This window comes from Procambarus clarkii, chromosome 12, assembly GCF_040958095.1.
Source record: "Procambarus clarkii isolate CNS0578487 chromosome 12, FALCON_Pclarkii_2.0, whole genome shotgun sequence".
Lineage (NCBI taxonomy): Eukaryota > Metazoa > Arthropoda > Malacostraca > Decapoda > Cambaridae > Procambarus > Procambarus clarkii.
Window position 1 is genome coordinate 18,177,831 of NC_091161.1, and position 72,089 is coordinate 18,249,919.

General features: G+C 46.8%; 1 long non-coding RNA gene across 1 annotated transcript; it reads right to left on the minus strand.

Annotated features, from left to right (window-relative positions):
* Positions 1–42,296: 42,296 nt before the first annotated feature.
* Positions 42,297–58,104, minus strand: LOC138364106 (uncharacterized). The gene is made up of 3 exons (XR_011228296.1): positions 58,031–58,104; positions 55,341–55,535; positions 42,297–43,196 (listed from the first exon to the last, which is right to left on the minus strand). It is a non-coding gene; the product is annotated as an uncharacterized lncRNA (long non-coding RNA).
* Positions 58,105–72,089: the final 13,985 nt, after the last annotated feature.

Sequence of the window (72,089 nt, forward strand, 5' to 3'; positions counted from 1 at the left end):
GGAGTCGGTAGAGAGGGCTCTTGGGCGATGCGCAACATTGCCCAGTTTGATGAGGGCTCTGAGAGGGGCCCAAGGTTGAGCATGTGACGGACCTCGGCGCTATCTACGATCCAGATGCCGAACTATAGCAGTTGACCCTCCCATTAATCGTAGTTTCCCATCTTCTAGTCGGCTAGGCTGGAAGGTGACGACCAATCAGGGCCCGACAACGGAAATCAGTGAAGCAGAGACTTTTGAAGACCTGAGGGTGGGCTAGTTGAGCGTTGTGGACTTTACTCCTGGAGGGATTAGCCAGTGAAGCTAGGTGAGCGCTGTGGACTTCACTATTGGAAGGTGCTAGCCTGTGGGGCTAGGTGAGCGCTCTGAACATTGCCGGATGAGCAATGCTAGTGCGCAAAGGAAAAGGGGGGGGGGGGCATTTGAAGGACTGCTCCATAACGGCAGCTAGAGTAAGGACTAGTGGTGCCCTGAAGACCTGTCAGAGGCATAGTATCAGTCATCCGTGAAGCAGGCTAGCGTGAGGGTTAGTAACGCCGCTCAGGATGACCTCACATATAGACTTGTACATATCATGGTGATGGGTAAAATAACGGGTTATTTTAAGTGCTTTTATTTTTATTTACCCTAAACATTACACTATATTTCCACCAAGGTTAGTCCTCTGAATTTGAGTAGGATCATAGTTTAAAAAGAACCCGGTTACGAAGGGTTCGTAACAGGGCATCTCTCAGGACTTTTTCCTGTGGTGTGTAGTAGCCTATCGTGTTCGTGGGTCCCTTAAGGAAGGTTAGCCTCGGGTTCGTGGATGAAGTGGAGGGTCTCTCTTGGTGAGGCGGTGTATTGGTTGTCTGTGGTTGTGTGTTTTCCAACAAATCCGTCGGTGGTGGTAGGGAAGGGGGTGAGAAGGACCTCATTTGTGTCTGTGTGCCTACTGGATGGGTAGATCTTGGCGTGTCCGGTGACATTGGCATAACTTAGTGAGAGACGGACTTCGATGATGTCACCTGAGAGGCAAAGCTCAAGGCATCCAATACTGTGGGGTTGCCGCTCCCTCTGTGTTGTTGGACTGTCACTGCTGCCAATGCACGTGCCTCGGCTCTATAACCTCCCTAGAGGCTATTCTGTAGACTCCTGCTTCACTGCTAGACTGTTGCTGCTGTCAATACTAGTCGCGCGCCTTGGGACCAGACACAAATTTGTTATGCATACCAAGAGGTAACTGAAGCATTCAGCAGGCCACTTGGCGTAATGATTAATTCCTTTATAAAAATGGGAGAACTTCCTGACTGAAGGAAAATGGCTAATGTGGTATCAATATACAAGAAATGGGGAAGACAGACTATTACACAGAATCACATTAGTAACAAGTACTGCCTGCAAGTTGCTAGACTGATAGGAAGAGAGGCTGGCGTAACAGGAAAAGTTCTAGGGTTGGTCAGAGAGAATCTCTCAAGAAGGAAGCAAAGGGGCAGAGACATCAGAGTGGAGAGAGGTTATAAGTGGAGCACCACAAGGTTCCGTTCTAGGTCCCATATTGTCTCTAATTTGTCAATCGCCTAACAGGAAATTGGATCCTTCATACCAGTATTTCAGATGACGCAAAGCTGAAGAGAAGAAAGGACAGTGATAGTTTGAGGTATTTAATTAATCAGATTTTGACATACCTCAGAAATGTCCTGGAAAAAATGGCTGCCTAATTTTAACCCAGCCAAATGCAGAGTTACGAAAAATGTAACAAGCGTATTAACACCAGCATTATAGGAAAAATGAAAAAAACAATTTCTTAAAACAGGAGAGCCCTGGGAGTTAACATAACCCCATTTGTAATGCCAGAAGTCCACATTAGCAGAATAACAGCTGCATAATGTCATACTGAACACCTTGCGTGCATCCTTCCGAAAATTTGAAAAGGGGGCTATTTTAGGCCTTATATACAGCGAAGGTGAGACCTGCACTTCGATAGGCATTCACAACATGGAACTCTTGCCTAAAAAAAAGACCATAATAAACTAGAAAAGATTCAAAAATATGTAAAGACTCGTTCTTGAGTTGAAGGGCATAAAATACGAGGAAAGATTGTGGGAACTCGTCCTTACCACACTTGAGGAAAGGAGAGATAAGGGAATATAACAATATACAAGATTCTAAGGGAATTTGACAAGGTAGACGAAGCAGTATTTTTCAAAGCTATGAACAGGAAAACAAGGGATTGTAGAAAAAAAACTAGAGGCCAATGAGTCACAAGGACGTCAGAGATCGTTTTCAATGTTAGAGCTGTCAATATACTGGTGAGATGTTAAGGTCGTTGAAGCTTGTTCAGTTAAATGCTTTATATATAAATATGATAGTTGTGTGAAAGAAGACGGTACAATAGTCTAAGAATGTTTATATCGCGAGGGTCTAGGAGCCTTGCTAACAGCCTTCTGTAGGTAGGTGTATATGTAGTTGATATGACAGAGAAAAAATAGGTCTTTAATCGGTAAATTAGACACCCGAAAATTAGAAAGGTGGAGTCCACGAGGTAAGAGTTCGACCTACAGCCTACACAGTAAATGCATATATATACATACAGAACGCTGAACACCGTAACAGGTTGCTGTACCTGGCCCCTGGCCGAAATAGTTACAGAAGGCGTTATGGAGCTTCCAAGCTACTAGGTGGGTGTGGTAGTGGGTTTAATGTCCAGTAGTGAAGTATGTGCTTTTAATACATACTGACACTTGCTCATACTTCACATTAATAGAAATAAACTATATTAATATTGTGGAAGTGACTTGTGAATTATTTGTATGTGAGGCGGCCTCATGTCAGGTGAGGTGAATGACGTCACAGGTAGTTGACCCATCAGGCCAAGCTAGTCAAGAGGCGCGGCGGGCAGTGTGGCGCGGGCCGGCGTGGGGAGAGGAGCTGCTCAGCGCCCGCCTCATTGGTTTTACTAAATTAGTTGCCTGGACAGTCCTGTGCATGAGGTTACCTGCGCCAGGCTTACAGGCAAGTTACTCTAGATGATCAGTTGTTTTATCACTGTGTTCTGTTGGTAGAATAGTCTATATTTGCTGATTGTCTAAATAAGAATAGTTAAAATATGTTAAGGCTTTATTTAAAGTAATTCAATTAGCTCTGGTTTACTCATTTGTAAATATAATGATATTGAGAAATATACTTGTTTATTAGTAGACTTTTATCTGTATTAGGACTTTCGATGATTATTAAAACAAAATTCTACTTTAAAACGATTGCTATGTAATAAACTGTTCCACAACAGCTGCTAGTGTCAACTTGTAGTGAAATTTACTGTTTGATAAAAAAGTAGGTGAAAAAAGTTTAAAAAATTATTGTTAAATTCAAGCAGTTATGTTTCTTGTGAACTATCGGATTTCAATCCTTGAAATATGGGCCAAAGACTTTTAATCTAGCAAGCGTCACATACCCCCCCCCCCCCCGGACCATCCTATGTGAATGAAACTAACCATCCTGAGTCAGTGTCGTCCACGCTGCCGCCAACCCCAGAAACGCCATAATTAACATTAACGTCCTGTATAACAAAGTACTATATTGTCCAATATAAGTAAATATTAATGTATATTTAAATTGTGTATAGGTCTGATAGTTGTTGAAGGAAACAATAGTACGTGAGTGTATTACAAACTGTCTCCCTCCCCTAATAAATAATATATAAATAGGTCACAAATCAAAAACTCTTAAGTACAGTGCTAAAATGTAAACTGTTGTGGGTCGGTGCAGGAACGAGCATAGACTGAGGACAAGTTAAATGTTCTCGCCTAGTTGTACTAGCCTAGTTGTGTTTGCAGGGGTTGAGCTCTGGCTCTTTGGTCCCGCCTCACAACCGTCAATCAACTGATGTACAGATTCCTGAGCCTACCGGGCTCGTGTCATATCTACATTTGAAACTGTGTATGGAGTCAGCCTCCACCACATCACTTCCTAGTGCATTCCATTTACTAACTACTCTGATGCTAAAAAAGTTCTTTCTAATGTGTGTCCCCCTCCCCTTCCGGCCCGTTGGCGTCGTGAGGGGGCTTGGTGGACGGCTGCCGGAGTGTGATGCTCCGTTGGGCAGTCCTCTGTCCTTTTCTGACCTTGCACTCCTGCTGCTGTCTTCTCCAATTGTGCCGGATCGCTTTTCCTTTTCCTTATGTTTCGTTTTTCTCCCCCCTCTTCTCCTATCTGCTTGTCGTTTCCTGCCGACCTTTTGCTTGTTTTGGATTATTTCTTTGGACTTCTTCTATTTTGACGCCCGGGTGCTTGAGGAGGCATACTCTTGCACCCGTAGAACTGTAGTACCCGACGTCTCGAGCGAGGGGAACCTTTTATTGTCAATCCCCTTTCGTCGCTGAACCCGATCTCGACGGACTGACGGTTCTTAAGGTAACGTTTGTGGGGCGTATACTCACGATGCACCCCTAGGGGGCCCCGGCATGATCGGCGATAGCTTCCTGTTGGGTGTCCTGCCTCTAATTGTGGCTCCATGGTGGGTGTGGGGGCACATTCGTGGATGAATTGTTCACTTTTCGTCTCTATGTCGTTGAATGTTTCCGTTGTACCCTCTCAGGCTCGTGGGGTGGGCGACCAAGCCCCCGAGTCGGCCTGTATTGGAAGACCAGGCTCTGTAGCTCCCGCTGCGTTGGGCCCCGACCTTGCTCCTCCTTTGACCGTCCTGACTTCTTCCCCCAGCTCCCCTCCCTCCTCTGAGGTTGGGTCGAGCCTCCAGCCCCCGGTGGTGACCACTTCGTCCCCTGGTGTGGCTAAGTCTTTCGTTGTGACTACTGCGCCTTTTGACCCCTCTCTCTCTAGGGGTTCTCAACGCCGTTCGCGCCCCAACCGCACTCGCTCGATTCCTTCCCGTGCTGATGCGTATCAGGCCTTGTTTGGTCCTGCTTCATGGGCCAAATACTTTGATCTCCTCCCTCTTGATTCTGCGCCTCCTGACGATTTCTCCCTCCATCGGCATCTTGTAGATTCCGTGGATGCGTGTGTTACTTTCAACCCCACTCGTCTCGGTACACGTGTCGTTGCTGCTCCTTCTCAGGATGCGGCTTCCCGCTTGGCTGCCTTATCTTGCCTTGGCGAGATCCCTGTTCGGGTCTCCAAGAACGTTCAGATGAATTCCAGTGTTGGCACTATTCTCCTCCCACCCCATGTTGCAACCGGTGTTCGGGATCTGCAGGATTGCCACGATGATATTCGGCATATCCTTGATGCCCAAGGCCATTCTGTCCTCCAGGTCGACTCGTTTACTCGTCCCCCTCGTGGTCGTCGCCGTCAACCCCTTCGCGTTGTGAAGATCACCTTTGATGGTAGGACCCTTCCATCCTCTGTCATTCTTGCTGGTGCTAGGTGCTCTGTCCAGGAGTATATTCCTTCTCCTCGACTTTGTAATAAGTGCTGGAGGTTTGGGCATGGTGCCCTCCGCTGCTCTGGGACTGTCTCTCTCTGTCCTTTGTGTGGGAGTGAATGGTCACTCTAAGTCGGAGTGCACTTCTCCCCAAGCTCGCTGCCTCAACTGCGGTGAGGCCCATCCTACGTTCTCCCGTGCCTGTGTACATTACAAGCTTGAGGCGGCCGTCCTTAACCTGAAGCACCGGGAGCGTTTGTCTTTTCCTGAGGCGAGGCGCCAGGTTCGCCGGCTCCCGCCTTATACTAACATCTCTTATGCTCGCGTGTTGCACTCTTCCTCTCCTCGTCCTTCCCCCCTTCCTCAGACTCTCAACCGTTTCCGGGCCTTGGACCCTGATACTCCCACTGCCCCCTCCTCTGTTCCTTTGAGTTCTTTCCCGAGGGGTCCCCCTCCTGGTCCTCTGTCTGGGGTTCCCCTTCTTTCAACCCGGTCTGTCATGTCTCCTGTGTCTTCTTCCTCGTCCCCCTCCGATCCTCCTTCCCATCCTCTTCCTCCATCTATCGGCTCTCCCCGCCGCCTGTCGGTGCAGGCGGATGTCCATCGCTCTCCTAACGGCCGTCGTGTGTGCTCTCGTTCGGCTTCTCCGGTTGAGACACTGGAATCCGTTGCCCGGTACGTAGTTGCTGGGACACCGGTCTCTTTAAGTCAGAAGCGTAAGCCTGGCTCCTCTCCTTCCTCTTCCCCGGCGGGTAAGAAGGCTTCGCTTTCTTCCTCAGCTCCTCCTTCTGGCTCTGTTGCTCCTTCCCCTCCCGTTTCGGTGCTTGCGCCCTCTGTTCCTGCTATGGAGGTTTCTTTGGCCCCTGCTTCCCTTTCGGTTGCTGCTCTTGCTGGGGTGCGCTCCCCTCTTTCTACTCCCCCTCTTCCTGCTGCTGTCCTTGACTGCTCCTCTCCGTTGTCTCCTCCTCTTCCTCCTCCTCCTCCGGACCCTGCCCGCCCACCTCTGATCTGTTCTCCCGTTTCCTTCCCTCCGTCTTTGCTCAGTTTACCCATGCCCCCTAACCCTGACTTTGCTGACCCTGATCCCGACCCTGATATTCTTTAACGTGCTCTGTTGGTCTTTCGCCTTTGTTTCTTCCTTGTTCTTTGTTTTTGTCCTTTCTCTTCTCGTCGTTGTCCATTCTTCAATGGAACGTTCGAGGTTATTACGCCAATTTCCTCGAACTCCAACTTCTGGTTTCGCGGTTTTCGCCCCTTTGTGTCTGTCTCCAGGAGCCAATGCTTGGTGCTCGTCCTGGTCGTTTTCGTGGCTATTCCTTTCTTTCCCCCCCCCCCCAGCCATTGCTGGGGCTTCTAATTCTTCTGCTCTCTTGATTCGGGCTGATGTTCCCTTTGTTCCTTTACTTTTTCCTTCGCCTCTCCATTGTTCTGCTGCTCGTATCTTTGTGGGGAAATGGTACACAGTTTGTTCCATTTATCTCCCCCCGAGTGTCCCGCTCTCTCTTCCTGATTTGAAACACCTCCTAGACTCCTTGCCGGAGCCTGTGCTCCTGCTGGGTGACTTCAATTGTCGTCATTCTCTTTGGGGTGACGTTCTGACGAATACCCGGGGTCGCCTCCTTGAGCCGTTTCTCCTCTCTTCTTCCCTGTCTCTTCTGAATTCTGGTGAGCCCACTCATTTGGACTCTCGAACTCGCACCCTTTCTTGTCTTGATCTTTCTCTCTGCTCTTCTTCTCTTTACTTAGATTTCACGTGGCAGGTTCTTGATGACCTCCATGGAAGTGATCATTTCCCCATCCTTGTTTCCTTTTTCTCTTTTCGCCCTTCCCTCTCTTTCCCTAGGTGGCAGTTTGCTAAGGCGGACTGGACCCTATTTTCCCTCAGTGCTACTCTCTCTGACCTCTCCCTTCTGCCCCTCTCTCGCGCTCTCCTCCTTTTTCATGACACTGTCTTCGACGCTGCCCTCCGCTCTATTCCTCGCTCTTCCTCTCGGGGTCCACGGAAGTGCGTTCCCTGGTGGAATGCGGACTGTGCTCGGGCTGTCCGCTGTTAGCGTGCAGCCTGGAAGAAGCACCGCCGTAGGCAGACGACCGATTCTTTTCTTTTCTTTCGGAAAGCGAGTGCGGTGGCCCGTAGGGCCATCCGTACGGCTAAACGTGAATGTTGGGCATCTTATGTCTCGACAATTACGTCCGAAACCCCTCTGGCCCAGATCTGGAAGCGTATCCGCAAGATAGCGGGTAAGTTCGTTCCCGATGTTTCACCGGTCCTTCACCTCCATGATACTCTTGTGGCGGACCCGTTGCAGGTCGCTTCCGAACTGGGTTCCCACTTTTCTTCTGTTAGCTCTGGTCTTCATCTTCCCCAATCTTTCCTTCTTCGTAAACCTGTCCTTGAGTCTCGTCCTTTAGATTTCTGCACTCATCTTCAGCTTCCTATAATGATCCCTTCTCTCTCTCTGAACTTCGTTCTGCCCTGGCCCTCTGCGGTTCTACGGCGGCGGGCTCCGATGGTATTCATTATGAGATGCTTCGCCATCTCCCTCCGAGCACGTCTCAGTATTTACTGAGTCTGTATAATCGGATCTGGGAGTCGTCGTCAGTCCCTGAGGACTGGCTCGATGCCGTTGTCCTCCCTGTTCGCAAACCGGGGTCTCTGGGTACTTCCCCTAAGGACTTTCGCCCTATTGCTCTCACAAGTTGTGTCTGCAAACTCTTTGAACGTATGGTTAACGTTCGTCTGATGTGGTTCCTGGAACACCATCACCTCCTCTCCCCTTCTCAATTTGGTTTCCGCAAGTGCCGCAGCACGACAGATGTCCTGGTGAACTTGGAGGTCTATATTCGTACTGCTTTTGCTGCGAAGACCTCCGTTGTTGCCGTCCTTTTTGACCTAGAAAAGGCTTACGACACCACTTGGCGTTATCATATCCTATCTCAACTTCATTCTTTTGGCCTTCGTGGTCATCTCCCTCTCTTTCTCCGCAGCTTCCTCTCTCATCGTTCCTTTCGGGTGCGCCTTGGTACCGCTCTCTCTCCCTCTTTTCAGCATTACGAAGGTGTGCCCCAGGGTAGTGTTCTGAGCACTACTATTTTTCTGGTTGCCCTCAATGGTCTTCTTTCCTCTCTTCCTTCTGGTGTCTTCTCCGCTCTCTATGTCGATGATCTTACCCTTTGTTGTCAGTGTGATGATTCGCCTCTCCTTCAACGCCGGCTTCAACTTGCAATTGATGCCGTGTCGTCTTGGGCCACAGGTCATGGCTTCAAGTTCTCTACTTCTAAGACTTGTGCCATGACTTTTACGCGGAAACGGGTTGTTCTTCGTCCCTCTTTGTCACTTTATGGTCATCCCCTTGAATACAAAGATTCCGCGAAGCTTTTGGGGTTATTCCTTGACACTCGTTTGTCTTGGTCTCCCCATATCTCTTACATCCGTGTTGAGTGCTCTAAGGCCCTTACCCTCCTTCGGGTCTTGTCCCATACTTCTTGGGGGGCAGATAGATGCACTCTCCTTGCTTTACATTCCTCTCTCGTCCTGTCTAAGCTCGATTATGGTTGCCCTGCTTACTCGTCTGCTTCTCCTTCTACTCTTCGCCGTCTTGATGCTTTGCACCATACTGGGTTGCGCCTCAGTTCTGGTGCCTTTCGTTCGACTCCCGTCCTTAGCTTGTATGTTGACACTGGCTTCCTGTCTCTCCAGGACCGCCGTGATCGCTACTGTCTTCGCTATCTTGCGCGGTCCTTGCAACATCCTTCCTCTCGCCTCTGTCGTGCTTTAACTTTTACCCCTCCTGCGGTTCCTGTTCCTCTTCGCCACCTCCCTCTTTCTGTCCGGTTATCTCGCCTACAGGATTCTCTTTCCGTTCGTATTTCTGATGTTTCTCCTCGTGTTGTTCCTTCTTTGCCCCCGTGGAGGGTCCCTCTTCCGCGGTTTTGTACATCCTTGACTCGTATCACTAAAGCTTTTACCCCTCCTACGGTTCTAAAACGCCTTTTCCTCGAGCACTTTTCTTCTCACTCCCGCTCCGTTTCTGTCTTCACCGATGGGTCTAAGTCAGCGGACGGTGTTGGCTACTCTGTTGTTTTTCCTGATCGCACTTATATGTGTCGCTTGCCTCCGGAGACTAGCATCTTTACAGCGGAACTTTATGCTCTTCTCTATGCTCTTCGTCTCCTGCTTTCTCGTTGTCAGTCTTCCTTTGTGGTTGTTGTTGAGTCTCGTAGTGCCCTCATGGCTCTCGGGTGCTTTAATCCAGTTCATCCAGTAGTTGTCGAGATCCAGCATTGGCTGTTTCTCGTTCACAGTAAATTTAAGTCGGTTGAGTTTTGTTGGGTTCCCAGCCATATTGGCGTGTCTTTAAATGAGCGTGCGGATGCTGCCGCTAAGGAAGCTGTCCGCTCTTGTCCCATCTCTCGTAAAGGCATTCCGTATTCCGACTTTTACCCGGTTATCCATTCCTCCGTCCTTACCCGTTGGCAGGCTTCTTGGTTGTCTGTTACTGGTAACAAGCTACGTACTCTTAAATGTTGTGTTTCCTCGTGGCCGTCCTCCTTCCACCGTAACCGGCGGTGGGAAACAGCTCTGGCGAGGTTGCGTATTGGCCATACTCGCTTAACCCATGGTCACTTGATGGAGCGCCGCCCTGCTCCTTATTGTCCTAGTTGCATTGTCCCTCTTACGGTCGTGCATGTCCTTCTTGAATGTCCTGACTTCCAGGACGAGAGTGTGTCTTGCTTTCCGACCGCCCCTCGCGGTCACCTATCCCTCGATAGAATTCTTGGTGACTCGGATACTTTTGATATCGTTCGCCTTATGCGTTTTTGTTCTCGTATTGGCATCCTTGGTGATATTTAGCGCCCTCTGATTATTTTGCGTATTTGATGGTGCTACATAGCCTTCCCGGTTTGGTGCCTTCTTTTGATAATTACTTACTTACTTCTATGATCGCCTGGAGGCGAAGTAAGTCTATAAAGGACCACGTTGTTAGAGCAGCTGTGCAGGTAGATCATCTCAACCGAACTGGGGGAGAGGACCAGCCCCAGGGTACAGTTCAAAGAAATGAAACTTAGACCTTAACCTAACCTGACACAGGTTTGGTGTGCGACCCGCGTGGAGGCGGAGTATGCAGAGGGGTTAGGAGGGGCCTACAAGTACAAGCTAAATCTGAAACAAGAACCATTTGGTCACCATAGGATCTACCGACCAGTGTTCATCGACGACGCTTTCATCTACAGTACAGTTAATAATGGACATTGGTAAATCATCAGTTAATCATGGCGTTAGTGTTCATCACTTGAGATTATGCTGCATTTCTTTTGTGATGGAGACTGCAGTTATACGTTACATATAGGGAAAATATGAGCCTCTAGATCAGGAAGAAAATGGGAATAATCAAATTCCATTTCACAAAGAAACCTTCAAAGAAAGAGCACTGAATAATGAAACGAAATTCAAGTCTGCCTTTAGAACTTCAAAGTCTGTTTTCGGAACATTTGAGAGCTAAAAAAAATTCTGCCCGCGCTGTCCAACTTAATAAATGAACCACCAGAGGTCGTGAAGGACGCAGACCCCATGCAGATGCTCATCATGCTTAAAGAAAAACGTTCGTCAGCTAAACACACACATTTAAGTCGTGAGATGACTTTTGAGATACCACCAGAGCTCAGAGAAAGGCGACTCCATCCAGCGGCTCAACTTCGTCGAGGACCAATATTTGAAAGAAAGACAAATGCTCACTCCATGACATGACTGTTGACATTCCGGACTTCATTAGTGATGAAGAATTAGGATGCATAGAGAAGTTGAAAGATGTAATGCCCCATGCTAACAAATTCGTAAACAAACTAACAAGTAAAATACGTAAGTTTTACAACAATGACGAACACCTTACACAAGAAATGGCAATGAAGCTGATGTCACATAAATACACTACCGGTTTTCGAGGTCGCTCGTTAACTTCCATGCAATTATTCGAATTCGTTTCTAAATATGTTGAAAACCGTAAATTATTTAAAATTGCGTAAATGTCAAGTGGTAATGTTTTTTTTTTATAAATTGTTTACATTAAACAATGTTAACTATTTAATATAACCATGAAATAAAACCAATTTTAACAATGTATGACTGTCATTTTCCAAATTTACCATGTTATTTCATATCTTGCAGTGAAGTTGTGTGCTCTCGCCTCTTAATTCATGATGTGTTTTAGCATCGTGAGTTTCAGGTAAATAATGTATGAAGTCCCTTCTTAAAATTAAGCTTTCCTACCCAAGGATAGGTAGTCTTATTTGATATATACAGTAAAAAGGACGAAATGAAACGCACAGTAGCTGAAGCAGCCATTGATCCATTGAGTCGTGGCAGTTTGCTTATATTGTTCTTATGAATAATAATATACAGTTTGAACTTATCACTGAATAATGATTACAGTCGTGGATGACTAAAATGTATATACTTAAACCTCTGATTAGGTTAGCTGGGGGATGGCTAGTACAGCCATTTGAATAATATCTAATACAGTACATATGCAAGTTGGACGCCAACGCTGCATTGTCCATCTGGTGACGTCACACAGTTGAACAGTCGGGTTGGTGTTGGTCTTAACACCTATTTGTTAATGGGAGCTAATACTCTATCCCTATAATAGGCAGCTTTTTGCGTCATCGCTAAAACGAGTCTGTAGAAATGTATTTTGTTTGTTATATAATGAGTTAGGCTAGGATGGTTTGTTAGGGCTTATGAATTGAATAACAAAATGAGCGAAAAAATACGAGCCAATGTACCAGAATATTGCCTGTGATGTCAGAGTACAGTTGAGGTATTGAGATATTAATAGGCTATTAATATCCCCACTTTATCATGACCAGTCACACCTCTATCATGTCGCCCCTATTTCTTTGCCTTTCTAGAAAATGTAATTTAAGTATTGTCAATCTTTCTTCAAGGATCGTTTATTGGGCATAGGGCAAATATAGGGCACTACTGTAAATAGTAGTGGAAGTTATGACTAAAACTGTGCATTTTGCTTTTTCCCATGCACGGTTTAGATACAGGGGGGGGGGTTCATTTTTTTCCCATGCACGGTTGTAGCTACAGGGGTGTTTTCAATTTTTTCTCCGGGCACACAGTTGTAGCCTCAGGAGTGTTTTCAATGTTTCCAACGGTTGCATCTAGCCCAGGGTATGTTTTTCAATTTTTATTCACTAGTGCCTCAGTCTCCTAATATTTTCATTCATTTATCTTTCTCTATGGTCAAACATATGTTATTTTCCAAAATGTGAGATAAAAAGGTACCCTACTAAATCCTGCCATTTTGTTCAATGGGATTAAAAGATCAGTTCCTGTCATAGCCGAATTTCGTTACCCCAGTGACCCGCCCACAGGCATCGCTAATGGTCAATGACGGCATCGGCTAGCTAGTCATCAATTTGCCTGGGGGTGGGATCTGGGTAACATAATTTGGGTATGCCGGTTCCTGGCATACCCAAGTTATGTTACCCCAGTGACCCATGCAAGGCATCGCTAATGGACAAATGACGTCATCAGCAGGCCAGTCTTCATCTTCCCTGTATAAGTCAGTTTACTGAAATAGCATATTTAAACCCATTTTCCTAATGTTTCCCATTTTCTAAGTTCATTCTATAGATAAGATCGCATATTAAACATAAGAAATGAAATTGCACAAGACTTTTGCTGGATCTCCTATTTATTAACAATTATGTCAACCAAAACATCAACTAACGCTATTAGATGAAGTGCAGTAGACCTATTCCCAATTATTACCCCCTTTCCTCTCCATTTATGCATTCAATCACGCCACTGTCAATATTCAGGACCTATTAGCTCACTTTACTTATATTTAAAGTGTCCAGTCAAGGATCGTTTGAGCATAGGAATGAATGAAACCCACCATCAACCATTGCATGTAGCAAAGGGGGGAGTAACACAGAGCATGAACTAATGTGTATCTTAGAGTTCGCCCCTGTTACCTGTATTTACCCAGGTCTTTTCCTAAATCTGAAACTTATCCAATTTATACCAATTGTTTCCTGTTCTGTCTCGTGTTTATAGTATTAATAGGCTAATAATATCCCCCCTTTATCATTCTAAAAAATTACACAAAATGTGTGGAACTCAAGCCAGAGGATAAAATAAGAAAAATCATTGTCCTCCACTATCCCTTGCATATGGCCCGTGACCATCTCGAAAAGCTGAACTATGTGGTGTCAGCAGAGAGATGTCGGGTTTCCTGCTTTGTGGTTTTAACCTGACAAGTCCTTCTTACAGTAAGAGGACGGATCCTGGAGAAACTTGACCTTGGAATCTAGGACGTGTTCCAACACAGGCCTTACACCCCAGAGCCCCTAAGATGCTTCAGATGTCAGAGATTTGGGTATCACAAAGATGGCTGGCAACGCCCAGTGAGGTGTGGAGTTTGCAGCCAGCACCACAACACAAAAATATGCATTGATAAACACAAGGCAAACACCCTGTCCAAGCAAAGTGCCCAAATTGCTCCGAAGCACATCACGCCTGGAACTGGAAATGCCCGAAAAGGCTCAAAAGGCTTCAAACGAAACCCACCACGCTTACAGCAGAGCCGAAGCCCCCACCAAAACTGGGGGCTTGCTCCCACCAGCTCCCCTGCCCACAAAAACTGCGTGGGGTCTACCTATTCTGGTAGAGGGGGCACACGGCTCTTCACCTTCAGCCATGGTGAAGGGTGTGAAGGCCTCAAAGACAAAGGGATAGCTGGAGGCCACAAGAAACATGTTCAAGGCAGTCGCCCTCCCATTGCATCCAGTAAGCACACTGGGGACAATAAAGATAAGAGTAACAATACCAGTGTCAAAGTGTCCACTGAGATGGGTCAAAAAGTAGCCAGGCCCCAAACCTGTACAAGAGTAATTAGTGCTCCCGCTCAACTGGACGCTCTCTGGCCAATGCTCAAAACTTTGGTCACGAAATTGGTTGAGAGTCTGTTGTCGATACACGATATCAAGCAAACCACAGAGACACGGAAGACAATTGAGCACAAGCTCATGAACTTCGAAAATATAATATCCTTGCCTTCAAGAACGCAGGGCAGGAGACACTCCCCTAAAAAACAGTCCAGCTCGTCTGAAAGCGACCTAGATGAATAAATTTCAGGTCCACTAAGATCCTCTACACCAATCACAACTTTCATGGCGTGTTCATCAGACTCCATGGATACCACGGTAATATCAGCAAATTCCAAGAACCTAGAGGTCTAAAGATCCTGCAATGGAATGCGCAAGGGCTGCACACAATTGCAACACTTAAAATTCATAGCAGCAACCAAAGGCATAGACATCCTGATACTGCAGGAGAGCCTGCTTCGAGCCGGATTAGAACCTAAAATCTCAGGCTATCGAGGCTTCTTCCTTCCATGGATCAACGGGCAATCCAGGGGGATGTGCAATCTATGTAAAATGTGACCTGATCTTCAAGTCCATAATCAGCCCACCCGATTGTGGAGCAGGGACAGAGGTAATAAGAGTATCCATTGAGCCAAGACACGACAAACTTGAAGTGTTTAATGTGTACAGGTCTCAACATGCTGAAATGGATCTCTCTGTTATTTGGACACGCGACTTCATCAAACACAATCATTTGTGGAGATTTTAATGCCAATCATCGATTGGCACTGGGCTCGAACACAACAAATGAGGCCGACATTCACATTGCACATCTACTAGACCAGCTACCAGAAATACAAATCCTAAACAGGAGTGAACCCACCCACATCCAAAGAGGTAAATTAGACCTTACCTTCGTTTCAGCCACCCTAAGAGATGCAACAACATGGTCAGTTGAGTCCACACTCAAGCGACCACTATGGGGTCCAAATTGATCTCAAGTTATATCTACCCACCCCCTCCCCATCCGGCCCGTTGGCGTCGTGAGGGGGCTTGGTGGACGGCTGCCGGAGTGTGATGCTCCGTTGGGCAGTCCTCTGTCCTTTTCTGGCCTTGCACTCCTGCTGCTGTCTTCTCCAATTGTGCCGGATCGCTTTTCCTTTTCCTTATGTTTCGTTTTTCTCCCCCCTCTTCTCCTATCTGCTTGTCGTTTCCTGCCGACCTTTTGCTTGTTTTGGATTATTTCTTTGGACTTGTTCTATTTTGACGCCTGGGTGCTTGAGGAGGCATACTCTTGCACTCGTAGAACTGTAGTACCCAACGTCTCGAGCGAGGGGTATCTTTTATTGTCAATCCTCCTTTCGTCGCTGAACCCGATCTCGACGGACTGAAGGTTCTTAAGGTGGCGTTTGTGGGGCGTATACTCACGACGCACCCCTAGGAGGTCCCGGCATGATCGGCGATAGATTCCTGTTGGGTGTCCTGTCTCTAATTGTGGCTCCATGGTGGGTGTGGGGGCACATTCGTGAATGAATGTATGTTTATCGTTCGTACCTATGTTGTGTTCTGTTCCTCCTTTACCTTCTCATGCTTGTGGGGTGGGCGACCAAGCCCCCGAGTCGGTCTGTGTTGGAAGACCGGGCTCTGTAGCCTCTGCTGCATTGGGCCCCGACCTTGCTCCTCCTTAGGCCACTCTGACTACTCCCCTCCCTCCTCTGTGGTTGGGTCGAGCATCAAGCACCCAGTGGTGACTACCTCGTCCCCTGGCACGGCTCCATCTCTAGTTGTAACTGCTGCGGCTTTTAACCCCTCTCTCTCGGGGGGTTCTCAACGCCGTCCTCGACACGGCCGCACTCGCTCGATTCCTTCCCGTTCTGATGCCTATCAAGCCTTGTTTGGTCCCTCTTCATGGGTCAAATATTTTGATCTCCTCCCTCTTGATTCTGCATCTCCTGACGATTTCTCCCTCCATCGACATCTCGTTGATTCCGTGGATGCCTCTGTTACCTTGAACCCCACTCGTCTCGGTACACATGTCGTTGCTGCTCCTTCTCAGGATGCAGCTTCCTGCTTGGCTGCCTTATCCTGCCTTGGCGAGACCCCTGTTCGGGTATCAAAGAACTCTCAGTTGAACGCCAGTGTTGACACTATTCTCCTCACGCCCCATGTTGTGACCGGTGTTCGGGATCTGCGAGACTGCCACGACGATATTCGACATATCCTTGATGCCCAGGGCCATTCTATTCTCCAGGTGGACACGTTTACTCGTCCCCCTCGTGGTAGTTGCCGTCAACCCTTTCGGGTTGTGAAGATTACCTTTGATGGTCGAACCCTTCCACCCTCTGTCATTCTTGCTGGTGCCACGTGCTCTGTCCAAGAGTACATTCTTTCTCCTAGGCTCTGTAACAAGTGCTGGAGGTTTGGGCATGGTGCCCTCCTGCTGCTCTGGGACTGTCTCTCTCTGTCCTTTGTGTGGTGGCGAAGGTCATCTAAGTCGGAGTGCTACTTCTCCCCAGGGCTCGCTTGCCTCAACTGCAGTGAGGCCCATCCTACCTTCTCCCGTGCCTGTGTCCATTACAAGCTTGAGGCAGCCGTCCTCAACGTGAAGCACCGGGAGCGTTTATCTTTTTCCTGAGGCGAGGCACCAGGTTCGCCGGCTACCTGCCTTATGCCTAACGTCTCTTATGCTCCTGCATGTTGCGCTCTTCCTCTCCTCGTCCATTCCCACCTTCCTCAGACTCACAACCGTTTCCGGGCCTTGGACCCTGATACGCCCACTGCCCCCTCCTCTAGTTCCTTTGAGTTCTGTCCCGAAGGGATCCACCTCCTGGTCCTCTGTCTGGGGTTCCCCTTCTCTCTACCCGGTCATGTCATTGTCTCCTGTGTACTTCTTCATAGTCTCCCTCTGATCCTCCTTCCCATCCTTCCCCTCCGTCTCTTGACTCTGCCCGCCGCCTGTCAGTGCGGGCTGATGTCCATCGCTCGACAAACGGCCGTCGTGTGTGCTCTTGTTCGGCTTCTCCTGTTGAGACGCTAGAATCCGTTGCCCAGTACGTAGTTGCTGGGACACCTGTCTCTTTAAGTCAGAAGCGTAAGCCTGGCTCCTCTCCTTCCTCCTCCCCGGCGGGTAAGAAGGTTTCGCTTTCTTCCTCAGCCCCCTCTTTCTGCCTCAATCGCCCCTTCCTTTCCCATTTCGGTGATTGCGCCCCCTGTTCCTGCTATGGAGGTTTCTTTGGCCCCCGCTTCTCTCTCGGTGGCTGCCCATGCTGAGGTGCGCTCCCCCTCTTTCTACTCCCCCTCTTCCTGCTGCTGTCCTTGACTGCTCCTCTCCGTTGTCTCCTCCTCTTCCTCCTCCTCCGGACCCCGCCCGCCCACCGCTGGTCTGTTCTCCCGCTTCCTTTCCTTCGTCTTTGCTCAGTTTACCCATGCCCCCTAACCCTGACTTTGCTGACTCTGATCCCGACCCTGATATTCTTCAACGTGCTATGTTGCTCTTTCGCCTTTGTTTCTTCCTTGTTCTCTGTTGTTGTCCTTTCTCTTCTCGTCGTTGTCTATTCTTCAATGGAACGTTCGAGGTCATTACGCCAATTTCCTCGAACTCCAACTTCTGATTTCGCGGTTTTCGCCACTCTGAGTCTGTCTCCAGGAGCCGATGTTTGGTGCTCCTCTGGGTCGTTTTCATGGCTATTCCTTTCTCTCTAACCCCCCAGCTGTTACTGGGGCTCCTAATTCTTCTGCTTTCTTGATTCGCTCTGATGTTCCCTTTGTCCCCTTACTTTTTCCTTCGCCTCTCCATTGTTCTGCTGCTCGTATCTTTGTGGGGAAATGGTACACAGTTTGTTCCATTTATCTCCCCCCGAGTGTCCCGCTTTCTCTTCCTCTTCTGAAACACCTCCTGGACTCCTTGCTGGAGCCTGTGCTCTTGCTGGGTGATTTCAATTGTCGTCATTCTCTTTGGGGTGATGTTCTGACGAATACCCGAGGTCGCCTTCTTGAGCCATTTATCCTCTCTTCTTCCCTTTCTTCTGAATTCTGGTGAGCCCACTCATTTGGACTCTCGGACTCGCACCCTTTCCTGTCTTGATCTTTTTCTTTGCTCCTCTTCAATTTATTTAGATTTCGCGTGGCAGGTTCTTGATGACCTCCATGGCAGTGACCATTTCCCCATCCTTATTTCCTTTTTCTCTTTTCGTCCTTCCCTCTCTTTCCCTAGGTGGCAGTTTGCTAAAGCAGACTGGAACCTATTTACCCTCAGTGCTGCTCTTTCTGACCTCTCCCTTCTGCCTCTCCCTCGCGCTCTCCTCCTTTTTCATGACACTGTCTTCGATGCTGCACTCCACTGTATTCCTCGCTCTTCCTCTCGGGGTCCGCAGAAGTGCGTTCCCTTGTGGAATGCAGACTGTGCTCGGGCTGTCCGCTGTAAGCCTGGAAGAGGCACCGCCGTCGGCAGACGGCCGATTCTTTTCTTTTCTTTCGGAGAGCGAGTGCAGTGGCCCGTAGGGCCATCCGTACAGCTAAACGTGAATGTTGGGTATCTTATATCTCCACACTTACGTCCAAAACTCCCCTGCCACAGATCTGGAAGCGTATCCGCAAGATAGCGGGTAACTTCGTTCCCGATGTTTCACTGGTCCTTCATCTCCGTGGTACTCTTGTTGAGGACCCGTTTCAGGTCGCTATCGAACTGGGTTCCCACTTTTCTTCTGTTAGCTCTGGTCTTCATTTTCCTCAATCTTTCCTTCTTCATAAACCTGTCCTTGAGTCTCGTCCTTTAGATTTCTGCACTCATCTTCGACTTTCCTATAACGATCCCTTCTCTCTCTCTGAACTTCGTTCTGCACTGGCCCTCTGCGGTTCTACGGCGGCAGACTCCGATGGTATTCATTATAAGATGCTCCGCCATCTCCCTCCGTGCACGTCTCACTATTTACTGAGTCTGTATAATCGGATCTGGGAGTCGTCGTCAGTCCCTGAGGACTGGCTCGATGCCGTTGTCCTCCCTGTTCGCAAACCGGGCTCTCTGGGAACTTCCCCTAAGGACTTTCGCCCTATTGCCCTCACAAGTTGTGTCTGCAAACTTTTTGAACGTATGGTTAACGTTCGTCTGATGTGGTTCCTGGAACACCATCACCTCCTCTCCCCTTCTCAATTTGGTTTCCGTAAGAGCCGCAGCACGACAGATGTCCTTGTGAACTTGGAGGTCTAGATTCGTACTGTGTTTGCTGCGAAAACCAACTTTGTTGCCGTCCTTTTTGACCTGGAAAAGGCTTACGACACCACTTGGCGATATCATGTTCTATCCCAGCTTCATTCTTTTGGCCTTCGTGGTCATCTCCCTCTCTTTCTTCGCAGCTTCCTTTCTCGTCATTCCTTTAGGGTGCGGCTTGGTACCGCTCTCTCTGCCTCTTTTCAGTAGTACGAAGGTGTGCCCCAGGGTAGTGTTCTGAGCACTACTCTTTTTTCTGGTTGCCCTCAATGGTCTTCTTTCCTCTCTTCCTTCAGGCGTCTTCACCGCTCTCTATGTCGATGATCTTACCCTATGCTGTCAGGTTGATGATTCACCTCTCCTTCAACCCCGGCTTCCACTTACGATTGATGCCGTGTCGTCTTGGGCCACCGATCATGGCTTCAAGTTCTCTACTTCCAAGACTTGTGCCATGTCCTTTTCTCGGAAACGGGTCGTTCTTCGTCCCTCTTTGTCACTTTATGGTCATCCCCTTGAGTACAAAGATTCCGCGAAACTTTTGGGGTTATTCCTTGACACTCGTTTGTCTTGGTCTCCCCATATCTCTTACCTCCGTGTTGAGTGCTCTAAGGCCCTTACCCTCCTTCAGGTATTGTCCCATACTTCTTGGGGAGCGGATAGGCGCACTCTCCTTGCTTTACATTCCTCTCTCGTCCTGTCTAAGCTCGATTATGGTTGCCCTGCTTACTCGTCTGCTTCTCCTTCTACTCTTCGCCGTCTTGATGCTTTGCACCATACTGGGTTGCGCCTCAATTCTAGCGCCTTTTGTTCGCCTCCCGTCCTTAGTTTGTATGTTGTATTATAGTTTGGGTTGGTGGTTTTGTTGTGTTCGTCCTTAACGGACAACCCAACCCACAACTCGGTAGAGTTCTTATACTTCACTAGGAGATCACCCTTGGCGCTTCTGGCTCTTGGAGAGGGGCTCAACGTCACACGTTTAGGAGATGCGGCTTCACCACTTAGCCTCGTTGTCACGTGCACACACCCGCTCGAGCCGCTGTGACTCGCCACTCTCTCCTTAGGTGATATGATCTCCTCAATCCCCCTTTGACTTATTAGTATTACTTTCTACCCTGTCCACAGCAGTGGTTCTTGGTTCTTTCTCTCTCTTCCTTTACTATTTCCTGGGAAGCCTCACTACGACAAGGGCAAACACCAGCAACTTGGAATACATTTACAAAGCACATACACAATACATACACATAATAATAATGAATCCTATACTCTACATTATTACAATCAGGTTGCACTCCAACCCCATCAAAACTCTATCATCAGCTTATCAAGTGGTATCCTATCTTCTGATTCCCCACCTGATACTATCTACCTCTTCAAGTAGATCAAGTCTTATACTACACTGTTGCATTATCAACAAGAAAAAATATATATATATATATATATATATATATGTCGTACCTAGTAGCCAGAATGCACTTCTCGGCCTACTATGCAAGGCCCGATTTGCCTAATAAACCAAGTTTTCATGAATTATTATATTTTCTCTAATTTTTTTCTTATGAAATGATAAAGCTACCCATTTCATTATGTATGAGGTCAATTTTTTTTTATTGGAGTTAAAATTAACGTAGATATATGACCGAACCTAACCAACCCTACCTAACCTAACCTAACCTATCTTTATAGGTTAGGTTAGGTTAGGTAGCGGAAAAAGTTAGGTTAGGTTAGGTAGGTTAGGTAGTCGAAAAACAATTAATTCATGAAAACTTGGCTTATTAGGCAAATTGGGCCTTGCATAGTAGTCTGAGAAGTGCGTTCTGGCTACTAAGTACGACATATATATATATATATTGTGACGATAATCTCCTTCAAGAGATTGAGCCTGCTCTTCCCTCCACAATTACGTCGTTGAAATTATATAATACTACTATGGAAGAAATGTCCAACAACGACAACAACACCAGCAAGGTTTGCCAGAGCGCAAAACGTTGCAGCCAGAGACACCTGTTCAGACTCAAACCGCCAAACTACCTGTTGATCGCTACCGGCTCCGCTGATTGGTCGCCGGTCTGGCTGCACCTGCACTCACCCCCCATACTACTTGATGTCTGGGGTCGCCACGACCTCAGACCTGAGAATATTCAGTGCTTTCGTGGTTACCACTCCTCCCGGCTAGACGTTAGCGTGTACTGAGAGAGGTGGTAGCTTTAAGCCAATATTCCAGCACCTTCCCTTTATTTTGTGTTGCACTTCTTGTTATTTTATCTTAACGTAACTTTTCATTGTGTCATTTAATTATTCTTACTATTTTGATTGATTGATTTTATTATAAGAATTTATTTGTTCATTTTTTCATGTTTTGATTTATTTAACGTAATTAAAATTTCATTGTTAAAGTTTACTTGTGTTTTGTGTGTCTTCTCCTTACCTTACCACAGACGAAGTTCCAGTTTTTCTATTTTTTTTTATAACTATGTGACGAGGCCATACCCCTAGTCTTAAACAGCCGAACACCAACGCGTTACCGTCACAATATATATATATATATATATATATATATATATATATATATATATATATATATATATATATATATATATATATATATATATATATGTCGTACCTAGTAGCCAGAACGCACTTCTCAGCCTACTATGCAAGGCCCGATTTGCCTACTAAGCCAAGTTTTCATGATATAATTGTTTTTCGACTACCTAACCTAACCTAACTTTTTCGGCTACCTAACCTAACATAACCTATAGAGATAGGTTAGGTTTGGTAGGGTTGGTTAGGTTCGGTCATATATCTACGTTAATTTTAACTCCAATAAAAAAAAAATTGACCTCATACATAATGAAATGGGTAGCTTTATCATTTCATAAGAAAAAGATTAGAGAAAATATATTAATTCAGGAAAACTTGGCTATTCTTCTGGCTATTAGGTACGACATATATATATATATATATATATATATATATATATATATATATATATGTCGTACCTAATAGCCAGAAGAATAGCCAAGTTTTCCTGAATTAATATATTTTCTCTAATCTTTTTCTTATGAAATGATAAAGCTACCCATTTCATTATGTATGAGGTCAATTTTTTTTTTATTGGAGTTAAAATTAACGTAGATATATGACCGAACCTAACCAACCCTACCAAACCTAACCTATCTCTATAGGTTATGTTAGGTAGCCGAAAAAGTTAGGTTAGGTTAGGTAGTCGAAAAACAATTATATCATGAAAACTTGGCTTAGTAGGCAAATCGGGCCTTGCATAGTAGGCTGAGAAGTGCGTTCTGGCTACTAGGTACGACATATATATATATATATATATATATATATATATATATATATATATATATATATATATATATATATATATATATATATATATATATATATATATATATATATATATATATATATATATATGCAATTGACGATCACAAAACACTGATCATTTTATGCGGAAAATCCACAGAGAAATATGAAATGAGGTGAACGTTTCGGCTTTGTTAAAGCCTTTGTCAACACCAGACTGACTAAGGAGAAGGGAGAAGGGGAGGATATATAGGCCGACACCTGACCAACCCATCCCTAGGGTTGGTCAGGTGTAATTAACCAAAAAAGGTATAGCTTAGCTTAGAATGGTCAAAGAGGATTAAGCGGTCAGAGAATAAGGATGAAAGATTAAAGAAAAGCCTCATGAACACAATATATGAATATACAATTATAATGAGACATTGTAAGCCTCTCTATCAGAGTTGTTTCTTAAACTGTTGTGCAATATTATAACTTAAAAATGGATCAAGTTTGTACATTCCAGTACTAACATTAAGAAGATTTGGACACTGACTGATTAGAGCAGACTCAATCAAATTCCGTTCCACGAAATCCCCACATTTGGTAATGCTTTTTGCCCCATTCCAGTTAATATTGTGATCGCATAAACTCGTATGTAGATACAATGCATTAGACGTTTGGGCAGTTCTTATACTATAAGCATGTTGTGACAACCGCAATTGTAAGGACTTTCCTGTTTGTCCAAGGTACACAGAATCACAATCATTGCAGGGAATCGAATACACACAACCTGCTGTATCAGGGGAGTTTTTTATTAAATTGGATTTGATCGTACTATTAGTAAACACCAAATTTATATTAAGTTTCTTAAAAATCAGAGACAATTTTTCAAGTCCACTCGCATAAGGTACCACCAATGAGTTAATAATTTTTGGTTTCGCCTTAGGGACGTGATTATAAAACGTACGCTTGGCTTGTACAAACGAGAAATCCAAAAACCTCTTAGGATATTGTAAACTCTTCCCAATTTTATATATTTTAGCAATCTCTTCATCAAAAAACTCAGGGCTGCAAATCCTCAAAGCTCGTAGAAACATTCCTGAAAATACTGCCTGTTTAACTTTACTATGATGATTCGAATAAAAATGAGCATACGACCCCACGTTGGTAGGTTTCCTATACACATTAAATTTGAACTTTCTAGTGACTCTATGAATTATAATGTCCAAAAACGGAAGAGTACCATTTTCCTCAGTTTCACAAGTGAATTTTATTGAAGGTACCAAAGAATTGAGTTCATTAAGAAAAACTATCTGGTCTTTGTTGCACGGCCATAAGCACAAAATATCATCAACATACCTAAACCAAACTACATTAGCCGGGATAATCCTGGATAAGATTTTTGTTTCAAAGAATTCCATATACAAATTGCTTAAAACTGGGGACAGGGGATTGCCCATCGCCATACCAAATGTTTGTTTGAAAAATTTTCCATTAAAACTAAAATAATTGTCTTTTATACACAATTTAATAAGTTCCAATACTTTATTGGTCTGCAAGCTCAAATTATATTTAGGCAGTTCCTCACGTAGAAATTCTAACAGATCATCAACAGGAACTTTAGTGAATAAAGAGGTCACATCGAAACTTATAAGTTTAAAATCAAAATTTAAATTCAGTGTGGATAGCTTATTAACTAAGTCCACATTGTTTGTCAAGTGTGAGTTGGAAATAGTACCAACTATAGGGGACAAAACTTTGACTAACCACTTAGAGAGTTTATAAGCCGCCGAACCAATTGAACTAATAATTGGCCTTGCCGGATTATATGGCTTATGAGTTTTTATAAGACCATACATGTAAGGAAGAGAGGGGGATCGACTTGTTAGCCTAGATATCAACTCTTTATCGCCTTTACACACAGTTTTAAGAGTTTTGTTAAAATGTGCAATCACTTGTTAAAAATGTGCAAATTTTTGCACAGGGGGACAGAGAAAAATGCGCAGGGGGACAGAGAGTCCCCCTGCGGAAGGGGGACTCTCCACGGGGGCAAAGAAGGAACAACACGAGGAGAAACATTAGAAATACGAACGGAAAGAGAATCCTGTAAGCGAGATAACAGGACAGAAAGAGGGAGGTGGTGAAGAGGAACAGGAACCGCAGGAGAGGTAAAAGTTAAAGCACGACAGAGGCGAGAGGAAGGATGTTGTAAGGACCGCGCAAAATAGCGAAGACAATAGCGATCACGGCGGTCCTGGAGAGACAGGAAGCCAGTGACAACATACAAGCTAAGGACGGGAGTCGAACGGATGGCACCAGAACTGAGGAGCAACCCAGTGTGGTGCAAAGCATCAGGACGGTGTAGAATAGAAGGAGATGCAGACGCGTAAGCAGGGCCACCGTAATCGAGCATAGACAGGACGAGAGAGGAATGTAAAGCAAGGAGAGTGCGCATATCCGCTCCCCAAGAAGTATGGGACACTACCCGAAGGAGGGTAAGGGCCTTAGAGCACTCAACACGGAGATAAGACATATGCGGAGACCAAGACAATCGAGTGTCAAGGAATAACCCCAAAAGCTTTGTGGAATCTTTGTACTCAAGGGGATGACCATAAAGGGACAAAGAGGACGAAGAACGACCCGTTTCCGAGTAAAAGACATGGCACAAGTCTTGGAAGTAGAGAACTTGAAGCCATGATCGGTGGCCCAAGACGACACGGCATCAATCGCAAGTTGAAGCCAGCGTTGAAGGAGAGGCGAACCATCACCCTGATAGCAAAGGGTAAGTACGACATAGAGAGCGATGAAGACGCTTGAAGGAAGAGAGGAAAGAAGACCATTGAGGGCAACCAGAAAAAAGAGTAGTGCTCAGAACACTACCCTGGGGCACACCATCGTATTGCTGAAAAGAGGCAGAGAGAGCGGTACCAAGCCGCACCCTAAAGGAATGACGAGAGAGGAAGCTGTGAAGAAAGAGAGGGAGATGACCACGAAGGCCAAAAGAATGAAGCTGGGATAGAATATGATATCGCCAAGTGGTGTCGTAAGCCTTTTCCAGGTCAAAAAGGACGGCAACAACGGAGGCTTTCGCAGCAAACGCAGTACGAATATAGACCTCTAAGTTCACCAGGACATCTGTCGTGCTGCGGCACTTGCGGAAACCAAATTGTGAAGGGGGAGAGGAGGTGACGGTGTTCCAGGAACCAAATCAGACGAACGTTAACCATACGTAAAAAGAGTTTGCAGACACAACTTGTGAGGGCAATAGGGCGAAAATCCTTATTAGATGTTCCCAGAGACCCTGGTTTGCGAATAGGGAGGACAACGGCATCAAGCCAGTCCTCAGGGACTGACGACGACTCCCAGATCCGATTATACAGACTCAGTAAATACTGAGACGTGAACGGAGGGAGATGGCGAAGCATCTCATAATGAATACCATCGGAGCCCGCCGCCGTAGAACCGCAGAGGGCCAGTGCAGAACGAAGTTCAGAGAGAGAGAAGGGATCGTTATTAGGAAGTCGAAGACGAGTGCAAAAATCTAAAGGACTAGACTCAAGGACAGGTTTACGAAGAAGGAAAGATTGGGAAAGATAAAGACCAGAGCTAACAGAAGAAAAGTTGGAACCCAGTTCGGTAGCGACCTGCAATGGGTCCGCCACAAGAGTACCATGGAGGTGAAGGACCGGTGAAATATCGGGAACGAACTTTCCCGCTGTCTTGCGGATACGCTTCCAGATCTGTGGCAGAGGAGTTTCGGACGTAATGGTGGAGACATAAGATGCCCAACATTCACCACAGTCTCATTCCAAAAGAAAAGAAAAGAATCGGCCGTCTGCCGACGGCGGTGTCTCTTAAAGGCTGAACGCTTACAGCGGACAGCCCGAGCACAGTCTGCATTCCACCAGGGAACGCACATCCGCGAACTCCGATAGGAAGAGCGAGGAATAGAGCGAAGGGCAGCGTCAAAGACAGTGTAATGAATAAGGAGGAGAGAGTGAGGGAGAGGTAGAAGGGAGAGGTCAGAGAGAACAGCGCTGAGGGTAAAGAGGTCCCAGTCGGCTTTCGCAAACTGCCACCTAGGGAAGGAGAGGGGAGGGCGAAAAGAGAAAAAGGTAACAAGGATAGAGAATTGGTCACTGCTATGGAGGTCATCAAGAACCTGCCACGTGAAATCTAAGTAAAGAGAAGAAGAGCAGAGAGAAAGATCAAGACAGGAAAGGGTGCGAGTCCGAGAGTTCAAATGCGTGGGCTCACCAGAATTCAGAAGAAACAGGGAAGAAGAGAAGATAAACGGCTCAAGAAGGCGACCTCGGGTGTTAGTCAGAACATCACCCCAAAGGGAATGACGACAATTGAAATTTCATAGCAGGAGTACAGGCTCCGGCAAGGAGTCCAGTAAATGTTTCAGATCAGGAAGAGAAAGTGGGACACTCGGGGGGAGATAAATGGAACACACAGTGTACCATTTCCCCACAAAGATACGAGCAGCAGAACAATGGAGAGGCGAAGGAAAAAGTAAGGGGACAAAGGGAACATCAGAGCTAATCAAGAGAGCAGAAGAGTTAGGAGCCCCAGCAAAAGCTGGGGGGGGGGGGAGATGAGAAAGAAATAGCCACGAAACCGATCAGGACGAGCAGCATGCATCGGCTTCTGGAGACAGACACAAAGGGGTGCAAACCGCAAAATCAGAAGTTGGAGTTCGAGGAAATTGGCGTAATAACCTCGAACATTCCATTGAAGAATAGACATCAAGGTGGACAACAGACAACAAGGAAGAAACAAAGGCAAAAGAGCAATATAGCACGTTAAAGAATATCAGGGTCGGGATCAGGGTCAGGAAAGTCAGGGTTAGGGGGCATGGGTAAACTGAGCAAAGACAGAGGGAAGGAAGCGGGAGAACAGACCAGAGGTGGGCCGGCGGGGTTCGGAGGAGGAGGAGACAACGGAGAGGAGCAGTCAAGGACAGCAGCAGGAAGAGGGGGAGTAGAAAGAGGGGAGTGCACCTCTGCAAGGGCAGCAAACGAGCGGGAAGCGGGGGCCAAAGGAACCTCCATAGCAGGAACAGGGGGCGTAATCAGCGATGCGGGAGGGGAAGGAGCAATAGAGTCAGTAGTAGGGGTTGAGGAAGAGAGCAAAGCCTTCTTACCCGACGGGGAGGAGGAAGGAGAGGAGCCAGGCTTACCCTTCTGACTTAGAGATCGGTGTCCCAGCAACTACGTATCGGGCAACGGATTCCAGCATCTCAACAGGAGAAGCTGAACGAAAGCACACACGACGGCTGTTAGGAGAGCGATGGACATTAGCCTGCACCGACAGACAGCGGGGAGAGTCAATAGATGGAGGAAAAGGATGGGAAGGAGGATCAGAGGGAGACTAGGAAGAAGACACAGGAGACATGACAGACCGGGTAGAGAGAAGGGGAACCCCAGACAGAGGACCAGGAGGAGGACCCTTCGGGACAGAACTCAAACGAACAGAGGAGGGGGCAGTGGGCGTATCAGGGTCCAAGGCCCGGAAACGGTTGTGAGTGAGGAAGGTGGGATGGACGAGGAGAGGAAGAGCGCAACACGCGAGCATAAGAGACGTTAGCATAAGGCGGTAGCCGGCGAACCTGGCGCCTCGCCTCAAAAAAAGATAAACGCTCCCGGTGCTTCAAGGTGAGGACGGCTGCCTCAAGCTTGTAATGGACACAGGCACGGGAGAAGGTAGGATGGGCCTCACTGCAGTTGAGGCAGCGAACCTGGGGAGAAGAGCACTCCGACTTAGTGACCTTCGCCCCCACACAAAGGACAGAGAGAGAAAATCCCCGAGCAGCAGAGGGCACCATGCCCAAACCTCCAGCACTTGTTACGGAGCCTAGGAGAAGGAATGTACTCCTGGACAGAGCACCTGGCACCAGCAAGAATGACAGAGGTTGGAAGGGTCCTACCATCAAAGGTAATCTTCACAATCCGAAGGGGTTGACAGCGACGACCACGAGGGGGACAAGTAAACGTGTCAACCCGGAGGACAGAATGGCCCTGGGCATCGAGGATATGCCGAATATAATCGTGGCAGTCCTGCAGATTCCGAACACCGGTCGCAACATGGGGCGGTAGGAGAATAGTGCCAACACTGGTATTCAACTGAGTTTCTTTGAGACCCGAACAGGGGTCTCGCAAAGGCAGGATAAGGCAGCCAAGCGGGAAGCTGCATCCTGAGAAGGAGCTGCAACGACACGTGGACCGAGACGAGTAAGATTGAAGGTAACAGTGGCATCCACGGAATCAACAAGATGTCAATGGAGGGAGAAATCGTCAGGAGGCGCAGAATCAAGAGGGAGGAGAACAAAATATTTGGCCCATGAAGAGGGACCAAACAAGGCTTGATAGGCATCAGAACGGGAAGGAATCGAGCGAGTGCGGCCGTGTCGAGGACGGCGTTGAGAACCCCCCGAGAGAGAGGGGTTAAAAGCCGCAGCAGTTACAACTAGAGATGGAGCCGTGCCAGGGGACGAGGTAGTCACCACTGGGTGCTTGATGCTCGACCCAACCACAGAGGAGGGAGGGGAGTAGTCAGAGTGGCCTAAGGAGGAGCAAGGTCGGGGCCCAATGCAGCAGAGGCTACAGAGCCCGGTCTTCCAACACAGACCGACTCGGGGGCTTGGTCGCCCACCCCACAAGCATGAGAAGGTAAAGGAGGAACAGAACACAACATAGGTACGAACGATAAACATACATTCATTCACGAATGTGCCCCCACACCCACCATGGAGCCACAATTAGAGACAGGACACCCAACAGGAATCTATCGCCGATCATGCCGGGACCTCCTAGGGGTGCGTCGTGAGTATACGCCCCACAAACGCCACCTTAAGAACCTTCAGTCCGTCGAGATCGGGTTCAGCGACGAAAGGAGGATTGACAATAAAAGATACCCCTCGCTCGAGACGTTGGGTACTACAGTTCTACGAGTGCAAGAGTATGCCTCCTCAAGCACCCAGGCGTCAAAATAGAACAAGTCCAAAGAAATAATCCAAAACAAGCAAAAGGTCGGCAGGAAACGACAAGCAGATAGGAGAAGAGGGGGGAGAAAAACGAAACATAAGGAAAAGGAAAAGCGATCCGGCACAATTGGAGAAGACAGCAGCAGGAGTGCAAGGCCAGAAAAGGACAGAGGACTGCCCAACGGAGCATCACACTCCGGCAGCCGTCCACCAAGCCCCCTCACGACGCCAACGGGCCGGATGGGGAGGGGGTGGGTAGATATAACTTGAGATCAATTTGGACCCCATAGTGGTCGCTTGAGTGTGGACTCAACTGACCATGTTGTTGCATCTCTTAGGGTGGCTGAAACGAAGGTAAGGTCTAATTTACCTCTTTGGATGTGGGTGGGTTCACTCCTGTTTAGGATTTGTATTTCTGGTAGCTGGTCTAGTAGATGTGCAATGTGAATGTCGGCCTCATTTGTTGTGTTCGAGCCCAGTGCCAATCGATGATTGGCATTAAAATCTCCACAAATGATTGTGTTTGATGAAGTCGCGTGTCCAAATAACAGAGAGATCCATTTCAGCATGTTGAGACCTGTACACATTAAACACTTCAAGTTTGTCGTGTCTTGGCTCAATGGATACTCTTATTACCTCTGTCCCTGCTCCACAATCGGGTGGGCTGATTATGGACTTGAAGATCAGGTCACATTTTACATAGATTGCACATCCCCCTGGATTGCCCGTTGATCCATGGAAGGAAGAAGCCTCGATAGCCTGAGATTTTAGGTTCTAATCCGGCTCGAAGCAGGCTCTCCTGCAGTATCAGGATGTCTATGCCTTTGGTTGCTGCTATGCATTTTAAGTGTTGCAATTGTGTGCAGCCCTTGCGCATTCCATTGCAGGATCTTTAGACCTCTAGGTTCTTGGAATTTGCTGATATTACCGTGGTATCCATGGAGTCTGATGAACACGCCATGAAAGTTGTGATTGGTGTAGAGGATCTTAGTGGACCTGAAATTTATTCATCTAGGTCGCTTTCAGACGAGCTGGACTGTTTTTTAGGGGAGTGTCTCCTGCCCTGCGTTCTTGAAGGCAAGGATATTATATTTTCGAAGTTCATGAGCTTGTGCTCAATTGTCTTCCGTGTCTCTGTGGTTTGCTTGATATCGTGTATCGACAACAGACTCTCAACCAATTTCGTGACCAAAGTTTTGAGCATTGGCCAGAGAGCGTCCAGTTGAGCGGGAGCACTAATTACTCTTGTACAGGTTTGGGGCCTGGCTACTTTTTGACCCATCTCAGTGGACACTTTGACACTGGTATTGTTACTCTTATCTTTATTGTCCCCAGTGTGCTTACTGGATGCAATGGGAGGGCGACTGCCTTGAACATGTTTCTTGTGGCCTCCAGCTATCCCTTTGTCTTTGAGGCCTTCACACCCTTCACCATGGCTGAAGGTGAAGAGCCGTGTGCCCCCTCTACCAGAATAGGTAGACCCCACGCAGTTTTTGTGGGCAGGGGAGCTGGTGGGAGCAAGCCCCCAGTTTTGGTGGGGGCTTCGGCTCTGCTGTAAGCGTGGTGGGTTTCGTTTGAAGCCTTTTGAGCCTTTTCGGGCATTTCCAGTTCCAGGCGTGATGTGCTTCGGAGCAATTTGGGCACTTTGCTTGGACAGGGTGTTTGCCTTGTGTTTATCAATGCATATTTTTGTGTTGTGGTGCTGGCTGCAAACTCCACACCTCACTGGGCGTTGCCAGCCATCTTTGTGATACCCAAATCTCTGACATCTGAAGCATCTTAGGGGCTCTGGGGTGTAAGGCCTGTGTTGGAACACGTCCTAGATTCCAAGGTCAAGTTTCTCCAGGATCCGTCCTCTTACTGTAAGAAGGACTTGTCAGGTTAAAACCACAAAGCAGGAAACCCGACATCTCTCTGCTGACACCACATAGTTCAGCTTTTCGAGATGGTCACGGGCCATATGCAAGGGATAGTGGAGGACAATGATTTTTCTTATTTTATCCTCTGGCTTGAGTTCCACACATTTTGTGTAATTTTTTAGAATGATAAAGGGGGGATATTATTAGCCTATTAATACTATAAACACGAGACAGAACAGGAAACAATTGGTATAAATTGGATAAGTTTCAGATTTAGGAAAAGACCTGGGTAAATACAGGTAACAGGGGCGAACTCTAAGATACACATTAGTTCATGCTCTGTGTTACTCCCCCCTTTGCTACATGCAATGGTTGATGGTGGGTTTCATTCATTCCTATGCTCAAACGATCCTTGACTGGACACTTTAAATATAAGTAAAGTGAGCTAATAGGTCCTGAATATTGACAGTGGCGTGATTGAATGCATAAATGGAGAGGAAAGGGGGTAATAATTGGGAATAGGTCTACTGCACTTCATCTAATAGCGTTAGTTGATGTTTTGGTTGACATAATTGTTAATAAATAGGAGATCCAGCAAAAGTCTTGTGCAATTTCATTTCTTATGTTTAATATGCGATCTTATCTATAGAATGAACTTAGAAAATGGGAAACATTAGGAAAATGGGTTTAAATATGCTATTTCAGTAAACTGACTTATACAGGGAAGATGAAGACTGGCCTGCTGATGACGTCATTTGTCCATTAGCGATGCCTTGCATGGGTCACTGGGGTAACATAACTTGGGTATGCCAGGAACCGGCATACCCAAATTATGTTACCCAGATCCCACCCCCAGGCAAATTGATGACTAGCTAGCCGATGCCGTCATTGACCATTAGCGATGCCTGTGGGCGGGTCACTGGGGTAACGAAATTCGGCTATGACAGGAACTGATCTTTTAATCCCATTGAACAAAATGGCAGGATTTAGTAGGGTACCTTTTTATCTCACATTTTGGAAAATAACATATGTTTGACCATAGAGAAAGATAAATGAATGAAAATATTAGGAGACTGAGGCACTAGTGAATAAAAATTGAAAAACATACCCTGGGCTAGATGCAACCGTTGGAAACATTGAAAACACTCCTGAGGCTACAACTGTGTGCCCGGAGAAAAAATTGAAAACACCCCTGTAGCTACAACCGTGCATGGGAAAAAAATGAACCCCCCCCCCCTGTATCTAAACCGTGCATGGGAAAAAGCAAAATGCACAGTTTTAGTCATAACTTCCACTACTATTTACAGTAGTGCCCTATATTTGCCCTATGCCCAATAAACGATCCTTGAAGAAAGATTGACAATACTTAAATTACATTTTCTAGAAAGGCAAAGAAATAGGGGCGACATGATAGAGGTGTGACTGGTCATGATAAAGTGGGGATATTAATAGCCTATTAATATCTCAATACCTCAACTGTACTCTGACATCACAGGCAATATTCTGGTACATTGGCTCGTATTTTTTCGCTCATTTTGTTATTCAATTCATAAGCCCTAACAAACCATCCTAGCCTAACTCATTATATAACAAACAAAATACATTTCTACAGACTCGTTTTAGCGATGACGCAAAAAGCTGCCTATTATAGGGATAGAGTATTAGCTCCCATTAACAAATAGGTGTTAAGACCAACACCAACCCGACTGTTCAACTGTGTGACGTCACCAGATGGACAATGCAGCGTTGGCGTCCAACTTGCATATGTACTGTATTAGATATTATTCAAATGGCTGTACTAGCCATCCCCCAGCTAACCTAATCAGAGGTTTAAGTATATACATTTTAGTCATCCACGACTGTAATCATTATTCAGTGATAAGTTCAAACTGTATATTATTATTCATAAGAACAATATAAGCAAACTGCCACGACTCAATGGATCAATGGCTGCTTCAGCTACTGTGCGTTTCATTTCGTCCTTTTTACTGTATATATCAAATAAGACTACCTATCCTTGGGTAGGAAAGCTTAATTTTAAGAAGGGACTTCATACATTATTTACCTGAAACTCACGATGCTAAAACACATCATGAATTAAGAGGCGAGAGCACACAACTTCACTGCAAGATATGAAATAACATGGTAAATTTGGAAAATGACAGTCATACATTGTTAAAATTGGTTTTATTTCATGGTTATATTAAATAGTTAACATTGTTTAATGTAAACAATTTATAAAAAAAAAACATTACCACTTGACATTTACGCAATTTTAAATAATTTACGGTTTTCAACATATTTAGAAACGAATTCGAATAATTGCATGGAAGTTAACGAGCGACCTCGAAAACCGGTAGTGTATTTATGTGACATCAGCTTCATTGCCATTTCTTGTGTAAGGTGTTCGTCATTGTTGTAAAACTTACGTATTTTACTTGTTAGTTTGTTTACGAATTTGTTAGCATGGGGCATTACATCTTTCAACTTCTCTATGCATCCTAATTCTTCATCACTAATGAAGTCCGGAATGTCAACAGTCATGTCATGGAGTGAGCATTTGTCTTTCTTTCAAATATTGGTCCTCGACGAAGTTGAGCCGCTGGATGGAGTCGCCTTTCTCTGAGCTCTGGTGGTATCTCAAAAGTCATCTCACGACTTAAATGTGTGTGTTTAGCTGACGAACGTTTTTCTTTAAGCATGATGAGCATCTGCATGGGGTCTGCGTCCTTCACGACCTCTGGTGGTTCATTTATTAAGTTGGACAGCGCGGGCAGAATTTTTTTTAGCTCTCAAATGTTCCGAAAACAGACTTTGAAGTTCTAAAGGCAGACTTGAATTTCGTTTCATTATTCAGTGCTCTTTCTTTGAAGGTTTCTTTGTGAAATGGAATTTGATTATTCCCATTTTCTTCCTGATCTAGAGGCTCATATTTTCCCTATATGTAACGTATAACTGCAGTCTCCATCACAAAAGAAATGCAGCATAATCTCAAGTGATGAACACTAACGCCATGATTAACTGATGATTTACCAATGTCCATTATTAACTGTACTGTAGATGAAAGCGTCGTCGATGAACACTGGTCGGTAGATCCTATGGTGACCAAATGGTTCTTGTTTCAGATTTAGCTTGTACTTGTAGGCCCCTCCTAACCCCTCTGCATACTCCGCCTCCACGCGGGTCGCACACCAAACCTGTGTCAGGTTAGGTTAAGGTCTAAGTTTCATTTCTTTGAACTCTACCCTGGGGCTGGTCCTCTCCCCCAGTTCGGTTGAGATGATCTACCTGCACAGCTGCTCTAACAACGTGGTCCTTTATAGACTTACTTCGCCTCCAGGCGATCATAGAAGTAAGTAAGTAATTATCAAAAGAAGGCACCAAACCGGGAAGGCTATGTAGCACCATCAAATACGCAAAATAATCAGAGGGCGCTAAATATCACCAAGGATGCCAATACGAGAACAAAAACGCATAAGGCGAACGATATCAAAAGTATCCGAGTCACCAAGAATTCTATCGAGGGACAGGTGACCGCGAGGGGCGGTCGGAAAGCAAGACACACGCTCGTCCTGGAAGTCAGGACATTCAAGAAGGACATGCACGACCGTAAGAGGGACAATGCAACTAGGACAATAAGGAGCAGGGCGGCGCTCCATCAAGTGACCATGGGTTAAGCGAGTATGGCCAATACGCAACCTCGCCAGAGCTGTTTCCCACCGCCGGTTACGGTGGAAGGAGGACGGCCACGAGGAAACACAACATTTAAGAGTACGTAGCTTGTTACCAGTAACAGACAACCAAGAAGCCTGCCAACGGGTAAGGACTGAGGAATGGATAACCGGGTAAAAGTCGGAATACGGAATGCCTTTACGAGAGATGGGACAAGAGCGGACAGCTTCCTTAGCGGCAGCATCCGCACGCTCATTTAAAGACACGCCAATATGGCTGGGAACCCAACAAAACTCAACCGACTTAAATTTACTGTGAACGAGAAACAGCCAATGCTGGATCTCGACAACTACCGGATGAACTGGATTAAAGCACCCGAGAGCCATGAGGGCACTACGAGAGTCAACAACAACCACAAAGGAAGACTGACAACGAGAAAGCAGGAGACGAAGAGCATAGAGAATAGCATAAAGTTCCGCTGTAAAGATGCTAGTCTCCGGAGGCAAGCGACACATATAAGTGCGATCAGGAAAAACAACAGAGTAGCCAACACCGTCCGCTGACTTAGACCCATCGGTGAAGACAGAAACGGAGCGGGAGTGAGAAGAAAAGTGCTCGAGGAAAAGGCGTTTTAGAACTGTAGGAGGGGTAAAAGCTTTAGTGATACGAGTCAAGGATGTACAAAACCGCGGAAGAGGGACCCTCCACGGGGGCAAAGAAGGAACAACACGAGGAGAAACATCAGAAATACGAACGGAAAGAGAATCCTGTAGGCGAGATAACCGGACAGAAAGAGGGAGGTGGTGAAGAGGAACAGGAACCGCAGGAGGGGTAAAAGTTAAAGCACGACAGAGGCGAGAGGAAGGATGTTGCAAGGACCGCGCAAGATAGCGAAGACAGTAGCGATCACGGCGGTCCTGGAGAGACAGGAAGCCAGTGTCAACATACAAGCTAAGGACGGGAGTCGAACGAAAGGCACCAGAACTGAGGCGCAACCCAGTATGGTGCAAAGCATCAAGACGGCGAAGAGTAGAAGGAGAAGCAGACGAGTAAGCAGGGCAACCATAATCGAGCTTAGACAGGACGAGAGAGGAATGTAAAGCAAGGAGAGTGCGCCTATCTGCCCCCCAAGAAGTATGGGACAAGACCCGAAGGAGGGTAAGGGACTTAGAGCACTCAACACGGAGGTAAGAGATATGGGGAGACCAAGACAAACGAGTGTCAAGGAATAACCCCAAAAGCTTCGCGGAATCTTTGTATTCAAGGGGATGACCATAAAGTGACAAAGAGGGACGAAGAACAACCCGTTTCCGCGTAAAAGTCATGGCACAAGTCTTAGAAGTAGAGAACTTGAAGCCATGACCTGTGGCCCAAGACGACACGGCATCAATCGCAAGTTGAAGCCGGCGTTGAAGGAGAGGCGAATCATCACCCTGACAACAAAGGGTAAGATCATCGACATAGAGAGCGGAGAAGACACCAGAAGGAAGAGAGGAAAGAAGACCATTGAGGGCAACCAGAAAAAGAGTAGTGCTCAGAACACTACCCTGGGGCACACCTTCGTATTGCTGAAAAGAGGGAGAGAGAGCGGTACCAAGGCGCACCCGAAAGGAACGACGAGAGAGGAAGCTGCGGAGAAAGAGAGGGAGATGACCACGAAGGCCAAAAGAATGAAGTTGAGATAGGATATGATAACGCCAAGTGGTGTCGTAAGCCTTTTCTAGGTCAAAAAGGACGGCAACAACGGAGGTCTTCGCAGCAAAAGCAGTACGAATATAGACCTCCAAGTTCACCAGGACATCTGTCGTGCTGCGGCACTTGCGGAAACCAAATTGAGAAGGGGAGAGGTGATGGTGTTCCAGGAACCACATCAGACGAACGTTAACCATACGTTCAAAGAGTTTGCAGACACAACTTGTGAGAGCAATAGGGCGAAAGTCCTTAGGGGAAGTACCCAGAGACCCCGGTTTGCGAACAGGGAGGACAACGGCATCGAGCCAGTCCTCAGGGACTGACGACGACTCCCAGATCCGATTATACAGACTCAGTAAATACTGAGACGTGCTCGGAGGGAGATGGCGAAGCATCTCATAATGAATACCATCGGAGCCCGCCGCCGTAGAACCGCAGAGGGCCAGGGCAGAACGAAGTTCAGAGAGAGAGAAGGGATCATTATAGGGAAGCTGAAGATGAGTGCAGAAATCTAAAGGACGAGACTCAAGGACAGGTTTACGAAGAAGGAAAGATTGGGGAAGATGAAGACCAGAGCTAACAGAAGAAAAGTGGGAACCCAGTTCGGAAGCGACCTGCAACGGGTCCGCCACAAGAGTATCATGGAGGTGAAGGACCGGTGAAACATCGGGAACGAACTTACCCGCTATCTTGCGGATACGCTTCCAGATCTGGGCCAGAGGGGTTTCGGACGTAATTGTCGAGACATAAGATGCCCAACATTCACGTTTAGCCGTACGAATGGCCCTACGGGCCACCGCACTCGCTTTCCGAAAGAAAAGAAAAGAATCGGTCGTCTGCCTACGGCGGTGCTTCTTCCAGGCTGCACGCTTACAGCGGACAGCCCGAGCACAGTCCGCATTCCACCAGGGAACGCACTTCCGTGGACCCCGAGAGGAAGAGCGAGGAATAGAGCGGAGGGCAGCGTCGAAGACAGTGTCATGAAAAAGGAGGAGAGCGCGAGAGAGGGGCAGAAGGGAGAGGTCAGAGAGAGTAGCACTGAGGGAAAATAGGGTCCAGTCCGCCTTAGCAAACTGCCACCTAGGGAAAGAGAGGGAAGGGCGAAAAGAGAAAAAGGAAACAAGGATGGGGAAATGATCACTTCCATGGAGGTCATCAAGAACCTGCCATGTGAAATCTAAGTAAAGAGAAGAAGAGCAGAGAGAAAGATCAAGACAAGAAAGGGTGCGAGTCCGAGAGTCCAAATGAGTGGGCTCACCAGAATTCAGAAGAGACAGGGAAGAAGAGAGGAGAAACGGCTCAAGGAGGCGACCCCGGGTATTCGTCAGAACGTCACCCCAAAGAGAATGACGACAATTGAAGTCACCCAGCAGGAGCACAGGCTCCGGCAAGGAGTCTAGGAGGTGTTTCAAATCAGGAAGAGAGAGCGGGACACTCGGGGGAGATAAATGGAACAAACTGTGTACCATTTCCCCACAAAGATACGAGCAGCAGAACAATGGAGAGGCGAAGGAAAAAGTAAAGGAACAAAGGGAACATCAGCCCGAATCAAGAGAGCAGAAGAATTAGAAGCCCCAGCAATGGCTGGGGGGGGAGAGAGAAAGGAATAGCCACGAAAACGACCAGGACGAGCACCAAGCATCGGCTCCTGGAGACAGACACAAAGGGGCGAAAACCGCGAAACCAGAAGTTGGAGTTCGAGGAAATTGGCGTAATAACCTCGAACGTTCCATTGAAGAATGGACAACGACGAGAAGAGAAAGGACAAAAACAGAGAACAAGGAAGAAACAAAGGCGAAAGACCAACAGAGCACGTTAAAGAATATCAGGGTCGGGATCAGGGTCAGCAAAGTCAGGGTTAGGGGGCATGGGTAAACTGAGCAAAGACGGAGGGAAGGAAACGGGAGAACAGATCAGAGGTGGGCGGGCAGGGTCCGGAGGAGGAGGAGGAGGAGGAGGAGACAACGGAGAGGAGCAGTCAAGGACAGCAGCAGGAAGAGGGGGAGTAGAAAGAGAGGAGCGCACCCCAGCAAGAGCAGCAACCGAAAGGGAAGCAGGGGCCAAAGAAACCTCCATAGCAGGAACAGGGGGCGCAAGCACTGAAACGGGAGGGGAAGGAGCAACAGAGCCAGAAGGAGGAGCTGAGGAAGAAAGCGAAGCCTTCTTACCCGCCGGGGAAGAGGAAGGAGAGGAGCCAGGCTTACGCTTCTGACTTAAAGAGACCGGTGTCCCAGCAACTACGTACCGGGCAACGGATTCCAGTGTCTCAACAGGAGAAGCCGAACGAGAGCACACACGACGGCCGTTAGGAGAGCGATGGACATCCGCCCGCACCGACAGGCGGCGGGGAGAGCCGATAGATGGAGGAAGAGGATGGGAAGGAGGATCGGAGGGGGACGAGGAAGGAGACACAGAAGACACGACAGACCGGGTAGAAGGAAGGGGAACCCCAGACAGAGGACCAGGAGGAGGATCCTTCGGGAGAGAACCCAAAGGGACAGAGGAGGGGGCAGTGGGCGCATCAGGGTCCAAGGCCTGGAAACGGTTGTGAGTCTGAGGAAGGCGGGAAGGACGAGGAGAGGAAGAGCGCAACACGCGAGCATAAGAGATATTAGCATAAGGCGGGAGCCGGCGAACCTGGCGCCTCGCCTCAGGAAAAGATAAACGCTCCCGGTGCTTCAAGTTGAGGACGGCTGCCTCAAGCTTGTAATGGACACACGCACGGGAGAAGGTAGGATGGGCCTCACCGCAGTTGAGGCAACGAGCCTGGGGAGAAGCGCACTCCGACTTAGAGTGACCTTCGCCACCACACAAAGGACAGAGAGAGACAGTCCCGGAGCAGCGGAGGGCACCATGCCCAAACCTCCAGCACTTGTTGCAGAGCCGAGGAGAAGGAATGTACTCCTGGACAGAGCACCTGGTACCAGCAAGAATGACAGAGGGTGGAAGGGTCCTACCATCAAAGGTAATCTTCACAACCCGGAGGGGTTGACGGCGACTACCACGAGGGGGACGAGTAAACGTGTCCACCTGGAGAATAGAATGGCCCTGGGCAGCGAGGATATGACGAATATCGTCGTGGCAGTCGCGTAGGTCCCGAACACCGGTCGCAACATGGGGCGGGAGCAAAATAGTGCCAACACTGGCATTCAACTGAACGTTCTTCGAGACCCGAACGGGGGTCTCGCCAAGGCAGGATAAGGCAGCCAAGCGGGAAGCAGCATCCTGAGAAGGAGCAGCAACGACACGTGTACCGAGACGAGTGGGGTTGAAAGTAATGGAGGCATCCACGGAATCAATGAGATGTCGATGGAGGGAGAAATCGTCAGGAGGCGCAGAATCAAGAGGGAGGAGATCAAAATATTTGGCCCACGAAGCGGGACCAAACAAGGCATGATAGGTAGCAGAACTGGAAGGAATCGAGCGAGGGCGGCCGTGACGAAGACGGCGGTGAGAACCCCCAGAGAGAGAGGGGTTAAAAGGCGCAGTAGTTACAACTAGAGAAGGAGCCACGCCAGGGGACGAGGTAGTCACCACTGGGGGCTTGGGGCTCGACCCAACCACAGAGGAGGGAGGGGAGCCAGAGGAAGGAGTCAGAGAGGCCAAAGGAGGAGCAAGGTCGGGGCCCAATGCAGCGGAGGCTACAGAGCCCGGTCTTCCAATACGGACCGACTCGGGGGCTTGGTCGCCCACCCCACGAGCCTGAGAAGGTAAACCAGAAGAAGCCGAAGCAGGGGTAATCATCTTGACGAAAGAAAGAATTCACTCACGAATGTGCCCCCACACCCACCATGGAGCCACAATTAGAGGCAGGACACCCAACAAGAAGCTATCGCCGATCCTGTCGGGGCCTCCTAGGGGTGCGTCGCGAGTATACGCCCCACAAACGCCACCTTAAGAAACCGACAGTCCGTCGAGATCGGGTTCAGTGACGAAGTGGGGATTGACAATAAAAGGTTCCCCTCGCTCTCGACGTCGGGTACTGCAGTTCTACGGGTGCATGAGTATGCCTCCTCAAGCACCCGGGCGTCAAAATAGAAGAAGTCCAAGGGAAGAACCAGAACGAGCAAAAGGTCGGTAGGAAACGGCAAGCAGATAGGAGAAGAGGGGGGAGAAAAACGAAACAGAAGGAAAAGGAAAAGATGCCCAGCAGAATTGGAGAGGACGGCAGCAGGAGCACAAGGCTAGAAAAGGACAGAGGACTGTCCCAAGGAGCATCACACTCCGGCAGCCGCCCACTAAGCCCCCACACGGCGACAACGAGCTGAGCGGGGAGGGGGGGCGATCATAGAAGGGTTTTGTGGGAATTTTACCCAGGAAGGATGTTCACTGTACGTTTCCCTCATCCATGTCCATACTTCCTGGAGTTTTATCTTAAGCTGTGCTGCAAGGCCAGGGAAAAGGGGTGGGAGGCTACATCTCTTGTCTTCCACTTGTGTTCTAGGTCTGAGTAGCTCCGCCCTTGTTTTTTCTCCGAGTTTCTCCTGGGCCGCATGTATTATTGTCTCTGGGTAGTCTCTGTTCCTGAACATATCCCATAGGTCATCAAGCTGGGGATATAGCGTCTCTTTGCTGTTAATTAATCTGCTTGAGTGAGTCCAAGTGAGTAAGGTAGCGATTTCTTCAAGGCTAGTGGTTGGCTCGAGTCTAATTCCAGATACGTGTGAAGGCTAGCCGGTTTATAGTATGCCTTCGTACAACCCGTTCTCGCAAATTTAATAAGTCAATATTGACTTATTAAATATGTGCATAGGTGACATACTTAACATAATAGATACCCTTAAAAAGATTCATTGAAAACACCGACCTTACCTAACCTACTTAGTATGTTAAGATAAGCATCTTATTGCTTCGTAATTACAATTATTACCTAACCTATAATAGGTATAGGTTAAGTAATAATTGTAATTACGAAGCAATAAGATGCTTATCTTAAGATACTAACAAGGTTAGGTAAGGTCGGTGTTTTCTATGAATCTTTTTAAGGGTATCTATTATGTTTAGTATATCACCTATGCACGTAGTTAATAAGTCAATATTGACTTTACGAATTTGCGAGAACGGGTTGCTTCGTATGCAGATCCCTGGTTAGTTGGTCTATATACACTGTTGTATCTAGGAAATTTATCGTGGAGTCAGTGTGTTCGAGGGTAAACTTAAGGTTCTCATAAACTGTATTTGACCATGAAAAGAAACCTAGGTACGGGAACCGTCCTCCATTATTCCGAAGCTGTCGTCTATGTAACAAATATACCGCCGGTCCGTCCTTCCTGTGGGATAGTTTCCTCTCAAACACTACATGCACAAATATTTCAGCGATTGCCACACTACTGGATGCTCTTATCGCTGTACCCTTGTTTTGCCGGTATGCTCATCCTTTAAATTGCAAAAGGGTGTCTCATCACATGGAGGATGGCCTCCTACAGAGTTTTTCGAGGGGTCCTCCATACTCCTGCGTCTCTAAGTTTCTCTGATTCTTGCTTTGTTATCTGTAAAAAAAAAAAAAAAAAGTTGCTACCACATTTGCAGCTTCTCTGTGGTATGCTCGGGTAGAGCGATACCACATCCATGGAAAAAAGGCGGGCCCCTCTTGAGACGGGGCCTCTAATTTCTGCAATTTTCTTGAGGAAATCCGTCATATCTTTGATTCTTTCTGGTAGTAGACGTAGTAAGGGGTTCAGGAGGGCGGTGCAGATCCAGTCTACTGGCCTTGTTGGGGCCTGGCAGCTGCTTAGAACCCGTCTCCCTTGCCACGTTCCTGTTTCTTCTAGTGCTTTATGGATCTTTGGTAAAAGGTAGAGGTGGGGAATGATGGATTCAAAGGCTAGGAAGAAATCTCTCGCCCCTGCCTGCACGAGTCCTCCTTTCCCGTCCCCAGTCTTGTTCTCGAACAGCTTCAGGACTATCCTTTTACTCCTCGTTTGGGCGTTTCTAAGTGCCGCATCCTGGTTGTGTATCTGTTTGTAGGCTGCAGTGTCTGCCAGGTGCCTCTTCATCTCGTTCCTGTAGTTGTCCTTCCTCCAGGCGACGACAGCACCTCCCTTATCCGCCGGCTTTATCACAATATCCGTGCGTCCTTTCAGCGTTGATAGGGCGTCCCTCTCCTCCCTTGTGAGATTGCAGTTGCGTCGTCGTTCCGCACCGCGCTTGAGGTCTACCTTCATTTGCTGGATTACCAGTTTAAGGCCTACGTTGTAGTTTGGGCACTGGACTGGATTGTCGAGATGGAGGTACCTAAAAGAGAGCGAGAGTTTAGTTTTTAATTGCTCCCTGTGACTTACCTTGCTCCGGCCGGAGGTTGCTCCAAACTTGGTTGATACTAGTTTCCAAGTTGTTGCAAAATATCGATAAATGGATCTGAGGAGGGGGGGGGGGTGTAACGAGTCACTTACGAGCCTGGCCCGAGAACGGTATGCCGGAAACGAGCATTTGGCTTTTAAGAGGACAGGCTGCATTACTAATTTCAAGTCGTCAATGAAGTGGCAGAGTTCACCCAGACATGAAATTTACCATCTAGACCCGCATGGAGGAGCTTCCCTTACTAAGTACTTATGTATATATATTGTATACATGTATAGACTGAGAAAGACTCCTATAAAGGTTTATTACAAGGACTCAAACCTTCACTTTTATATGCATCCTGCCACCCGGTTTCTCTGAAGAGACCTATCTTTCTCCCTGAGAATCTGAGTCAAAGGTATATTTAGTGACCAGAATAATCTGGGGAAAGCCTTGTAGGAGCTCTGGGGCGTCCTTAAAGTAAGAGGCTGCCCAGAATGTACCATAGGAGAAGCTGCCAAGAAACTGGCTCCTCTCCAGCAACAAAATATTGTTCGGGAACAAACATCCAGTCAATAGAGGATGGTTCTAAGTTATATATTCCTACAGCTTCAGGAAGCATCTGAAAGGAAGTTAACAAGCTCTAGTCTTAGATGAAGGAAACGATCGGCGAACTTCCGACCTAGAACTTGCTTCCTTCGGAGCCTTCTTTGTTAGCTTGGAGAAAAAATGGAAGTAATTAGTGTCCTGCTCTTAAGGCCGTTATCTGTGGTCATGGAAGCTCCGCCAATTATATAATATTTTCTTCCCCAATCAAAAGATACTTTGCAGTTACAAATCAGTAACACAACGTTACCCCGTTCCGGAGACCCAGAAACGTTCACCTTAACACTTCACAGGTCCTGCCGCCTGATCACAATATTTGTCGATTTGCAGAATTGCTACAGCATTCAAGGGCTACCAATACCTTGTGCACGATGCAGATGATGGCAACGTAGCTGCAAGTGCTCAGCCTCCCGAAACTGTCCGACGGTATATTCAGCTTGCTAGGTTTAGCCCCGGTACTTTCCCCTCACGCTAAAACTTTCTTCTTGCCAGTCTCCCCTAATCCCAGCAGATGTATCACCCTCTTGGGTATTTTCATATATATATATATATATATTATATATATATATATATATATATATATATATATATATGATTGGACTGGTGGGATAGAAGACAGACTAACAAATATGGACGGAGAGGATGGGATTGAATTGTAACCGAAATTGTTAGCTTAACATTAACTATATAATAAACCACAACTAAATGTTAAAATTAAGGGCCTGAAGAATGGTTTATCACTCTGAAGTGGTTAACGCATAGAGTACTTTAGACTATAACTATTAGAGGATCACTGCTTCAAGGCATAGTGTGTAAACTATTAAAATTATTAAACGTAGTTCCTTCACCTATTGTACTTGGGTGGGAATATGTATCTACTACATAATGACCAACTGCGATTCGAGAGAAGTTTTTCCAAGTAACTTTAATCCCTCCATACCTGCAGTAGCGTTGTAAGCGACCAATTTCTTGGGGTCTGGTTGACCATACCTGCAGTGCCGTTGTACTGATGCACCCTCGTACATACCTGAAATGTCACATTAAATATATAAAAATACTAAATTGGACATCTTGTAAAGGTTGAGAAACATCCCGCAAGACAATCACTTGGGTCAGATTTCATCTAAATTGCTGACTTACCACCGAATGGTAAAACGCAATCTCAGACTTTAATCATCCACAGCCCGTTCTCAACACAACGTCCAAGTGATCGTCAACCCGGCAACCAAGTAAGTAATTATCAAAAGAAGGCACCAAACCGGGAAGGCTATGTAGCACCATCAAATGTGCGGGATTATCAGAGGGCGCTAAATATCACCAAGGATGCCAATACGAGAACAGAAACACACAAGGCGAACGATATCAAAAGAATCAGAGTCACCAAGAATAATATCGAGAGACAAGCGACCTCGGGGGACAGTCGGAAAAAAAGAGACACGCTCGTCCCGAAAATCAGGACATTCAACAAGGATATGCACGACCATAAGAGGGACAATGCAATTAGGACAATAAGGAGCAGGGCGGCGCTCTAAGTGACCATGAGTGAAACGAGTTTGACCAATACGCAATATCGCCAGGGCCGTTTCCCATCGCCGGTTAAGGAGGTAGGACGGTTAAGAGTACAACTTAAGAGAACGTAGTTACCAGTAACAGACGACCAACAAGCATGCCAACGGGTAAGGATGGGGGAATGGATAACCGGGTAAAAACGTCTGAATAAGGAATTGCTTTACGAGAGATGGGACAAGAACGGACAGCTTTCCTGGCAGCTGCATCCGCACGCTTATTTAAACTGACACCAATATGGCTGGGACCTCAACAAAACTCAGCCAACTTAAATTTACTGTGAACAAGAAACAGCCAATGTTCGATCTCGACAACCATTGGATGAACCAGATTAAAGGGCCCGAGAGCCATGAGGGCACTACATGAGCCCGCACTGACAGGCAGCGGGGAGAGTTAATAGACGGAGGAGAAGGACGGGAAGGAGGATCGGAGGGAGACGAGGAAGAAGACAGGAGACATGACAGACCGGGTAGAAAGAAGGGAAACCCCAGACAGAGGACCAGGAGGGGGATCCTTCGGTACAGAACTCAAAGAAACAGAGGAGGGGGCAGTGGGCGTATCAGGGTCCAAGGCCCGGAAACGGCCGAGTCTGAGGAAGGTGGGAAGGACGAGGAGAGGAATAGTGCAACACGCGAGCATAAGGCGGGAGCCGGCAAACATGGCGCCTCACATCATGAAAAGATAAATGCTCCCGGTGCTTCAAGTTGAGGACACCTACCTCAAACTTGTAATGGATACACGCACGGGAGAAGGTAGGATGGGCCTCATAGCAGTTTACGCTGCGAGCCTGGGGAGAAGTGCACTCCGACTTATGATTGACTTATGATTGACTTTCGCCCCAACACAAAGGACAAAGAGAGCGCCCCAGAGCAGTGGAAGGCACCATGTGTAAACCCCCAGCACTTGTTACAGAGCCTAGGAGAAGGAATATACTCCTGGACAGAGCACCTGGCACCAGCAAGAATGACAGAAGGTGGAAGGGTCCTACCATCAAAGGTAATCTTCACAACCCGAAGAGGTTGACGGTGACGACCACGAGGGGACGAGTAAACGTGTCAACCTGGAGGACAGAATGGCCTTGGGCATCGAGGATATGCCGAATATCATCGTGGCAGTCCTGCAGATTAAAAAACACCGGTAGCAACATGGGGCAGTAGAAGAATAGTGCCAACACTGGCTTTCAACCGAGCGTTCTTCGAGACCCGAACAGGGGTCACGCCAAGGCAGGATAGGGCAGCCAAGTGGGAAGCTGCATCCCGAGAAGGAGCAGCAAAGACACGTGTACCGAGACGAGTGGAGTTGAAGGTAAGAGGCATCCACAGAATCAACAAGTTGCTGTGGGAGGGAGAAGTCGTCAGGAGGCGTAGAATCAAGAGGGAGGAGATCAAGGAATTTGGCTCATGAAGCGTGACCAAACAAGGCCTGATACGCATCAGTACGGAAAGGGATTGAGCGAGTGCGGCCGTGGCGCAGACGGCGTTGAGAACCCCCAGAGAGAGGGGTGAAAAGACGCAGTAGTCACAACGAGAGACTTAGCTGTGCAGGGACGAAGTGGTCACCACTGGGGGCTTGAGGCTAGACAACCACAGAGGGAGGGGAGCCGAGGGAAGCAGTCAGGAGGGTCAAAGGAGGAGCAAGGTCGGGGTCCAACACAGTGGGGGTTACAGAGCCCTGTCTTCCAATACAGTCCGACTCGGGGGCTTGGTCGCCCACCTCACGAGCCTGAAAGAGTACAAGAGAAACATTCAACGACAAATACGAAGAGAATTTCATCCACGAATGTGCACCATACCCACCATGGAGCCACAATTAGAGGCAGGACACCCAACTAGAAGTTATCGCCGATCATGCCAGGGTATGACTGTCGGTCGTGAGTATACTCGTTGTCGGTCGTGAGTATACGCCCGACAAACGCCACCTTAAGAACCGTCAGTTCGTCCCGACCGGGTTCCGCGACAAAAAGGGGATTGACAATAAAAGGTTCCCCTCGCTCGAGACATTGGGTACTACAATTCTGTGGGTGTAAGTATGCCTCCTCAAGCTCCCGGACGTCAAAATAGAAGAAGTGCAAAGGAATAACCAAAATAAGCAAAAGGTCGGCAGGAAACCACAAGCAGATAAGAGAAGAGGGGGGAGAAAAACGAAGCAGAAGGAAAAGGAAAAATCATTCAGCACAATTAGAGAGGACAGCAGCAGGAGCACAAGGCCACAGAAGGACAGAGGACTGTCCCAAGGAGCATCACACTTCGGCAGCCGCCCACCATGCCCCCCCCCCCTCACGGCAACAACGAGCGAAACAGGGAGGGGGGACCCGGCAACCAAACATGATCTATCTTGAGGTTATCGGGAGATGATTTCGGGGCTTTAGTGTCCCCGCTTCCCGGTCCTCGACCAGGCCTCCACCCCCAGGAAGCAGCCCGTAACAGCTGACTAACACCCAGGTACCTATTTTACTGCTAGGTAACAGGGACAAAGGGTGAAAGAAACTCTGCCCATTGTTTCTCACCGGCGCCTGGGATCGAACCCAGGACCACAGGATCAGAAGTCCAGCGTGCTGTCCGCTCGGCCGACCGGCTCCCATTATGATCGTGAAGACTGAGTACCCAAATGAGCCACACACACACACACACACACATTAGAAAGTAAGTAATTATCAAAAGAAGGCACCAAACCGGGAAGGCTATGTAGCACCATCAAATACGCAAAATAATCAGAGGGCGCTAAATATCACCAAGGATGCCAATACGAGAACAAAAACGCATAAGGCGAACGATATCAAAAGTATCCGAGTCACCAAGAATTCTATCGAGGGATAGGTGACCGCGAGGGGCGGTCGGAAAGCAAGACACACTCTCGTCCTGGAAGTCAGGACATTCAAGAAGGACATGCACGACCGTAAGAGGGACAATGCAACTAGGACAATAAGGAGCAGGGCGGCGCTCCATCAAGTGACCATGGGTTAAGCGAGTATGGCCAATACGCAACCTCGCCAGAGCTGTTTCCCACCGCCGGTTACGGTGGAAGGAGGACGGCCACGAGGAAACACAACATTTAAGAGTACGTAGCTTGTTACCAGTAACAGACAACCAAGAAGCCTGCCAACGGGTAAGGACGGAGGAATGGATAACCGGGTAAAAGTCGGAATACGGAATGCCTTTACGAGAGATGGGACAAGAGCGGACAGCTTCCTTAGCGGCAGCATCCGCACGCTCATTTAAAGACACGCCAATATGGCTGGGAACCCAACAAAACTCAACCGACTTAAATTTACTGTGAACGAGAAACAGCCAATGCTGGATCTCGACAACTACTGGATGAACTGGATTAAAGCACCCGAGAGCCATGAGGGCACTACGAGACTCAACAACAACCACAAAGGAAGACTGACAACGAGAAAGCAGGAGACGAAGAGCATAGAGAATAGCATAAAGTTCCGCTGTAAAGATGCTAGTCTCCGGAGGCAAGCGACACATATAAGTGCGATCAGGAAAAACAACAGAGTAGCCAACACCGTCCGCTGACTTAGACCCATCGGTGAAGACAGAAACGGAGCGGGAGTGAGAAGAAAAGTGCTCGAGGAAAAGGCGTTTTAGAACCGTAGGAGGGGTAAAAGCTTTAGTGATACGAGTCAAGGATGTACAAAACCGCGGAAGAGGGACCCTCCACGGGGGCAAAGAAGGAACAACACGAGGAGAAACATCAGAAATACGAACGGAAAGAGAATCCTGTAGGCGAGATAACCGGACAGAAAGAGGGAGGTGGCGAAGAGGAACAGGAACCGCAGGAGGGGTAAAAGTTAAAGCACGACAGAGGCGAGAGGAAGGATGTTGCAAGGACCGCGCAAGATAGCGAAGACAGTAGCGATCACGGCGGTCCTGGAGAGACAGGAAGCCAGTGTCAACATACAAGCTAAGGACGGGAGTCGAACGAAAGGCACCAGAACTGAGGCGCAACCCAGTATGGTGCAAAGCATCAAGACGGCGAAGAGTAGAAGGAGAAGCAGACGAGTAAGCAGGGCAACCATAATCGAGCTTAGACAGGACGAGAGAGGAATGTAAAGCAAGGAGAGTGCATCTATCTGCCCCCCAAGAAGTATGGGACAAGACCCGAAGGAGGGTAAGGGCCTTAGAGCACTCAACACGGATGTAAGAGATATGGGGAGACCAAGACAAACGAGTGTCAAGGAATAACCCCAAAAGCTTCGCGGAATCTTTGTATTCAAGGGGATGACCATAAAGTGACAAAGAGGGACGAAGAACAACCCGTTTCCGCGTAAAAGTCATGGCACAAGTCTTAGAAGTAGAGAACTTGAAGCCATGACCTGTGGCCCAAGACGACACGGCATCAATTGCAAGTTGAAGCCGGCGTTGAAGGAGAGGCGAATCATCACACTGACAACAAAGGGTAAGATCATCGACATAGAGAGCGGAGAAGACACCAAAAGGAAGAGAGGAAAGAAGACCATTGAGGGCAACCAGAAAAATAGTAGTGCTCAGAACACTACCCTGGGGCACACCTTCGTAATGCTGAAAAGAGGGAGAGAGAGCGGTACCAAGGCGCACCCGAAAGGAACGACGAGAGAGGAAGCTGCGGAGAAAGAGAGGGAGATGACCACGAAGGCCAAAAGAATGAAGTTGAGATAGGATATGATAACGCCAAGTGGTGTCGTAAGCCTTTTCTAGGTCAAAAAGGACGGCAACAACGGAGGTCTTCGCAGCAAAAGCAGTACGAATATAGACCTCCAAGTTCACCAGGACATCTGTCGTGCTGCGGCACTTGCGGAAACCAAATTGAGAAGGGGAGAGGAGGTGATGGTGTTCCAGGAACCACATCAGACGAACGTTAACCATACGTTCAAAGAGTTTGCAGACACAACTTGTGAGAGCAATAGGGCGAAAGTCCTTAGGGGAAGTACCCAGAGACCCCGGTTTGCGAACAGGGAGGACAACGGCATCGAGCCAGTCCTCAGGGACTGACGACGACTCCCAGATCCGATTATACAGACTCAGTAAATACTGAGACGTGCTCGGAGGGAGATGGCGAAGCATCTCATAATGAATACCATCGGAGCCCGCCGCCGTAGAACCGCAGAGGGCCAGGGCAGAACGAAGTTCAGAGAGAGAGAAGGGATCATTATAGGGAAGCTGAAGATGAGTGCAGAAATCTAAAGGACGAGACTCAAGGACAGGTTTACGAAGAAGGAAAGATTGGGGAAGATGAAGACCAGAGCTAACAGAAGAAAAGTGGGAACCCAGTTCGGAAGCGACCTGCAACGGGTCCGCCACAAGAGTATCATGGAGGTGAAGGACCGGTGAAACATCGGGAACGAACTTACCCGCTATCTTGCGGATACGCTTCCAGATCTGGGCCAGAGGGGTTTCGGACGTAATTGTCGAGACATAAGATGCCCAACATTCACGTTTAGCCGTACGGATGGCCCTACGGGCCACCGCACTCGCTTTCCGAAAGAAAAGAAAAGAATCGGTCGTCTGCCTACGGCGGTGCTTCTTCCAGGCTGCACGCTAACAGCGGACAGCCCGAGCACAGTCCGCATTCCACCAGGGAACGCACTTCCGTGGACCCCGAGAGGAAGAGCGAGGAATAGAGCGGAGGGCAGCGTCGAAGACAGTGTCATGAAAAAGGAGGAGAGCGCGAGAGAGGGGCAGAAGGGAGAGGTCAGAGAGAGTAGCACTGAGGGAAAATAGGGTCCAGTCCGCCTTAGCAAACTGCCACCTAGGGAAAGAGAGGGAAGGGCGAAAAGAGAAAAAGGAAACAAGGATGGGGAAATGATCACTTCCATGGAGGTCATCAAGAACCTGCCACGTGAAATCTAAGTAAAGAGAAGAAGAGCAGAGAGAAAGATCAAGACAAGAAAGGGTGCGAGTTCGAGAGTCCAAATGAGTGGGCTCACCAGAATTCAGAAGAGACAGGGAAGAAGAGAGGAGAAACGGCTCAAGGAGGCGACCCCGGGTATTCGTCAGAACGTCACCCCAAAGAGAATGACGACAATTGAAGTCACCCAGCAGGAGCACAGGCTCCGGCAAGGAGTCTAGGAGGTGTTTCAAATCAGGAAGAGAGAGCGGGACACTCGGGGGGGAGATAAATGGAACAAACTGTGTACCATTTCCCCACAAAGATACGAGCAGCAGAACAATGGAGAGGCGAAGGAAAAAGTAAAGGAACAAAGGGAACATCAGCCCGAATCAAGAGAGCAGAAGAATTAGAAGCCCCAGCAATGGCTGGGGGGGGGGGAAAGAAAGGAATAGCCACGAAAACGACCAGGACGAGCACCAAGCATTGGCTCCTGGAGACAGACACAAAGGGGCGAAAACCGCGAAACCAGAAGTTGGAGTTCGAGGAAATTGGCGTAATAACCTCGAACGTTCCATTGAAGAATGGACAACGACGAGAAGAGAAAGGACAAAAACAAAGAACAAGGAAGAAACAAAGGCGAAAGACCAACAGAGCACGTTAAAGAATATCAGGGTCGGGATCAGGGTCAGCAAAGTCAGGGTTAGGGGGCATGGGTAAACTGAGCAAAGACGGAGGGAAGGAAACGGGAGAACAGATCAGAGGTGGGCGGGCAGGGTCCGGAGGAGGAGGAGGAAGAGGAGGAGACAACGGAGAGGAGCAGTCAAGGACAGCAGCAGGAAGAGGGGGAGTAGAAAGAGGGGAGCGCACCCCAGCAAGAGCAGCAACCGAAAGGGAAGCAGGGGCCAAAGAAACCTCCATAGCAGGAACAGAGGGCGCAAGCACCGAAACGGGAGGGGAAGGAGCAACAGAGCCAGAAGGAGGAGCTGAGGAAGAAAGCGAAGCCTTCTTACCCGCCGGGGAAGAGGAAGGAGAGGAGCCAGGCTTACGCTTCTGACTTAAAGAGACCGGTGTCCCAGCAACTACGTACCGGGCAACGGATTCCAGTGTCTCAACCGGAGAAGCCGAACGAGAGCACACACGACGGCCGTTAGGAGAGCGATGGACATCCGCCTGCACCGACAGGCGGCGGGGAGAGCCGATAGATGGAGGAAGAGGATGGGAAGGAGGATCGGAGGGGGACGAGGAAGAAGACACAGGAGACATGACAGACCGGGTTGAAAGAAGGGGAACCCCAGACAGAGGACCAGGAGGGGGACCCCTCGGGAAAGAACTCAAAGGAACAGAGGAGGGGGCAGTGGGAGTATCAGGGTCCAAGGCCCGGAAACGGTTGAGAGTCTGAGGAAGGGGGGAAGGACGAGGAGAGGAAGAGTGCAACACGCGAGCATAAGAGATGTTAGTATAAGGCGGGAGCCGGCGAACCTGGCGCCTCGCCTCAGGAAAAGACAAACGCTCCCGGTGCTTCAGGTTAAGGACGGCCGCCTCAAGCTTGTAATGTACACAGGCACGGGAGAACGTAGGATGGGCCTCACCGCAGTTGAGGCAGCGAGCTTGGGGAGAAGTGCACTCCGACTTAGAGTGACCTTCACTCCCACACAAAGGACAGAGAGAGACAGTCCCAGAGCAGCGGAGGGCACCATGCCCAAACCTCCAGCACTTATTACAAAGTCGAGGAGAAGGAATATACTCCTGGACAGAGCACCTAGCACCAGCAAGAATGACAGAGGATGGAAGGGTCCTACCATCAAAGGTGATCTTCACAACGTGAAGGGGTTGACGGCGACGACCACGAGGGGGACGAGTAAACGAGTCGACCTGGAGGACAGAATGGCCTTGGGCATCAAGGATATGCCGAATATCATCGTGGCAATCCTGCAGATCCCGAACACCGGTTGCAACATGGGGTGGGAGGAGAATAGTGCCAACACTGGAATTCATCTGAACGTTCTTGGAGACCCGAACAGGGATCTCGCCAAGGCAAGATAAGGCAGCCAAGCGGGAAGCCGCATCCTGAGAAGGAGCAGCAACGACACGTGTACCGAGACGAGTGGGGTTGAAAGTAACACACGCATCCACGGAATCTACAAGATGCCGATGGAGGGAGAAATCGTCAGGAGGCGCAGAATCAAGAGGGAGGAGATCAAAGTATGATGCGTATCAGAGGCCTGATACGCATCAGCACGGGAAGGAATCGAGCGAGTGCGGTTGGGGCGCGAACGGCGTTGAGAACCCCTAGAGAGAGAGGGGTCAAAAGGCGCAGTAGTCACAACGAAAGACTTAGCCACACCAGGGGACGAAGTGGTCACCACCGGGGGCTGGAGGCTCGACCCAACCTCAGAGGAGGGAGGGGAGCTGGGGGAAGAAGTCAGGACGGTCAAAGGAGGAGCAAGGTCGGGGCCCAACGCAGCGGGAGCTACAGAGCCTGGTCTTCCAATACAGGCCGACTCGGGGGCTTGGTCGCCCACCCCACGAGCCTGAGAGGGTACAACGGAAACATTCAACGACATAGAGACGAAAAGTGAAAAATTCATCCACGAATGTGCCCCCACACCCACCATGGAGCCACAATTAGAGGCAGGACACCCAACAGGAAGCTATCGCCGATCATGCCGGGACCCCCTAGGGGTGCATCGTGAGTATACGCCCCACAAACGTTACCTTAAGAACCGTCAGTCCGTCGAGATCGGGTTCAGCGACGAAAGGAGGATTGACAATAAAAGGTTCCCCTCGCTCGAGACGTCGGGTACTACAGTTCTACGGGTGCAAGAGTATGCCTCCTCAAGCACCCGGGCGTCAAAATAGAAGAAGTCCAAAGAAATAATCCAAAACAAGCAAAAGGTCGGCAGGAAACGACAAGCAGATAGGAGAAGAGGGGGGAGAAAAACGAAACATAAGGAAAAGGAAAAGCGATCCGGCACAATTGGAGAAGACAGCAGCAGGAGTGCAAGGTCAGAAAAGGACAGAGGACTGCCCAACGGAGCATCACACTCCGGCAGCCGTCCACCAAGCCCCCTCACGACGCCAACGGGCCGGAAGGGGAGGGGGACACACATTAGAAAGAACTTTTTTAGCATCAGAGTAGTTAGTAAATGGAATGCACTAGGAAGTGATGTGGTGGAGGCTGACTCCATACACAGTTTCAAATGTAGATATGACACGAGCCCGGTAGGCTCAGGAATCTGTACATCAGTTGATTGACGGTTGTGAGGCGGGACCAAAGAGCCAGAGCTCAACCCCTGCAAACACAACTAGGCTAGTACAACTAGGCGAGTACATTTAACTTGTCCTCAGTCTATGCTCGTTCCTGCACCGACCCACAACAGTTTACATTTTAACACTGTACTTAAGAGTTTTTGATTTGTGACCTATTATATATTATTTATTAGGGGAGGGAGACAGTTTGTAATACACTCACGTGCTATTGTTTCCTTCAACAACTATCAGACCTATACACAATTTAAATATACATTAATATTTACTTATATTGGACACAATATAGTACTTTGTTATACAGGACGTTAATGTTAATTATGGCGTTTCTGGGGTTGGCGGCAGCGTGGACGACACTGACTCAGGATGGTTAGTTTCATTCACATAGGATGGTCCGGGGGGGGGGGGTATGTGACGCTTGCTAGATTAAAAGTCTTTGGCCCATATTTCAAGGATTGAAATCCGATAGTTCACAAGAAACATAACTGCTTGAATTTAACAATAATTTTTTAAACTTTTTTCACCTACTTTTTTATCAAACAGTAAATTTCACTACAAGTTGACACTCTAGCAGCTGTTGTGGAACAGTATTACATAGCAATCGTTTTAAAGTAGAATTTTGTTTTAATAATCATCGAAAGTCCTAATACAGATAAAAGTCTACTAATAAACAAGTATATTTCTCAATATCATTATATTTACAAATGAGTAAACCAGAGCTAATTGAATTACTTTAAATAAAGCCTTAACATCTTTTAACTATTCTTATTTAGACAATCAGCAAATATAGACTATTCTACCAACAGAACACAGTGATAAAACAACTGATCATCTAGAGTAACTTGCCTGTAAGCCTGACGCAGGTAACCTCATGCACAGGACTGTCCAGGCAACTAATTTAGTAAAACCAATGAGGCGGGCGCTGAGCAGCTCCTCTCCCCACGCCGGCCCGCGCCACACTGCCCGCCGCGCCTCTTGACTAGCTTGGCCTGATGGGTCAACTACCTGTGACGTCATTCACCTCACCTGACATGAGGCCGCCTCACATACAAATAATTCACAAGTCACTTCCACAATATTAATATAGTTTATTTATATTAATGTGAAGTATGAGCAAGTGTCAGTATGTATTAAAAGCACATACTTCACTACTGGACATTAAACCCACTACCACACCCACCTAGTAGCTTGGAAGCTCCATAACGCCTTCTGTAACTATTTCGGCCAGGGGCCAGGTACAGCAACCTGTTACGGTGTTCAGCGTTCTGTATGTATATATATGCATTTACTGTGTGGCTGTAGGTCGAACTCTTACCTCGTGGACTCCACCTTTCTAATTTTCTGGTGTCTAATTTACCGATTAAAGACCTATTTTTTCTCTGTCATATCAACTACATATACACCTCCTACCTACAGAAGGCTGCTAGCAAGGCTCCTAGACCCTCGTGATATAAACATTCTTAGACTATTGTACCGTCTTCTTTCACACAACTTTATCATATTTATATATAAAGCATTTAACTGAACAAGCTTCAACGACCTTAACATCTCACCAGTATATTGACAGCTCTAACATTGAAAACGATCTCTGACGTCCTTGTGACTCATTGGCCTCTAGTTTTTTTTCTACAAACCCTCGTTTTCCTGTTCATTGCTTTGAAAAATACTGCTTCGTCTACCTTGTCAAATTCCCTTAGAATCTTGTATATTGTTATATTCCCTTATCTCTCCTTTCCTCAAGTGTGGTAAGGACGAGTTCCCACAATCTTTCCTCGTATTTTATGCCCTTCAACTCAAGAACGAGTCTTTACATATTTTTGAATCTTTTCTAGTTTATTATGGTCTTTTTTTTAGGCAAGAGTTCCATGTTGTGAATGCCTATCGAAGTGCAGGTCTCACCTTCGCTGTATATAAGGCCTAAAATAGCCCCCTTTTCAAATTTTCGGAAGGATGCACGCAAGGTGTTCAGTATGACATTATGCAGCTGTTATTCTGCTAATGTGGACTTCTTGCATTACAAATGGGGTTATGTTAACTCCCAGGGCTCTCCTGTTTTAAGAAATTGTTTTTTTCATTTTTCCTATAATGCTGGTGTTAATACGCTTGTTACATTTTTCGTAACTCTGCATTTGGCTGGGTTAAAATTAGGCAGCCATTTTTTCCAGGACATTTCTGAGGTATGTCAAAATCTGATTAATTAAATACCTCAAACTATCACTGTCCTTTCTTCTCTTCAGCTTTGCGTCATCTGAAATACTGGTATGAAGGATCCAATTTCCTGTTAGGCGATTGACAAATTAGAGACAATATGGGACCTAGAACGGAACCTTGTGGTGCTCCACTTATAACCTCTCTCCACTCTGATGTCTCTGCCCCTTTGCTTCCTTCTTGAGAGATTCTCTCTGACCAACCCTAGAACTTTTCCTGTTACGCCAGCCTCTCTTCCTATCAGTCTAGCAACTTGCAGGCAGTACTTGTTACTAATGTGATTCTGTGTAATAGTCTGTCTTCCCCATTTCTTGTATATTGATACCACATTAGCCATTTTCCTTCAGTCAGGAAGTTATCCCATTTTTATAAAGGAATTAATTATTATGCCAAGTGGCCTGCTGAATGCTTCAGTTACCTCTTGGTATGCATAACAAATTTGTGTCTGGTCCCAAGGCGCGCGACTAGTATTGACAGCAGCAACAGTCTAGCAGTGAAGCAGGAGTCTACAGAATAGCCTCTAGGGAGGTTATAGAGCCGAGGCACGTGCATTGGCAGCAGTGACAGTCCAACAACACAGAGGGAGCGGCAACCCCACAGTATTGGATGCCTTGAGCTTTGCCTCTCAGGTGACATCATCGAAGTCCGTCTCTCACTAAGTTATGCCAATGTCACCGGACACGCCAAGATCTACCCATCCAGTAGGCACACAGACACAAATGAGGTCCTTCTCACCCCCTTCCCTACCACCACCGACTGATTTGTTGGAAAACACACAACCACAGACAACCAATACACCGCCTCACCAAGAGAGACCCTCCACTTCATCCACGAACCCGAGGCTAACCTTCCTTAAGGGACCCACGAACACGATAGGCTACTACACACCACAGGAAAAAGTCCTGAGAGATGCCCTGTTACGAACCCTTCGTAACCGGGTTCTTTTTAAACTATGATCCTACTCAAATTCAGAGGACTAACCTTGGTGGAAATATAGTGTAATGTTTAGGGTAAATAAAAATAAAAGCACTTAAAATAACCCGTTATTTTACCCATCACCATGATATGTACAAGTCTATATGTGAGGTCATCCTGAGCGGCGTTACTAACCCTCACGCTAGCCTGCTTCACGGATGACTGATACTATGCCTCTGACAGGTCTTCAGGGCACCACTAGTCCTTACTCTAGCTGCCGTTATGGAGCAGTCCTTCAAATGCCCCCCCCCCCTTTTCCTTTGCGCACTAGCATTGCTCATCCGGCAATGTTCAGAGCGCTCACCTAGCCCCACAGGCTAGCACCTTCCAATAGTGAAGTCCACAGCGCTCACCTAGCTTCACTGGCTAATCCCTCCAGGAGTAAAGTCCACAACGCTCAACTAGCCCACCCTCAGGTCTTCAAAAGTCTCTGCTTCACTGATTTCCGTTGTCGGGCCCTGATTGGTCGTCACCTTCCAGCCTAGCCGACTAGAAGATGGGAAACTACGATTAATGGGAGGGTCAACTGCTATAGTTCGGCATCTGGATCGTAGATAGCGCCGAGGTCCGTCACATGCTCAACCTTGGGCCCCTCTCAGAGCCCTCATCAAACTGGGCAATGTTGCGCATCGCCCAAGAGCCCTCTCTACCGACTCCTTACCCATCGTCACGACAGCCGACATGCGTTTGGACCACACAGGTACTGTACGAGCTTACACCTAACACTGTAACGAAGATGTATAAAATAACAATTAAATGGCAGAACATACGGGGGTGTATGTTCAAACATACAATATCGAACATTCGATACGTAGTGGCTGATTTCATTGAATCTGACCAACCCGACGTGCAACTATTAAACACCAGGTGCGACACAAACGCTCACATAATCCGTCACTACGGATACACTACAAACCAGTCACCGGATGAGGCACACGATGGAATTGTCATACTCATCAAACACAGACAAAATTATTGAGCCATTATGGCAATTCTGACACTTCAGGCCATAACATTTTACTCACACCCTGAATCAATCATTATTAGTACCACCTACAATCGTCCTAACACCAACATACCACAATATAACTTGAATAGACTCTTCAACTACACCAACGTCCCCGTCATCATGATGGCTAACCTCAACGCTAAACACTCCACTTTTCACCACAACACTCCAAACCAGCACGGACATAATCTCCACCAAATATGCCTGTAAAACGACTAACGTTCATGGGACCAGACATCCACACGTCCTATGCTAACAACGGCCTCGGGCGACCTGACTTCATATTCACAAACATATCAGGCACCCCACCTACACCACACAACTCCCTACCCTTTCATAGGCTCGGACCACATTCCTGTCACCCTCCATATCTTTCACACACACATACACACACACACACACACACACACACACACACACACACACACACACACACACACACACACACAAATCTTCATACAGGGTCTCCCACGTTTTGCATACAACAGAGCTAACTGTCTCTTGCATATTGTAAATACTGCCCAGACCAAACATTCACACATGATGACAAAACACCCGAGGACATTGACACCCAACTACACCTTATACAATACAGTCACAAGCAGCGGGTGCAACAACACTGCTCATCACCCACAGGAGAAGGTACTCGTTTACCTCTTCCATACGAGCCAGGAGACTTATCACACAGTACCAAAACAGATTCATACAAAACCAGCCCAGACATGGCCAAGTACTCTTGGACCTCACTATACTCTGATACCGTTTACTCAATAGTCTGGTCAATGCTCACGCCAAGCAATGATGTGCCTAGTTTTTTATCTATATATAAAAATGGAAGTGTTTCTTTGTGCATAACCGCTAATCTCAGAAAGTTCTTTACCGGTTGCTTTGAAATTTTCACACAATGTTCCATTCGCATCAGAGCAGATTTTTATATGCATACTATATAGATTGTCACGTCTGTGACGGATACAAAAAAATGCTTTTTTCAGAAAAATTCTGGTTTACACGTGTTTTTCATGTGAGGGCAAATCTTCGAAACCTCTTTACCGATTCCTTTGAAATTTTGACAACACTACATTCGAATAGGCGCATCTGTTTTATATATCTACTATATACATGGCTCACCTGTGACAGGGAAAAAACATGCTTTTTTGAAAAACAGCGCCATCTGTTGGTCGTAAGAGCCACACACGATGTAACCGAAAGTCCTTCACCGATTGCTTTGAAATTTTGACAATACTGCATTCGAATAGGCGCATCTTTTTATATACCTACTATATAGATTCCACCCCGGTGACAGGTAAAAACATGCGTTTTTGAGAAACGGCGCCATCTGTTGCACATAATAGCAACATGGCACGCTACACTAAATATGTCAGTAATTCCATTTCAATGTTTCCGATTGCATTGATAAATTTTATTTTCATAGATTTAGATTTTTTATTTTTGTTTGAATTATTTTGTGTGACATTGTGTTGGAATTGAGCTGTGTTATTTGCCATACGGTTCATTTCGTAAGTACAAGTAGAGATGCCATACCTATGGCAGGTATAACTGTTTTTCTTGGAAAACAGCGCCATCTGTTGCACGTAAGAGCAACACACATGCTATACTAAATATGTTACAATTCCATTTCAGTGTTTCTGATTGCATTGATAAATTGAATTTTCATACATTTTGATTTGATTATTTTGTGGGAATTGCAGTGGAATTGAGCTGTGTTGTTTTACCATACCGTTCATTTAGTGGGTATGTTTTATTTTTTTATTTTTTCATATTTTCATTTCATTTTTTAACTTTTTCTTATATTTCAGTTATTGGAACATCAGATCACTTGATGTTCCCAATTTCTGATGGGAACATGAGACCATTTGGGAAGGCATTGGACGAGGGAGTGGGGAATGGTGGTGATGACGAGAGGACGGAAGTGAGAGATGGTGGGGAGGACGAGGGGACAAGAGAGGGGGTAATGGCGGGAAAGGACGAGGGGACAGGGAAGTTTGGGATGGTGGGGACGAGGGGATGGGGGAATGGAGAATGGTTGGGAGGACAAAGGGACAGGGGAGTGGGGCATTGTGGGAGGGAAGTGGGGCATGGTGGGAAGGAAGAGGGGATGGGGGAGTTGGGAATGTTTGGGAGGCCAAGGAGACTGGTGAGAGGGGAATGGTGGGGAGGACTGGGGGACAGGGAAGGATGCTGTGGCTCAGCAACGCACATGTGATGCAGAGCCACAGCAACACGTGGCCGGGTACTGCTAGTTATTTATAAAATAAACAAAATTTACAAATACACAGCACAAATACAAACCCTTAAGAATTTTGTAAATTCATTAAAAAAATCTGGGTAAACAACTACACCACTTTCAAACAAATCACTTACTCCCAACGACAGAAACATCACTGACTCGGCAGAGGTCATACAAGTTTTCCGGCAACACTGGCAGACAATCTTTCTGTGAGAGTTTGTAGTTAACTGTGAGAAGTTTAACGAGTAGGTCACGGGCTCTCACAACAATAATTTATTGTTGTGTGGTGCCGTATATTTGATCCAAAGCTCAGAAAATTAGTCTCAATTTTATTAGTCAAGTGTGAAGAACATTTGCATAACAATAATAATGTGTGGGGGTGTAACGAAAAGACAGTGTTAACCATAACAACTTAGTTTATTCAATAAAGTACTAACTACTACAACAAAACAAAAAGAAATGTCAATGACGTTACTCGAAATCCTTCCTGTGACACTATCAATGACAGCTAGACACCAGCCCCTCGGACTGCATAATGAACTAACTCGAACATAAGCGTGACCACAGAGGAATCAACAAGAAACAAGAACTAACAGACCTATAATCACAATTACAACAAATGACACAGTAGGTTCTGAAATACGTCTCCAGTAACCTCCTAACTGTTCTACGCCTCAGTGCAGTGTACTTCTGCAACAGCGGTTGCAATGCAATCAAATCAGTAGTCTTTCAATGACAACGATAACTAATGGGTTTACTGGCAACTCCAGCACCCTTCCTCAAATTAATCCTTACGTTAACACTCCGTCCCACGGACGATCAACAATCAATAACAATTGATTTACGTTAATAACAAGGTAACATTTACGTTAAATTAACAACTCTTACAACTGTCACTAGTAACGCGGAAATCAAACAACACTCTACCCGTCGAGCATTCAGTGAGAAAATCCCATTAATCCCTGTACTTCCAGACAGCTGATTAATCTCTACTAGTTACGTTAATTTACGTTAATCGGTTACTAATCACTCAGCGATGGTAAACTCTGATTTACAATGTCCAAAGTGCTAAGAGAACGGTAATCACTCGTGATTACCTTTAGAGTAATTAATTACTATCCTCAAGATCAATAATTAAACAATTAAAATACGCAACCTTTCACACTGGCTCAGCAATTTACATTAAGGTATGAATTCCGTCTAAGCCTTTCATACTCAGACCAATTCAGGCTGCTAATAACAGTAATTAGCACCACGTTTACGTTATTCTAAAATGACGCTACTCCTCCCACGAGTCAATCAAGTGCCGGTACTTCCGGGCAGATAACGACGTTACGTTAATGGAACAATGTAGCCTTCGTGTGAGTCGATCAAACAAGGATCGAGGTTAATTACTGTGACTTCCTGAAACACGTCAATTACCCGGCCCACTGACCGTTAATTACGACAGACAATACTCTAATTCTTATCTGGCTGATGGCTAGGCTCCTCGAGACTACCGTAGCTGCTTGCAGGAAAGTACATTAACCCAAACGCATTCTACGTTACTCAAATTGTCAAAGAACAAATTCTCTTAAAGCAATGGGCGTTCCTTTGGTTACGTTATATTAATTGCCTCGCAATCACCTCACTGAATACTGGACTTCGATGTCCTACCAGATAACCAGGAGAATATATTTGTACCCAAGTACTCGTCTACAGCCGAGTTCCCCCACGACAATGACAAATCACACTAACAAATCACAGTGATTTACGTTACAATCCGGTTGCAATGACAATACTACAGAACCTAGTAAAATAACCTACAGGACATGAACCCTCTAGAACACTGCCCCACAATGGCTTTACTGGACTGCAATCACATACGGTGATTGCTCAACACTAGCAACAATCACCATCAAATAACAACCCCCTTTGCAATAACACACACGGCAAGTACTCTAATTTCCAAATATTAGGATACTGCACACACTTACTTACTTACTGCTGCAAATGACCCCTAGAACATAGGTCAATATATTGCAATCACCACACAGTAAATAACACAATAACACTGGGCACCGTGACACTACGATTATATATATATATATATATATATATATATATATATATATATATATATATATATATATATATATATATATATATATATATATATATATATATATAATTATAATTACTGCTGACCCATGTAGCCTACAGCTATCAAACGTTATTGGGAACACTAAGGAGAATCTCACACTCCTTAAATCACATGGGTGAGTGATTTATCGGTCACGCATGCCGATAAACACTCGAGAGTTACGTTACTCGACAGAGCGGGAGCGGTCTCTCTAGACAGCCTCGTCACTCACCAAAATTACATTAATTAATACTGCAACCACAATATATATTTATATAAATCACACTTGTCACGGCCCTGGGAACAATACAAGAAATTAAGCACACTGTGGTACACTCCACCATAATCATTGCCAGGAACCACTGGCGTTACACATACCTGAGCGCTCAGTGTTGGAATTCCACACCTGCAAGACCACACATGGAAATGATATCACTCCGTCCCTCGGACGATCAAAAATGATTGCCACAATGAAATAAAAGAATTTATTACATGGACATCCTCTCAGTCCTTGGCTAATCTATGTATATTCTGTTCTCGTGTGTACCCACACACACATACACACACTGTACGTCTGTGTACACCAGACTTAAGTCCCTCTGGACTGACAAGATGACAACAAAGGTGATTAATCTCCTCGCCCACAATTCACTCCACCTGAACAGGTGCTGCGTGACAATGTGACGGAACACTTGACCTCGAATTCAAGCTTTAGAGACTACTAATCACCAGAAATACACACATAGGTACTTACTCATTCACACTGCCGGCTTTTCACACCATTCCCATACATCAGGCACCCCGCTATAGGTGGCTGGCTCGTCCCAAGTGGCGTAAGCGGCGGTAGTTCCTGACCGTAGTACTTATACGGAAAATTGGCGCACACTCGAACCCCTCCCACTCAACACGGCTGAGTTCGCACCCTCGACTCCCCGGTGAAGTGAAGCGTTCATACCCAGGTGACGCGCACGATAGCGTCTCACACAAACACGGGGAAATTTGCCTTAACACTGACACGAATTTCCCCGTTCCCATCGACTGCTACAGAGCACTAGCAAGTCTAATCAACACTGGTATGGGATCTACGAGTCTGTTGCTGCTCGTATGCACATTACCCCACGATCCCAGATCACTGTACCTCTACCCCCTGAATAACAATGTCTTAAACCCCTCCAAGCGACGACTTCGGCCGGATTCTGTGACGACCGTTGTCGTAGGTGAAGCAGGAAGCATCAGCAGTTGAGTAGTCCAGCCACCACGACGCCCTATACTCCAATTTGGCCGAATTGAGTACAGGAAGCGTTCTGACAAGGTGGCAGCTGAGTTCAGAATGCTGCTACACCGGCTATCCCCGCGTCCTTCTCGAAATAACCAATGAGAGGAAGGCATACAGCGGCCTACCCCTCTCATCCAATCAGCGACGGTGTAGCATAGCTCCTAGGGCAACTCCAAGATTGCCGACCAACATGGCGGCTCAAGATGCTTACTAAGATGGCGGCTGGTTTCCAAGACAACCACTCAAGTGGCCAGCGAGCGAGCGCGGGAGGCCCACACACCCACGCCGGCGGCTAGCTGTTCCCGCCAAAGCTGAGTCTGGCCTCAAAGCCATACAATGAGATGATGCTATCAGCTCTAGCACTGTCCACAGACATGCCACCCCGGCCAGGGTAACATTTATGGACTGCTGATGACTGGGGCTCTCATATGAGCCCAAACACTAGATGTTTCGGTTGCTGGTTACCAAACTTAAGTCCGCCCACTTAACAAGTGTACTGGCTCCCACAGGCATAAGAGCACTATTGTAAGTGAGCTGGTGAACCATCTCCCTACACTTTCACCTACACAGCCAACTGCACTTCAGAACCACTGACACCAGGAGGGGTCAAGATAATGCTACTTAGGCCCCCCCCCCCCCCAACAGAGCCCCGGAGGCCTCGGGTATAAGGCATGAACTCATTAGACGCCTCCCTATGATGCTTATCAACGGCCTGACTGCTCTCAATAATACCTCCCATGTTCCAGATAATTTTCTCAACTCTTGAAAAGCAACTGCTATTCTCATCCCAATACCAGGAAAACCACATAATGACCCCAAAAACTACTGACCAATCAACCTACTTGAAACGCTCGGGAAGGTTTTCGAGCATCCAGTAAACCTCAGACTTAGACAACATCTTAATGACAATGACCTACTAAATGAAAGACAGTTCGACTTCTTGTCCCACAGGTCGACGCACGATGCTCCTATAATAGTGCTGAACTACATACTAATCAACCAGAAAGAACGCCGCAAGACAGCACTAGTGACCAAAGACATCGAGAAGGCCTTCGACAGGGTATGGCACGAGGGACTCTAACAAAATGTCTAACAACTCTGACCTGCCCTGAACCCTAAGAAACTACTCTGCAATTACTTGGACGACCGACAGATGAGGATTCACTTTCTGAGCTTCCACTCTCACTACTTCTCTCATCACTCAGGGGTCCCACAAGGCTCCCACCAGTCGCACTTACATAAAAGCGCGACTGGTAAATACAGTCGAACCACATTAAATCCACCATCACATAATACATCTACAAGAAACGTGCTAACACAATACTCGACAAATTCTACTCGCAATCACCAACCCCAACATATATTCCCGTCACCAAAAACACTACAATACTCGGCCTAAATCGTGACAATAACTTTGAAATACACTGCACGCAAATTTATTTATTTATTTTTTATTTATTTATTTATATACAAGAAGGTACATTGGGTTTGTGAGAATACATAGCATAGTACAGTAATTACACTCTTGTAAAGCCACTAGTACGCGCAGCGTTTCGGGCAGGTCCTTAATCTAACAGATAATTTTAAGTAGGTAAATTCTATCAGAATTAATAAAATGATAACAAATACATTACAAGAAAAAAAATGAGATGAGAGAGATTAGTAAGTATATTCAAGCATATTGGTGTATTAAAGCTCTGATTGATTACATTGACAGCTTGATTGGTAATTTAAACAAGATTAATAGACACCATACAGCAGATTGACAGCACATATAAGAAGACAGCAATGATCGCAATGATAAAGATGTTCAGATTGGGTACATAAAGATTGGGAGATTGGGTAGCAATAGATACAGTGCAGTTTTAAAGCAAAAGGTAAAAAACTATGAAGATGAAATTAGGTACTTATTAGTATTGTTTTTGAATGATGCAAACGTTGGACAGCTTTTCAATTCAATAGGGAGTGAGTTCCATAGACTGGGTCCCTTTATTTGCATAGTGTTTACACAAATTAAGTTTGACTCTAAGGATATCAAAGACATATTTATTCTGGTGTGGTGATAATGGGTCCTAATTCATCTGTCCAGGGAGAGTTTCAGAGCAGGATTTGCATTTAAGAACAGGGTTTTGTAAATATAGTTGACACAAGAGAATTTGTGGAGTGAGATTATGTTTAGCATGTTTAGGGAGTTACCCTGGAAACACAAACCGAAACTGTCTCTATTTTCCGCTTGTTACAATTTGTAATAAAGTTGTTACATCTTGGCTTAACGGGTTTATGACGTATTAGAACGTTGTTACAACTTGCTATATTGGTTGTTATAACTGGTTAGGAAGTGTCAAAACTTGTTCGAACGTTGTACCAACGTCGGAGTTTCGGTGTGTGTTTGGCGGGTTAAACATAGGGGCTGAGTGTTGTCTGAAAGCAGAATTTGTTATTATTCTGATAGCAGATTTTTGCTGGGTAATGATGGACTTTAGGTGGTTTGCAGTGGTTGAACCCCATTCACAGATACCATAATTAAGATAGGGATAGATTAGTGCATAATATAGAGAGATGAGAGCAGAGTTAGGTACATAATATCTGATTTTGGAGAGTATACCAACTGTTTTAGAGACTTTCTTAGTTATGTGTTGTATATGGGTACTGAAGTTGAGTCTCTTGTCTAGGAATAGGCCAAGAAACTTTCCATCGTTTTTATTGCTAATGTTTACATTGTCTATCTGAAGCTGAATTGCATTTGTAGATTTGCTTCCAAATAAGATGTAGTAGGTCTTTTCTATGTTAAGTGTTAGTTTGTTGGTTGACATCCATAAGTGGACTTTTTTTAGTTCATTATTAACAACATTATATAGTGTATGTGGGTTGGGGTTAGTAGATGAGGGTAGTATCATCAGCAAACAAAATAGGTTTCAGAATGTTAGAGACATTAGGCAGATCATTGATGTAAATAAGAAATAAGAGAAGTCCCAAAATGCTGCCCTGTGGCACTGCAACGGTTATTGGTAGAGTGGGAGAGGTTACATTATTGATATCTACACATTGGTGTCTATCACTAAGATAGGATTGGATATAGTCCAGTGTATGGCCTCGAATTCCATAATGATGGAGTTTACGTAAGAGGTAATCGTGATTAACAGTATCAAAGGCCTTTCTCAGGTCAATGAAGAGTCCAATCGGAAACTCATTTTTGTCAAGGGCTGGGTAAATTATATCAAGGAGACTAATAATAGCATCGTTGGTACTCTTTTGGGAGCGGAAGCCAAACTGACAGGGGCTAAGAATGTCAAATTTTACGAGGTAGGAGTAGAGTTACCTATACTATATAGTTACCTACCTATTATACTATTTAGTTACCTACCTATTACCCTGTAACCTACCTTACCCTTCTATTGTCAACCAATGTCTGTTTTTTTCTTTAAAGAGCGCTGTTTGTCGACATAATTGTATTTGTGCTGCTTTTTCATCTATGTTTTCATTTCTTGTTTTCATTCTACTCATTATGCTCAATTAGTATTAAGCTTGTCATTTAAGTTTATCATGCCCGAAACGCTTTGCGTAATAGTGGCTTTAGGCATTGTATGTACTAGCTCTACCTATAAGTCAAACAATCCTTGTAAATATTTATTGTATGTATGTACCTTACCTAAATAAAATTGTATTGTATTGTATAGTTGTTTGTAGATAATTTTTTCAAATATTTTTGATAGTATGGGTAGGTTTGATATTGGTCTATAATTGTTTATGTCTGCTGGATTACCTCCTTTATGAACTGGCGTTACTCTTGCTTTTTTAAGGATATCAGGAAAGGTATGACACTCAAGGGATTTGCTGAACAGCAGAGCTATAGGTGGGGCAAGGGCGTGGGAGGCGCTCTTGTATACAATGGATGGGATTTCACTGATGTTCCCAGCTTTGGTTTTTAGTGAGTGTATGATGGACACAACATCTTTCGGGCTGACTGGTGAGAGGAGAAGAGAGTTTGGATAGCTGCCTGAGAGATATGTGTTGTTATGTGTCTGAGTCTGTGGGATTTTACTGGCAAGGTTAGCACCAACCGATGAAAAGAAGCTATTAAATTCATTCGCCATTTCTAAATCAGATGACGGCGTAAGGCCATCCTTAGAGAGTGTTATCTGGTTGTGGGAGTGCTGTTTAGTTCCTAGGATATTAGAGATGGTTTTCCATGTGCTTTTCATGTTGCCTTTTGCTTCTTTGAATCTAGTCTCATAATATGAAAGTTTAGCTTTTCTTATGATACTGGTAAGCACTGATGAGTACCTCTTAACTACTTCCTTTGTAACTTGGCTAATCCTAAATTTCTTTTCATATTCATGTTTTTTGTTGATTGCTTTGATTATGCCACTTGTGAGCCACGGGTTATTTTTTCTTTTAACAGTTACTTGTTTGGTAAGGAGGGGACAGTGAGTGTTGTAGAGGCTTAGAGTTTTGGAGAGAAAGAGGTTAGTTAATGAGTTTATATCCTGTGTATTATTAAATTCAGATTCCCAGTTAATATTGTGAAGTGCATTAGAAAGATTGCCTAAAGCTGATTCACTGTGTAGCCTGAATGAGAGTTTCTTGCTTTCTGGTAGTGCTGTGTCCATGTTTGCTATGAGGAAAGTAGAATAGTGGTCAGTTATTCTGTCATAGATTACCCCAGATGTAAGGGGAGCTGTTATATTAGTCCATAAGTGATCCAAGGTAGTGGCAGATGTTTGAGTGACTCGGGTGGCCAAAATACGCCAAAGCAAAAAGTCCCTCCTTCGACTATGCAGACACGAACACCAACGCACCAAAAAAGCTACACTTGGCAAAAGCCCTAATTCGTCCTCACATAACATACACCCCAATGTCCCTAATGCTCTCAGCCAACACAAGTAAGTAATTATCAAAGAAGGCACCAAGTCAGGAAGGCTATGTAGCACCATCAAATGTATGGAATAATCAGAGGGCGCTAAATATCACTGAAGATGCCAATATGAGAACAGAAACGCATCAGGCGAGCGATATCAAAAGAATCCGATTCACCAAGAAATCTATCGAGGGATAAGTGACCGCGGGGGACGGTCTGAGAGCAAGACACATGCTCGTCCTGGAAGTCAGGACATTCAACAAGGATATACACAACTGTAAGAGGGACAATGCAGTTTGGACAATAAGGAGCAGGGCGGCGCTCCATTAAGTGTACGTGAGTTAAGCACGTATGGCCAATACGCAGCCTTGCCAGAGCTGTTTCCCATCGTCTGTTACAGTGGTATGAGGAAGGCCACAGGGACGCACTACGAGTACGTAGTTTGTTACCAGTAACAGAAGACCAACAACCATGCCAACGGGCAAAGATGTAGGAATGAATAACTGGGTAAAAGTCGGAATAAGGAATACATTTATGAGAGATGGAACAAGTGCGAATAGCTTCCTTAGCGGCTGCAGCCGCACGCTCATTTAAAGAGCCACCAATATGGTTGGGAACCCAGCAAAACTGAATTGTTTTAAATCTACTGAAGATAAGAAACAGCCAATGTTGAATCTGGACGACCACCAGATGGACTGGATTAAATGACTCCAGAGCCATGCAAGCACTGCGAGTCATCTACAGCCACAAAGGAGGATTGACAGCAAGAAAGCAGGAGACGAAGAGCAGAGAGAATAGCATAAAGTTCTGCCGTGAAGATGCTAGTCTCCGGAGGCAGGCGACACATATAGATGTGGTCAGGAAAAACAGTAGCCTACACTGTCTGCAGACTTAAGACTTAAGTGGCCTACGGGCCACCGCACTCGCTTTCCGAAAGAAAAGAAAAGAATCGGTCGTCTGCCTACGGCGGTGCCTCTTCCAGGCTGCGCGCTTACAGCGGACAGCTCGAGCACAGTCCGCATTCCACCAGGGAACGCACTTCCGTGGACCCCGAGACGAAGAGCGAGGAATAGAGCTGAGGGCAGAGTTGAAGACAGTGTCATGAAAAAGGAGGAGAGCGCGAGAGAGAGGCAGAAGGGAGAGGTCAGAGAGAGCAGCACTGAGGGTAAATAGGGTCCAGTCTGCCTTAGCAAACTGCCACCTAGGGAAAGAGAGGGAAGGGCGAAAAGATAAAAAGGAAACAAGGATGGGGAAATGATCACTTCCATGGAGGTCATCAAGAACCTGCCACGTGAAATCTAAGTAAAGAGAAGAAGAGCAGAGAGAAAGATCAAGACAAGAAAGGGTGCGAGTCCGTGAGTCCAAATGAGTGGGCTCACCAGAATTCAGAAGAGACAGGGAAGAAGAGAGGAGAAACGGCTCAAGGAGGCAACCCCGGGTATTCGTCAGAACGTCACCCCAAAGAGAATGACGACAATTGAAGTCACCCAGCAGGAGCACAGGCTCCGGCAAGGAGTCTAGGAGGTGTTTCAAATCAGGAAGAGAGAGCGGGACACTCGGCGGGAGATAAATGGAACAAACTGTGTACCATTTCCCCACAAAGATACGAGCAGCAGAACAATGGAGAGGCGAAGGAAAAAGAAAAGGAACAAAGGGAACATCAGCACGAATCAAGAGAGCAGAAGAATTAGAAGCCCCAGCAATGGCTGGGGGGGGGGGGGGAGAGAAAGGAATAGCCACGAAAACGACCCGGACGAGCACCAAGCATTGGCTCCTGGAGACAGACACAAAGGGGCGAAAACCGCGAAATCAGAAGTTGGAGTTCGAGGAAATTGGCGTAATAACCTCGAACGTTCCATTGAAGAATGGACAACGACGAGAAGAGAAAGGACAAAAACAGAGAACAAGGAAGAAACAAAGGCGAAAGAGCAACAGAGCACGTTAAAGAATATCAGGGTCAGCAAAGTCAGGGTTAGGGGGCATGGGTAAACTGAGCAAAGACGGAGGAAAGGAAACGGGAGAACAGATCAGAGGTGGGCGGGTGGGGTCCGGAGGAGGAGGAGGAGGAGGAGGAGGAGGAGGAAGAGGAGGAGACAACGGAGAGGAGCAGTCAAGGACAGCAGCAGGAAGAGGGGGAGTAGAAAGAGGGGAGCGCACCTCAGAAAGAGCAGCAACTGAAAGGGAAGCAGGGGCCAAAGAAACTTCCATAGCAGGAACAGGGGGCGCAATCACTGAAACGGGAGGGGAAGGAGCAACAGAGCTAGAAGTAGGAGCTGAGGAAGAAAGTGAAGCCTTCTTACCCGCCGGGGAAGAGGAAGGAGAGGAGCCAGGCTTTCGCTTCTGACTTAAAGAGACCGGCGTCCCAGCAACTACGTACCGGGCAACGGATTCCAGTGTCTCAACAGGAGAAGCCGAACGAGAGCACACACGACGGCCGTTAGGAGAGCGATGGACATCCGCCCTCACCGACAGGCAGTGGGGAGAGCCGATAGATGGAGGAAGAGGATGGGAAGGAGGATCGGAGGGGGACGAGGAAGATGACACAGGAGACACGACAGACCGGGTAGAAGGAAGGGGAACCCCAGACAGAGGACCAGGAGGAGGATCCTTCGGGAGAGAACCCAGAGGAACAAAGGAGGGGGCAGTGGGCGCATCAGGGTCCAAGGCCCGGAAACGGTTGTGAGTCTGAGGAAGGCGGGAAGGACGAGGAGAGGAAGAGCTCAACACGCGAGCATAAGAGATAGTAGCAAAAGGCGGGAGCCGGCGAACCTGGCGTCTCGCCTCAGGAAAAGATAAACGCTCCCGGTGCTTCAAGTTGAGGACGGCTGCCTCAAGCTTGTAATGGACACACGCACGGGAGAAGGTAGGATGGGCCTCACCGCAGTTGAGGCAACGTGCC